The sequence below is a fragment of the Colletotrichum aenigma genome (genome assembly GCF_013390185.1).
Source record: "Colletotrichum aenigma strain Cg56 chromosome Unknown KSG_Cg56_contig04, whole genome shotgun sequence".
In the NCBI taxonomy this organism is placed as follows: domain Eukaryota; kingdom Fungi; phylum Ascomycota; class Sordariomycetes; order Glomerellales; family Glomerellaceae; genus Colletotrichum; species Colletotrichum aenigma.
This window is the reverse complement of record NW_023500910.1, coordinates 1,340,552-1,408,872: the sequence shown is the minus strand read 5'-3', so window position 1 is coordinate 1,408,872 and position 68,321 is coordinate 1,340,552. Positions and strand designations below refer to the sequence as shown.

General features: G+C 47.9%; 20 protein-coding genes across 20 annotated transcripts; 11 read left to right on the top strand and 9 right to left on the bottom strand.

Annotated features, from left to right (window-relative positions):
* Positions 1–24,256: 24,256 nt before the first annotated feature.
* PUT3-7 (Proline utilization trans-activator) lies at positions 24,257–25,521 on the top strand (the record flags this gene model as incomplete). Its single annotated transcript, XM_037321520.1, has 3 exons — positions 24,257–24,389; positions 24,443–24,888; positions 24,946–25,521. The coding sequence occupies 3 exons, from the start codon at positions 24,257–24,259 to the stop codon at positions 25,519–25,521; spliced, it is 1,155 nt and encodes a 384-aa protein (XP_037179021.1).
* A 179-nt stretch (positions 25,522–25,700) lies between these two features.
* On the top strand, positions 25,701–26,230 carry CGCA056_v006268 (uncharacterized protein; the record flags this gene model as incomplete). The annotated part of the gene is made up of 2 exons (XM_037321519.1): positions 25,701–25,770; positions 25,833–26,230. 2 exons carry the CDS (start codon positions 25,701–25,703, stop codon positions 26,228–26,230), a joined length of 468 nt encoding a protein of 155 aa, XP_037179022.1.
* A 473-nt stretch (positions 26,231–26,703) lies between these two features.
* On the top strand, positions 26,704–28,113 carry CGCA056_v006267 (Secondary metabolism regulator LAE1; the record flags this gene model as incomplete). The annotated part of the gene is made up of 7 exons (XM_037321518.1): positions 26,704–26,787; positions 26,853–26,902; positions 26,957–27,091; positions 27,151–27,217; positions 27,278–27,318; positions 27,375–28,010; positions 28,056–28,113. 7 exons carry the CDS (start codon positions 26,704–26,706, stop codon positions 28,111–28,113), a joined length of 1,071 nt encoding a protein of 356 aa, XP_037179019.1.
* Positions 28,114–30,305: 2,192 nt separating this feature from the next.
* On the bottom strand, positions 30,306–31,438 carry Pnpla8-1 (Calcium-independent phospholipase A2-gamma; the record flags this gene model as incomplete). The annotated part of the gene is made up of 2 exons (XM_037321517.1): positions 30,306–30,957; positions 31,026–31,438. The coding sequence occupies 2 exons, from the start codon at positions 31,436–31,438 to the stop codon at positions 30,306–30,308; spliced, it is 1,065 nt and encodes a 354-aa protein (XP_037179020.1).
* Positions 31,439–32,311: 873 nt separating this feature from the next.
* Positions 32,312–33,379, bottom strand: och1-1 (Initiation-specific alpha-1,6-mannosyltransferase; the record flags this gene model as incomplete). Its single annotated transcript, XM_037321516.1, has 2 exons — positions 32,312–32,993; positions 33,057–33,379. The coding sequence occupies 2 exons, from the start codon at positions 33,377–33,379 to the stop codon at positions 32,312–32,314; spliced, it is 1,005 nt and encodes a 334-aa protein (XP_037179018.1).
* Positions 33,380–35,661: 2,282 nt separating this feature from the next.
* Positions 35,662–36,120, bottom strand: CGCA056_v006264 (uncharacterized protein; the record flags this gene model as incomplete). Its single annotated transcript, XM_037321515.1, has 2 exons — positions 35,662–35,849; positions 35,922–36,120. The coding sequence occupies 2 exons, from the start codon at positions 36,118–36,120 to the stop codon at positions 35,662–35,664; spliced, it is 387 nt and encodes a 128-aa protein (XP_037178921.1).
* Positions 36,121–37,227: 1,107 nt separating this feature from the next.
* CGCA056_v006263 (Methylglutaconyl-CoA hydratase) lies at positions 37,228–38,295 on the bottom strand (the record flags this gene model as incomplete). Its single annotated transcript, XM_037321514.1, has 2 exons — positions 37,228–37,822; positions 37,874–38,295. The coding sequence occupies 2 exons, from the start codon at positions 38,293–38,295 to the stop codon at positions 37,228–37,230; spliced, it is 1,017 nt and encodes a 338-aa protein (XP_037179016.1).
* Positions 38,296–39,027: 732 nt separating this feature from the next.
* Positions 39,028–40,428, top strand: CGCA056_v006262 (putative transporter; the record flags this gene model as incomplete). The annotated part of the gene is made up of 3 exons (XM_037321513.1): positions 39,028–39,243; positions 39,296–40,294; positions 40,348–40,428. 3 exons carry the CDS (start codon positions 39,028–39,030, stop codon positions 40,426–40,428), a joined length of 1,296 nt encoding a protein of 431 aa, XP_037179017.1.
* An 801-nt stretch (positions 40,429–41,229) lies between these two features.
* Positions 41,230–41,822, top strand: CGCA056_v006261 (putative ankyrin repeat protein; the record flags this gene model as incomplete). Its single annotated transcript, XM_037321512.1, has 3 exons — positions 41,230–41,382; positions 41,460–41,600; positions 41,640–41,822. 3 exons carry the CDS (start codon positions 41,230–41,232, stop codon positions 41,820–41,822), a joined length of 477 nt encoding a protein of 158 aa, XP_037179014.1.
* Positions 41,823–41,873: 51 nt separating this feature from the next.
* On the bottom strand, positions 41,874–43,485 carry CGCA056_v006260 (Secondary metabolism regulator LAE1; the record flags this gene model as incomplete). Its single annotated transcript, XM_037321511.1, has 7 exons — positions 41,874–41,910; positions 41,975–42,397; positions 42,478–42,615; positions 42,667–42,704; positions 42,752–42,789; positions 42,841–42,970; positions 43,303–43,485. The coding sequence occupies 7 exons, from the start codon at positions 43,483–43,485 to the stop codon at positions 41,874–41,876; spliced, it is 987 nt and encodes a 328-aa protein (XP_037179015.1).
* Positions 43,486–44,431: 946 nt separating this feature from the next.
* CGCA056_v006259 (uncharacterized protein) lies at positions 44,432–45,310 on the top strand (the record flags this gene model as incomplete). Its single annotated transcript, XM_037321510.1, has 1 exon — positions 44,432–45,310. One exon carries the CDS (start codon positions 44,432–44,434, stop codon positions 45,308–45,310), a length of 879 nt encoding a protein of 292 aa, XP_037179890.1.
* Positions 45,311–45,687: 377 nt separating this feature from the next.
* Positions 45,688–46,365, bottom strand: ohr (Organic hydroperoxide resistance protein; the record flags this gene model as incomplete). The annotated part of the gene is made up of 1 exon (XM_037321509.1): positions 45,688–46,365. One exon carries the CDS (start codon positions 46,363–46,365, stop codon positions 45,688–45,690), a length of 678 nt encoding a protein of 225 aa, XP_037179889.1.
* Positions 46,366–47,950: 1,585 nt separating this feature from the next.
* On the top strand, positions 47,951–50,059 carry atnN-14 (Aspercryptin biosynthesis cluster-specific transcription regulator atnN; the record flags this gene model as incomplete). Its single annotated transcript, XM_037321508.1, has 4 exons — positions 47,951–48,000; positions 48,070–49,626; positions 49,676–49,844; positions 50,054–50,059. 4 exons carry the CDS (start codon positions 47,951–47,953, stop codon positions 50,057–50,059), a joined length of 1,782 nt encoding a protein of 593 aa, XP_037179884.1.
* A 2,118-nt stretch (positions 50,060–52,177) lies between these two features.
* Positions 52,178–53,902, top strand: prlL-22 (MFS transporter prlL; the record flags this gene model as incomplete). The annotated part of the gene is made up of 5 exons (XM_037321507.1): positions 52,178–52,378; positions 52,442–52,578; positions 52,633–52,804; positions 52,864–53,036; positions 53,104–53,902. 5 exons carry the CDS (start codon positions 52,178–52,180, stop codon positions 53,900–53,902), a joined length of 1,482 nt encoding a protein of 493 aa, XP_037179883.1.
* Positions 53,903–55,684: 1,782 nt separating this feature from the next.
* Positions 55,685–56,533, top strand: SR1A-2 (Spherulin-1A; the record flags this gene model as incomplete). The annotated part of the gene is made up of 1 exon (XM_037321506.1): positions 55,685–56,533. The coding sequence occupies one exon, from the start codon at positions 55,685–55,687 to the stop codon at positions 56,531–56,533; it is 849 nt and encodes a 282-aa protein (XP_037179882.1).
* Positions 56,534–56,929: 396 nt separating this feature from the next.
* Positions 56,930–58,456, bottom strand: easC-2 (Acyltransferase easC; the record flags this gene model as incomplete). The annotated part of the gene is made up of 2 exons (XM_037321505.1): positions 56,930–58,247; positions 58,305–58,456. The coding sequence occupies 2 exons, from the start codon at positions 58,454–58,456 to the stop codon at positions 56,930–56,932; spliced, it is 1,470 nt and encodes a 489-aa protein (XP_037179881.1).
* Positions 58,457–59,152: 696 nt separating this feature from the next.
* Positions 59,153–60,298, bottom strand: xdhA-4 (putative D-xylulose reductase A; the record flags this gene model as incomplete). Its single annotated transcript, XM_037321504.1, has 1 exon — positions 59,153–60,298. One exon carries the CDS (start codon positions 60,296–60,298, stop codon positions 59,153–59,155), a length of 1,146 nt encoding a protein of 381 aa, XP_037179888.1.
* A 1,076-nt stretch (positions 60,299–61,374) lies between these two features.
* CGCA056_v006252 (putative transcriptional regulatory protein) lies at positions 61,375–63,251 on the top strand (the record flags this gene model as incomplete). Its single annotated transcript, XM_037321503.1, has 4 exons — positions 61,375–61,392; positions 61,454–62,082; positions 62,137–63,177; positions 63,245–63,251. 4 exons carry the CDS (start codon positions 61,375–61,377, stop codon positions 63,249–63,251), a joined length of 1,695 nt encoding a protein of 564 aa, XP_037179887.1.
* Positions 63,252–64,385: 1,134 nt separating this feature from the next.
* On the top strand, positions 64,386–66,169 carry ecdD-5 (Major facilitator-type transporter ecdD; the record flags this gene model as incomplete). Its single annotated transcript, XM_037321502.1, has 4 exons — positions 64,386–64,593; positions 64,650–65,588; positions 65,641–65,744; positions 65,798–66,169. The coding sequence occupies 4 exons, from the start codon at positions 64,386–64,388 to the stop codon at positions 66,167–66,169; spliced, it is 1,623 nt and encodes a 540-aa protein (XP_037179886.1).
* A 123-nt stretch (positions 66,170–66,292) lies between these two features.
* CGCA056_v006250 (uncharacterized protein) lies at positions 66,293–67,833 on the bottom strand (the record flags this gene model as incomplete). The annotated part of the gene is made up of 2 exons (XM_037321501.1): positions 66,293–67,473; positions 67,542–67,833. 2 exons carry the CDS (start codon positions 67,831–67,833, stop codon positions 66,293–66,295), a joined length of 1,473 nt encoding a protein of 490 aa, XP_037179885.1.
* Between the last annotated feature and the right edge of the window lie 488 nt (positions 67,834–68,321).

The following is a 68,321-nucleotide window of genomic DNA, read 5'->3' as shown; positions in this document are numbered from 1 at the left end:
CTCCCACTCGAAAGGTCTCTCTAGAGATTAACTTGACCTCTGAGGAAGACTTCTAACCTTCTCAGACTCAGTTAGGGCACCCCGTTCGTCTAGCAGTTAACAGTTATTACTAACCTTATTACTTATCCTTCCTCCCCTAACATATAAGGGAGGATTAGAGATAACGTACCACTTGATTTAGAGGCCTCTCTCCTATATACTAGGAGTACCTCTATATCTCTATAGAGCTGGCTTGGCAGAAGCTCCCCTCCTATTACATAAAGCTGGAGGAATCTCTTCTGTTTCCTGCATCTATGATTCTTCACCTCTCACTTAGTATCTCCTACCTCGAGGCAGTCTGGGATGAAGGAGTCTAGCTTGAGTGGGTTTGCAATGCGAAGAAGGGGCTTAGGGACTACTTTGACTATTAGTATAGGTTAGAGGAAGCTCCTGATGATGCTATAGTTACTCTAGAGATCATATTACCCCCCCATGAAGATAGTCACTTCAGATAATGGGTATAGAGTAGGCGAGGTTGCGAGGCTCCTCGACAATAGGATGAACTTGAGACTTACCTCTGGTAGCCTCCTCAACCTATAGACGACCCTGTGAAGTGGTGGAAGAATCACTAGTCAACCTATCCCATACTGAGCGAACTTGCCCTCGATGTGTTTTCCATCCCTGCCATGGCTGCTAACTGCGAGAGGGCTTTCAGTACTACAAAGCTGACCCTGACGTCGCAATGGCACTCAATACAGCCTCAGACTATGGGCTAGTTACAGCTGACGAAGAATTGGCTGGAGGGGAAGATCCTGCCTGTTGGGGGAAATGTTGGATTATTTGTACCAGGATTGTGACATTCTTATCAATAGGTTCACTTATTTCCTAATTGGGTAATATAAAAGTGACAAGAAGGGTCACGTGCCCTTACATTTGGCTTAGTTGATTGGCCAATTACTCAATGTAACTAATCCTAGGGGAAAAGTGGTCAAATTAGTCAAATCGAGGGTCGATTGGATTTGTTGGAACAAGCGGCAGCGCTAAAATGACCCTCTTTGTCAGGTTTGCCATTACCCATTTGCGAGACTAGCCAGTCTAATTTATGGCCCTCTACTTCGTCAGGGTGATTGTGTAGGCGGTTGCCTTCCCTGCGCAAGGGTTGTATCCTGAGTCCTGCGCGTATGATGCTAACGACCAGGATCGCTCCAAGCTAGAGTACAGAGACAGCCGAGTGCATTGCTCTCAGGCTGACAAATTGGAGGACAAAGCCGGAAATGGTTGTGACTGTACCAACACTCTCTCCTCGGTGCTGCTTTCCACCAAGAACGCGCAGTAGAACATTCCGCCGCACAGAAGTACGGTTCCAAGCGACATCAGGGGAAAGGCCCAAGCAGGAGGAACATCTTCGTTTTTCCAGCCCCATGACGTGACAAGGCCCCCAATCACCAAGACTGACACCTGCGCGAGAAATGTAATCGCGGCCGTTGTGTTAGAGCGGCAAGGGCGCCATGCCCGAAAGGGCGGAGCCGCAAAACCCGGAGGGGAAAGCAGCGACTTCGCGATTCCTCTACCCCTGTCTGTAACACTTACCATAAACATCTACAGTCGAGATTGAGGAGCAAGGGAGATAGAATGATGGAGAAAGGAGAGGTGGTTATTGTATAATGCAAGCGGACCTTGACGACCACGATTGTTTACATTTTTGCTCTCTTTCGATCCTGCTTTCCTATAATCGCCCAGTGTTGACTCAAAGCCTGTTCACTTCGATCTAACCTATTCGCCATCCACGCCCACTCCTTTCCCTCCTGAACCCACGCGCGGAGACGCGCCTCTTCCAACGGGGTCCACCGGCGGCGCAGAGGCTTTTTGACCATCTCCATAGGGATGCCTGGACTGTCGTTATAGCCAAAACTGCCACTGTCGCTCTCGCTGTCGCTATCATCTCCAGAGTTGTCATCTGATGTTTCATTTTCAGCTGTCTCAGCGTTTAGAAGCCTACTAGCTGCTCCCTCTATATAGTTCCAATTTATCGCATCAACAGAATCATTATATTCCATATCTACTACGTTGCGTGTAAGCCTCTCTGTGGCATAATTCCTGATGAACCTGAGGAATAATTAAAGCATATCTAATCCTCGTTCCCTGTCAGACAGCTTAGCGCTACTCCTCATAAGAGTCTTAACAGTGTTACTTATCTGCAGCAGATATTCTGCAGAAAAGCTACAAGTGTGATATGTAGCTGAGGATAAATCTGCTGTGGTGGCAACAGGAGGGAGGGGAACTCGTCCAGGCCTTTAGGGGCCAGGTTAGCCTAAAGAGTGGTTAGGGCAAAGTGAAGTAACTTCAGGTATGGTTGGCAATCGCCCCCACTAGGCTCCTATACGTTTCTCTCTCTTCGAGGTATTATCCACGTTCAGCGCAGGTAATCCATCAGGGTGCAGGTGGTTATTTTCACAGGGGACCGAGTTGATAGGGCCAGCTGCGTAAGACTGTAGCTGTGTTCTGGGTGAGCGCTGGAGCTGTTTTTCGCGTTGGGTTACAAGGTCCCTCTTGCCTGGCTCGTCTAACAAGACTTGAGATAGCAATAGCTGCAAAGTCCTGGCTGGCAGAGCTGCTGATGCTGTTGCGTTGTTAGAATCTCATGACCTCCTTCGTTTAGGCGAGCGACCATCATGGCTCTCGCAGCCGTCTTCAATAGCCCCACAACCTCGTTTCCCCCAGCTAGTGACAGCATCACTACATTGCCGAGAGACGGAGGCATGATGTGAGGATGGACTAGGAAGTGCAACAATGTCTGGTTCAGGTCCTTCCACTATGTCCAAGGGGGGGGGGGGGGGGGCATCGATTGAGAGACTGGGAGTAGAGCTTGTTGCGGAAGATGGGCTCCCATGGAGTTGGGCGTTGCGGAGTTGCTTCCAGAGAGGAACTGTGATGTGGGAATCCCCAATGAATCTTAAACCATAAGTTCGGGTCCTAGAACCGCCAACTCTTCAGTGCAGGTCTCACTATAAATATTATCTTCATCAGAGTTAACGATTTCATCAGCGTCTGAGCTATCAGTATTACAGCTTTTGTGGGTTTTGCTGCTCTTACTGATCTCTTTATCCTCATTAACAACTGGATAATATTTGTTATTACAAATTACTTTATATCTTTGATATTAGTCACTCACCTGTGTTCCTGTCACTTATAATAGAACTTGTTGGGTGGAGTTGTCCTGTTGCACGTCTAACCAGGCTAGGGGACATGGGAAGTTCCTTAAGCAGAGGATTTGCCTCCTCCTGAGAGGTGTGTTCCATAGGATGGCCAAGTAGGGGTGCATAAGGCGACCAGAGTTTCAAGTGTGGCTGGATCTTATTAGGAGAGAAGGATCCAGTTGTTGCTGTTATGATACCATCCATTTCAGAGGGTGATATTAAGGACCCTATAGTGTGTGTGATGTCGGCCATGTCGAGATTCTCAAAGAAACTGAAGCTGAGGTTGCAACTAGGAAAGTTGGGAAAATCGCCTGTTTACTGTAAGTCAACACCTAGAGAGACAAATATGATAGAAGCATACCTGACGTATAGCCGATGATTTAGGCTTCTGTCGCCCCAAGATTTCCGATATCTGGTTCAAGTGCAGTTGGGGGTGTTGGTGGGAGGAGTGATTGTGGCTGTTGCTGCTCTTTGCGCTCTCGTTAGCGTTTCAGTTGTGCAAGCTTCTTGTTACGACCCGTTATGTATGGATAACAGTTGACCGACCCACTTAGGCATCGGGCGGCTAGGATAAGACATTTGTACTGCAGGATCACAGGAACAACAGGGACTCACTTGGAGACAGAAGAACTATGGTACAGGTCACGTGACGATAAGAAGGACCGACGAGAGATAAGCGGTCCTGACCTAGGACCGACATAAAGAAAGCGGTCCACACCTGGGGACCGCTCAGAAGATATCAGTCCTCAGTTTAAAGAAACTACCCTAGACTTATATATAGTATGACCCTGAGCCTGGCTTATGGTCAAACTTCTATAGCTCTTCAGCAATCAACTTAGTATTTATCCTCACGGATACTCTCAGCTTACCTTCACTGCGAATCACTTATTGAGTCTAAGACTGATCACCTTAGCCTCTGAAGACCTAATCTACTACAGCCTACGAACTACGACCTATAACCACGACCTAGTGTACCGTTAGAACGTATTAATCCCCAGCTTCTGTTAGCAGACCCTACTGTCAGATAGCTGACTGTAACACTTTGATTGCTCCTGTTCAGTAAGTTAACTATTAATTCCTACTAATAGTAACAAACGATAATGTCTTCCTGCGCCTCTGTTAAGTTGCCTACCCTGGGATCCTCGTCCACTTCAGGAGGATAAGCCACCTAAAACCTAGCCTAGGAACTAGGAGACCAGAAGATGAAGGACGACTCAGACAGTGAGGACGACACCAAAGAACTTAAGCGCCAGCTCAACAAGACTAATAGCGACTTCAAGGCAATGCGCAAAATGTTCAACCAGAACGCTGCAGCCCTTAGCGAACTCCAGGAATAAGCCTGCAAGAACTAGGATCTAGAGAAAGAAGTCGCCACCCTCTAAGCTGCCGCTAACATCATATCCGCCCCAGTCGAAGGATGAGAACGCCTCAAGCTCAACACGCCTTCCACCTTCGACAGGACCCCAGGACAACTTAAAGGACACCTGGTATAAGTTCGAACCTACTAGGCCTTCTACGTAAACACCTTCCAGAACGACACCAAACGCGTTATATATGCAGCCACCTTCCTTTAGGGATGAGCCCTTGCCTGGTTCAAACCCCTTCAACAGGAATAGCTTGACAACCCTGTTGAAAAATACAGCTAAGAAGTTAAGGACATCTTCTTCAGCTTCACAGGCTATATTAAGGCCCTAGAATCTCTCTTCCTTAACCCTAATAAACAAAGACAGGCTGAGTGAGACCTATCCCACCTACAACAAACTAAGTCAGCTACGCTCTACGCCGCAGAGTTTAGGCGATTAGCTGCAAGACTCCATATAACTGACGAAAGCAAAGTTTTTGCCTTTTATCAAAGACTTAAGGATGAGGTTAAAAATGAAATAGCTAAACTGGAGACACCTCCTAGCTTCCTCGCCTACGTCGAACATACTATTAAGGTTAACAACCGCCTCTATAAATGACGAAAGGAACGAGGAGAGAAAGAATAAAACCTAAATTCAGGACGTAAGTACTAATAGCAGCCTCAACAGAAGTTTAATAACCAGCAGAATAACAACAGACCCTGTAACAACTAGAATAACACCTGCTAGAGCACTGCCTATAGATAACACAGCAGACCTATAGATCTCAGCATAATGACCAAACCTAATAACAAAAAACCTTAGAACCCTAAGTGCTACAACTGCAATAAGTAAGGCTATATCGCTAAAGACTGCAGACAGCCTAAGAAGCTTCCCTGGAGACCAGTGGCAGAACAACCTTGATAAGTCAACATAATTGCAAAAGCCCTATATGCATCCTAATCGTGGACTGGATGCTATGATGATAACTGCTGAATTCACCTTGAAGATAAAGAAATATCAGGACACTACCTAAGGGATAGCAACCCTAGACAGTCTGGTTATAATATGACCATCCCAGACACTCACCCTAAAACCCTGGCAATAATGTATTCCAGCAACAGCAAAGTGGCTAGAAAACCAGTTAAATAACTTAATAAGATGCTATAAATTCAGCGACTAGAACTAATCACCCCCTGCATAACTAGCCAGCAACTCCACTACGAAGAACAACAAATCAAGAAGGAAATAGAGCTAATCCAGCAAGAAGACGACAGATAAGTACGACTATATTAACAATAAGAATCAGAAGAAGAACCAGAACACTAATACGATCCTCTAATAGAATAATAACTCCTCAGTATGACTAACAACTGGACTTTCAGAGAAGGAGAAAGCTCTTCCTATAACTCAGATAAACCTCGCGATGTTACCTAATAACGCACTCAGACAGAGATTGCCTATAGGTTCACCCCTAGTGTGGACGACTCCAGCTCTAAAGAGGAACCTAACGACCAGGAAGAAAGAATCAAGCAACTTCTGAGATACTAAGAAATCGACATACTTCAAGACAAGCAATAACGCCACTTCTATAGCACCTCAGCAGCCTAATGAAACTGAGGCTACACCCCTCAGCTACACACGAAAGATCATCCCGCGCTGAGAAGCAACCACCAGCTTCACTGAACCCTCTTCTAGCCCTAGTGCTTCCACGACAAATATAAGGAACACATAGGAGAAAAGCATAACTACCAGTTCTACCCCAGAAGATATAACGACAAACCTATCTATAAGATCTACTTAACCTTAATTATAATTAGATAGACTATAGTACTATTTGAAGATAACCTTACAGTCTTCAGACCTAGCCCTCAGTTCCCTATGAAATGTTAATATGATAACAGCATGAAATAGGATGAATGCTAATAAGATAAATGCTAAGTTTACTACTAAGAAAAGGCATAAACCTAGAGAATCGCAAAGAATAGACCTAGACCCCCACAGGTTAGGATCTGCAAAAACAGCCTCGCAAAAGCATGACGAGAGGGAAAGCAAATCACCTACCCAGGACAACCAGAGCAGTCAAAAAACTAGACTCACCTACTGACAACAGATTATAACAGGCAACAGATATAAGATCTATTCATCAAATGTCATAAGGATATAAGGGTAATATCAAACTTGAAGTTACTATCAATCAGCAGATAACACTCGCGCTGATCGACAGCAGAGCTGAAGCAAACTTTATTGCCCCCCAAGCCATCAATAGGCTAGAAATACGATAGGGAGGAAAAGAACGACCATATCAGTTACACACGGCAGAAGGAGAAGAATTCAAGTACGAAGGAGGTACCATCTATAATGAGACTGCGCCCCTCGAGATGAGCTACCTAAATCGAAAAGAAAGAATCCAATTCGATATTGCCGATCTAGGAACATACGACATAGTGCTAGGACTACCCTGGCTACGAATAAGCAACCCACAGATAGATTGGAGCAAAGGCTAACTCCATTAGGACCACGATAATTCAGTCCCTAAGCAGCCCTGTCAGAATCAGGCCTCAAATGAATCAATACGATAAGGAACAGCAAAACGATACCTCTGTTACCTCAAGGCAAAAGAAGCTATATCACAACCACTAACAACAATAGATCTTAAGCAGAAGAACAATCTACTTCTGTCTATCCCAGAAGAATATAGAGTGTATAGGAAACTCTTTGCAGCCGAATTAGAAACCAGACTGCCCAAACACACTAGTTTCGACCACGAAATACCCCTCAAAAAAGGGAAGGAACCACGCTTCAACAAAATCTACAGACTCAACCAGACAGAAATAGAAGCCCTAGACAAATACCTTGAAGAAAATCTCAAGAAGGGATATATCAGACCCTCAACATCACCAGCAGGAAGCCTAATCCTGTTCGTACCCAAAAAGAACAGAAAACTACGATTATGCGTTAACTACCGCATGCTAAACGAAATAACGATCAAGAACTGCTACCTACTACCACTTATCGACAAGATGAGACGACTCCTTCACAGAGCCAACTGGTTCACAGCCCTCAACCTCAAAGGAGCCTATAACCTGATCAGAATAAAGCAAGGAGAAGAATAGAAGACCGCTTTCAGAACACGAAAAGGATATTTTGAGTACCTCGTCATGCCTTTCAGCCTCACTAACGCCCCTGCAATATTCCAAAATATGATTAACTAAGTCTTATGTAAATATGTTGACATCTGCGTAGTAGTCTATCTTAACGACATCCTCATCTTCTTATCGACACTTGAGAAACATAAGGAAGACGTACACCACGTCTTATAAGCCCTCTAAGAAGCTAAGCTATTAGTTGAACCTGAGAAAAGCAAATTCTATATATAAAGGGTGGAATACCTCAGATTCACTATCACCCCTAGAAAAGTCTATATGTCAGAAAACAAAGTTAAAGCTATCAAGGAATAGCTAGTACCTAACAACCTCAAGGAAGTCTAAGGATTTCTAGGTTTTATTAACTTCTACCGCAAATTTATCAAAGACTATAGCAAGATCAATACAGCTCTCATAAGCCTCAGCCGCAAAGACACGCCCTTTATATGGGAAGAACCACAACAAACAGCATTCCAGAAGATCAAGGACCTCATCGCTAGCAAGCCCGTCTTAAGCATTCCAGATCCAACAAAACAGTTCAAAGTAGAACCTGACGCATCCGACTATGCGATAGAAGCATAATTATCCTAATAAGATTCAGAAGGACGACTACACCTATATGCCTTCTTTTCTCGCAAGCTCCACAGACCTGAACTCAACTATCAGGTTCACGATAAGGAACTTATGGCAATCATTGAAGCTTTTAAGGAATAGAGACCTAAGCTCTCAGGAACCACACATGAAGTACTTATATATTCAGACCATAAGAACCTTTCACACTTCACGACTTCAAAAGTGTTAAATAAACGACAGATTAGATAGTCAGAATTCCTATCAGAATTCAACTTCCAAATCATCTATCGCAAAGGATCAGACAATAGCAGAGCTGATGCTCTTAGCTGACGACCAGACTATAACATCCCAGTACCTAAAGAAACCCAGGTGATTCTCAAAGGAAATAACGATAGAGATCTAATGCTAGCAACTAAACTCTTGATGATGGCCGGACGATCTAGTACTAGCCCGCCTAGCGAACTAGACGACGAAGCAATTATAGAGTTTCACGCTCGCCCTGCATATGGTCACTAAGGAATCACAAAAACCTAGAAATAACTACGACAACAATATAGAGAAAAAGTCACTAGAGAACAAGTGGCAAAAGCAATTAAGGATTATGAGGTTTGCCTCAAAAGCAAACCCGCTCGACATCAACCTTATGGTATGCTATAACCCTTGCCTATGCTGCAAACCGCCTAGCAATCCATATCCCTCGACTTTATCGTCAAATTACCGAAGTCATAAGAACCCCTTATAGGAACACACTTTGACAGCGTTCTTATCATTATGGACCGACTTATGAAGTACGCCTATTTCATCCCATACAAAGAAGCAAGTAACGCTGAAGAATATGCCTATATATTTCTTAAATATATTATCACTAACCACAGAACGCCCAGAGAGATTATATCAGACAGAGATAAGATCTTTACTTCTAAATTCTAGAAGTTAATCACATCATAACTCAGCATCAAATAATTAATATCCACTGCATTCCACCTGCAAACCGACAGACAAACAGAACGAATCAACTAAATCCTCGAAACATATCTCCACGCCTACGTCAACTACAACTAAGATAATTAGGTTGTATTGCTACTAATAGCCCAGTTCGCCTACAACAGCGCAGTAGGAGAAAGTACTAAGGAATCCCCCTTCTACCTCAACTATAGATTCAAACCAACCGCCTATAGAGAACCCTGAACAGGCCTAGCTGCAGTAAAAGCTGTCGCCTCAATACGCTAAATCAAGGATATCCAAGAAAACGCACGCAAAGAACTTAAATTCGTACGACAAAGAATAACAAAATTCAGCAACAAACGAAGGATTAAGGGACCAACCTTAAAAGAGGGAGATAGCGCCTATCTTATACGGCGAAACATCAAAACAAAGCGACCAAATAACAAACTCAACTATAAAAAACTCAGACCTTTCAAAATTTCACAAGTAATCTCACCAGTTAACTACGAACTAGGACTCCTAGAAACCATGAAGTGTCACCCAGTATTCTATGTCTCACTCCTCAAACCAGCACCACGTGGATCACAGATAAACGATATTATCATCGTTAAAGATAACAAACCAGAGTATAAAGTTGAACGAATTATCAACCATCTCAAAGAACCAGAAGGGTATTAATACCTCGTTAAATAGAAAGGATATAGATATAAAGACAACATATAGGAACCAGCTAAAAACATCACTAACGCAGCAGAAGAACTCACGATCTACTGGCAACAATATTAAGAATGAGAAGTCACACTAACACCTGCTGTACTAGTCCAGAAGAACGCCAGATATAAGCGAATCAAGCACCTATATCGCTTCACTAAACCACCTATTAAAGCAGATCGACTGCAATAAGGAAAAATATTTATTCGCCTAGGAACACCAGAAACAAGCTAAGACGACACTAAAGCACTACTAGCATCAGACACTAAAGGGCCCAGATCAATAAAGTCCAGACTAAAGCTAAACTCTTGCCACTCTGGATCGTTAGGCACCCTAGCAGCCTGAAGGTTGTTCACAACCTACTTCTCATAAGCATCTAACGCTAGAAGCACACTATCCTCCTCGTCGATTTCCTGCATTCCCCGCTCAAAAGCCTCAGTCTGACGCTCTCTCACTAACTTCCTCGTCTTACAAATACAACTTAAGCAGCTAGCAGCCTCTGCTATTTAAGTCTGCAAACAAGCAAACTCCTAATGAAGTGCAAGCAGCTCCTCACCAGCCTTCTCTTCTTTTTCATCCCACTCCTTTTATTGCTTATTCAACTTTTGCACTACAACACGGTTAGTTATCGCTCAGATAAATCAGGATCAGAAGTCACTATACGAGTCGAAGCCACCAGAACGCTATCACAAGGCTTCTTCGCCTCAATATATATACGACACCTAGATGATTTCTCACCAAAACGGCAAGGAACCTTTGCTTGAAAACAACAGGTATAAGGCATGTCGCTAGCTAAAGAATGAGACTTAACATATTCAATCAAAGCTTCACGCTCACGATCCTTAAGCGTAGTGACAACCGATTTCTTTTTCGATTTTTGGACGTGGCCTGACATAGTGTCAGCATCATGAGTAAATCAGGAAGCACGATCGACAGATCCCCAACCTAGGACTAACAACCTACTTATGTTAGGTCTTGAGGATAAGACCTTTAGAGAGGGGACCTGATGTTACGACCCGTTATATATAGATAACAGTTGACCAACCCACTTAGGCATCAGGCGGCTAGGATAAGATATTTATACTGCAGGATCATAGGAACAACAGGGACTCACTTAGAGACAGAAGAACTATAGTATAGGTCACGTGACGATAAGAAGGACCGACGAGAGATAAGCGGTCCTGACCTAGGACCAACATAAAGAAAGCGGTCCACACCTGGGGACCGCTCAGAAGATATCAGTCCTCAGTTTAAAGAAACTACCCTAGACTTATATATAGTATGACCCTGAGCCTGGCTCATGGTCAAACTTCTATAGCTCTTCAGCAATCAACTTAGTATTCATCCTCACAGATACTCTCAGCTTACCTTCACTGCGAATCACTTGTTGAGTCTAAGACTGATCACCTTAGCCTCTGAAGACCCGATCTACTACAGCCTACGAACTACGACCTACGACCACGACCCAGTGTACCGTTAGAACGTATCAATCCCCAGCTTCTGTTAGCAGACCCTACTGTCGGATAGCTGACCGTAACACTTCTGCTTGCGCTCCTTTTTTTCATAGAGCCTTCCCATAGACTCAACATCCAGCTGTTTGAACTGTGGTTTGACCATGGTTGGTGAAAGAAGAAAGATGAAGTTGAGTTTTAGGTATAAGCTAGCTGGGGTAATAGTGAGGAAAGGAGGGCGTTATATATGATGTCGGTTATCCGTGCGGCAATGAGTCCCCCGTTCATGGGCATGATGGTTGGGCCAAATAATCCACCCATCAACCCATGGAGGAGCCTGCCGCTTCCACACCTGCGTTGGAACCCGAAGCTGGGTCAGTTGGTCCACCGGCGCAACGTAACTCCTTCGTTATGTAGGACCTAGGGTGGTGTAATATTCTCTTCCGAGCCTGGCTGATATCCTTGACACGCTGGTGGGCTCTCTACCCTTTGTAATTGCTGTTCGTCTCATCCAAAAATGGCAGTGATAGCGGACTTGCCGGGCTAGCTGCTGGAATGGACGAAGAAGCTTGCAGCCCTGAGCCCCTGGCCAAGTCCCGCAAGCCACGTCACCAACTTTGAAGTAGGCCAGGACGATCTCAACTACCAGGGCCGCTCCTAGTGGCATGAATCATGATTGCCAGCCCGAGATAGGCACCCATCCATTGACGCGGGCGTCCGGCCTTAGAGGTGCGCCGAAAGAGGCCTGTTCAGCTGAGCCCAACCCTCTATTGAGCCCAGTAGACCTTCTAACCGGCATAACCGCCCACCCCTGAGCATGGGTGAGAGGGTAAGTGCCCCTTAGTTATCTGGGGGCAACTGCACGATCCATTGGGGATGCTGCCTCACAAGCTGTACGATAGGCTTATGCTGCTGGAACTTGAGGCAGGATTCGTAGTCGGAGCTGTTGATCGTTTTAGGAACATTGCGCCAGCGCTTCGGGATGTGTTCAAGCTTCCTGGCGCCCACCGTCTCGTATATGCAATGCAACCAATATTGGAACCATCTCGTCGAGAGCCAAGACCAGGCAGAGCCGGATGTCTAGCACGCTTCAGACGAGAATTGCCTCTTCAGGTAATTTCGTTAACTCAGGAAGCCAGCTTAGCTGCTGCCCAAAACACCCTGGGTGAAGTCCGGCCGTCCATTTTTCCTGCTCCTGGACGCAGACCTGGAGACAACCAGCTTCAAAGCATGGCTGTTCTGCCTATAACATGAGAGCATCCCAATTAGGCAATATCGCCGTCAGCAAGCCCTCGCTCCTCAGCTTGAAAGACTGCTGCTGGGTTGTGATCCCATCCTCTGGGAGATTGTGGTACTCTAGAGACCTCCGCAACTGTTTGCAGCCGTTCCCAAGAGCTCCACCCTGGCTGAAGATTCCAAGATGCTGGCATGAGCTGATTCTCAGGGTCTCAGAAAGAAGACTGCTTCACAACCCATATCCAAGGTCTGGACCGACGTTGGATGAGCTAAACCCCCTTGGAGGAGCACGCTTTCTCATGGATGGTGTGGCCAGGCAATCGTTCAGCGGCATAGCTGCAGGGCGTGAATGACTTGGCTGGCGTGCCTCATCTCGAATATACGAGGCTGTTCTCGTCGCTGGCATCTCGCTGGAGGTGGGCGAGCTGGACGTCTAGGCTGCAGTTGAGATGTGAATTACCCAACAAGGGAATTCTATTGGCGCCAGCCATCCATCCCCTTTGCCAACGCGTCTTTGAAGGTCAGGAGACCCTTGGCGAGGCAGACTCCGTCCTCTGTTGGCTGGTAGCCCAGCCGGATGCCAGTATCCGCGACATGCGGTGTGTTTCTCGCCACACTTGCCGATGACCCAACTGCTGACAAGGTGGAAGGCTTGGAAATTACCAAATATGGTAATTCGTGGTCAACGCCTGCCTCCCCTCGCCCGAGGAAGGACCCAAACCAAGGACCTCGCCCCGAACGCTCGTTGTGATGCCTGACACAGCTCCTCAGGGTGACGCGGCGTCTCCGACCACCGCTCATGGTTGTTGGACCCAAAAGGGCATCCCATTACCCCCGCTGAGTTTTCAAATTACTAGAAGAGACAGTTTTGGGTCCGACGGCAAGGCGAGCGAGGCAGACGCGACAGGACAGCAAGGGGAGCCCTCGAGGATGGGTAATAGGCCCGCTGGGCGCTTCGTCAGGTATCCGTAATATTCGATATCGATGATCAACGGAACAGGCGAGGCGCAAAATAGCGGACGAGGGTAGACAAGATTGCTATGAGCGGCAATACACTAAGGAAGTTAGCAACACGGTTGCAGCAGGAGAACACCGAGGCCTAATGGATGGGGCACGTTGCATCTGGTATCAGCACAACCGCTACAGGTAGCTGAGAGCACCTACATAGGCCTTTCTACTGTCAGCTTCAATTAGCTTTGGCAGAAACCGTAGTTCGTTATGTGGTTTGGCGTGGAGGGCAAGAATTGAAGAACGGTTGACGATGTGTGAACGCCGCCGCAGAATGTGGATGTGGCTGAGGCAGGCAGAAGGTGAACGTGGCGCGGGTGGTGCTAGGAGAAAGAAAAGGTACAAGAGGAACTTCGAGGTACATCGGCGTTTTGGGCGGGGTAGGCGGCGTTTTATGGGAGAGCAAAAACAGTGAGGGATGGCGTGGCCGAGGATTACCCGATGTGGCAGGTGCCGAAAATGGCATGTCAGGACCGCCATTTCCGAAGGCGGGCAAGCCGTCTGTTGTTTTACTATTTATAAATAAAATTAATATTATTAAGTTCTCTATTAGTAATATTATAAAAAAACTTATTAAAATTATTATTACTATTATAATATTTATTAACCTTTTTATTAACATACTTTACCAGTCAGCCGCGCATATCAGTCAGCCGCGCACTTTTTCCATGACGCGCTTTGTTCCCAGCCACTTAAACCTTTGACGCGTAATATCTCAACAACTGCAATGCCGATTTACACCTAAGAAGATAAGATCATTCTTGCTATTGAGGCGATCTGATTAACATATGCTCTAGGTTATAAACTTAGTATGCGAGGCGCTGTAAAGATATATGGTATCCCTAAAAGTACCTTACGCGACAGAATGAATAATTGACTATGCTATAACTATATCTAGCCCTAATAATATAAACTTAATCTAATTAAAGAGAAAACACTTCTCTAATATGTTATTAAGCAAGATTCTAGAGGATTTCCCTTATAACTTGCTAGTGTGGAAGATATAGTGAATCTCCTGCTACAGATGCAGAATAGGACGCCTATTAGGAAGCATTAGGCTAAGAGGTTTATTAACTTGCAGCTAACTCTAAAGACTATATTTAATTATCTATATAATTATTAAAGGGCACTTTAAGAGGACCTAGAGGTTATTTCAAAGTGGTTTGTATTATTAGGCAACATAATAGCTAAATACAGCATTAATAATAAGGATCTATATAACTTTAATAAGACTGGCTTTATAATAGGCGTTATTATTAGTTTAATAGTTCTTATATATACTAATAGATGCAGAAAAGCAAAATCTATCCAGCCTAATAACTATAAATAGGCTATAGTTATTAAGTATATTAATTTAAGGGGATAGTATATCCCACCTTTTATAATTATTTAAAGGTCCTATCACCTTACTAATTAGTTAATAGAATTAAGCTTTCTAAGCGACTAGGTAATTAAACTAACTACTAATAGATAGACTAATAATAAAACTAGCCTAAACTAAATTAAGTATTTCAAAAAGCATACTTAGGCTTATATAAATGGTGTCTATTAGATACTTATAATTAATAGATATAAGAGCTATTTATGAGCTAAATTTAATAAATACTATAAGCAGAATAATATTATAACTATTAGTATACCTCTATATTTATCTCACTTACTCTAGCTATTAGATATTACGCTATACTCACTTTTAAAATATGTATATAGGGATGAAATCAACCTATTTATTAAATCCTCTATCAATTATATTATAAAGTCTAAGTTCTTTATTACCTTCTATAAAGCTTATAATAAGATCTTTATAATTAAAAATATTAAATCCACCTTCGATAAAGCTAGTATTTTACTATAAGACCTAAATTATATAATTAGGAAACTTAATATATATATAGACGCCTACACCTCCTGCAACCAATCCCTCAACACCACCAGCCTAGCAGTTGCAAACACCCTCTAACTAACACAAAACGCTTTCACAGTTAAACTTTATTAAAACTTAGATCTCAGCTTATTAGGAAAGCTCTCTAACACTAATAATTAAAGCAGTCAACTAGCTAGCAAAGGGTGCATAAGTAATAGCGCACTTAATCATAATTTTAACAGATCAGGTGCGCACACTTCAAGATGCTAATATAGCGCTTACTAAGCGCCAGAGAGCAAAAAAGACATACATCCAGCTTAAAGGAGCACTTAGTATAGCAGAATCTTAGGTTATCCTAGAAGAAAAAGGCAAAAGGAAACATCCAGCGCCTCAAGAAGGTGAAGATAAGGGTGTATTAAAGAAGGGTTAGTCAGCTCAACAGTATTACAGTATATGCAGCAAGACAGGCTATAATGCGCAAATATATTCTAAAGATGTAGAATCATCTAGTGAATCAGATGCTGATAAGAGCTAATTGATTTTCTACGTTCTGGTTGTAAAAACTTATATAATATTTGAAAGATAAGGAAAAGTGCGCAGCTGACTGATATGCGCGGCTAACTGGTAAAGTATGGTATAATTTATAATAGTTATATTATTTTCTAAAAAGGATTATAAAGTTAAATAAAATATAAGCTTATTTAGAAATAAAGTTATTAAATTTAATTTTTCTATAATTATATTAAAAACGTTATTATAAGTATTTAAAAATATTAATATTATAATAAAATCTCTAAAATGTCTTTAAAAGAATTAGAAATATTTATAGTTATATTATACTAAATCTAAAGATCTTGCTTATTAAATAATACATTATACTCTATATTATTAGCGATTAGTATATTACATATAAATTTAAAAAAGCTAATATTTATTAAGCTTTTATAGAAGTAAATATTATAGTAATAAATAACTTTATTTTTCTTTAAGATATAAATACAATAGATATAGCTATAGAAAGATACATATCTAATAAAATATCCCTTTATAATATAAACTTCTATTTTTCTAAAATAAAGAAAATAATTAAAAGTTTTTTTCTAGCTATAAATAGTATGACGAAAAGTAAAGAAATATTAATATAAAGTAATTTATAATTAGTAGTAAGATTAAGTTTATAAAAGTTTATTTTACTTTTAATATTTTAAATGGAAAATTAAATACCTAAATAATTAAATTAAATAAGTAATTTAAAAGCTTTTTAGATAAATTAGTACTAATTAACTATATATAAGCTATTTTAATAATACTTTTTTCTATATATTTCACAAAGCTATTTGTAAGAAAAAGTATTAGTAATAATGGAATAAATATAAATATTAATAAAATATAAATTATAAAGAATATTTTTAAACTCTTAAATATTATTATAAACCTAAGTTTTAATATTAAAGCTAGTTATATTAATAAACATATTGTGGAATTTTGTAATAATATTATACATAACTTGGTAGTAATAATTAAATATAAAAATAAATTGATAATATTTATTATATTTATCGAGAAAATATAGAGCGTAATATGTATCAGTTATTAATAGAAACTTAATTTTAATAAAGTTAAGATATATCTCTTCTATAATTAGTGTTAACATATAACATTCTTTTATAATAATAATAATAATATAAGAATAATAATAACGCTAAACTTACTTTAATATTCTATATAAAATAAACTAATAAAGTTTAAGGTATAAAACCTTATATAAAAATACTTGATTTATCATAACTTATAACTACAATATTGATTATGTAATATGTATAGTTACGTAAGCACCTTATGTAATTAGCAGTTTAGCAGGTTACGTTTCAGGTTATCTTTCCCCTCACTTTTCCCTACTAGAGGATGCAACCTGCGAACAACAACAACCAGACTCATCACAATACATCTGTTCCCTTATTCTTATCTATACAATTAAATACTCATAAATGCTCAGAATTATTACCTTTTATCATAACATTACCACATCTATAACCTTATACTATATAGGCGCATATACCACGCCCCTGAATACGCTTATACCTGTGCTAACAATTAGAATAAGAGATAAAAGAGAATTATAGCTAATAATCTCTATTAATTTAACTAGATAATATACCTTATAATAAAAATTCTCTATCTCCTTTTTACTAAATATAATGTTTATATAATAGTAAGTTTTAATAACTTTAAATACATAAATTTAAATTAAATAATAATATATTATCTTAAAAGTTAGTTTAAAGTTATAAAAAATATTAATAAAAGCAATAACATGGTTCATCAGTCAGCAACAAACTTTTTCCCATACACATAATGGTATATACCATTACATAACCACAACACATTCAATTAACTATATCTCATTACTACTCAAATCATTTGACAATTCCACATCCTTAGAACAGGTTCTCGCATTATGACCGGTCTCGCCACACACACTACAGCGTCTCTAAGCTGGCTGGGCTCTCTTTGATGGACCCCCCTCCTTATCCTCTTGAGGTGCTGGATGTTTCCCTTTTTATTTCCCTTTAAGCAAAACCTGAGATTCCTCTATATTAAGTGCCCCTCTAAGCTGTACTTATGTTCTTTTAGCCTTCTAGCGCTTAGTAAGTGCTATATTTATATCCTTAAGGGTATAAAGCTGATTAGTTAAAATAGTGATTAAGTGTGTTTTTACTTGCACACCTTTTAATAATTACTTAACTATAGTAATAATTAGTATTAATAAGCTTTCTTAATAAGCAGAGATATAAATTTTAATAAAGTTAAACTATAAGATAGTTTATTATAGGTTAGAAGGTGTTTATAACTGCTAAGGTGGTAGTATTAAAAGGTTAGCTATAAGAGGTATAAGCATCTATAAATATATATTAAGCTTTTTTATAATATAGTCTAAGTCTTATAGTGAAATTCTAACGCTTTAGAAAGCAGACCTGATGTTTTCCTTATTAAAAACCTTATTATAAGCTTAATAGAAGGTAATAAATAACTCAGACTTAGTGGTATAATTTATAGAGGCTCTAATAAATAAGTTAATTTTATTACTATATATATTTTTTAAAGGTAAATAAAGGGTAATATCTAATAGCTATAGTAGATATAATAAATATGCAGGCATACTAATAGTTATAATATTATTCTGCTTATAGTAATCATCAAATTCAGCTGATAAATAGCTCTTATAGCTATTAATAATAAGCATCTAATAGACATCCTTCATTTAGTTCTTAATATATTTATTAAAATATTTAATCTAGTTGAGACTTATCTAATTATCCATCCATATATTAATAATAGGTTTAATTACTTAATTACCTAGAAAACCTAATTCTATAGTCTAACTAGCAAAGTAATATACACCTTTAACAATTATAAACAGAGGGATACACCACCTACCTAAATTAATATATTTAATAACTATAGCCTATTTATAGTTACTAAGCTGGACAGACTTTACTTTACTATATTAATCAGCACATATTACCACTATTAATATAGTAATTATACCTATTATAAAGCCAATTTCATCAAAATTATATAGGTCCCCCTCTTAGATGCTATACTTAGCTATTATATTATATAATAGTGCAAACTATTTTAATATAACCTTAGGATCTTCTTAAAAAGCCTTTTAATAATTATATAAATAATTAAACTTAGTTTTTAGAGCAAGCTATAAGTCTGCAAACCGCCTAGCTTATTGCTTACTAATAGGCTTGCTATTACGCACTTACAGCAAGAGATTAGCTATATCTTCCACACTAGCAAGGCATAAAGGAAATCCTCTGGAATCCCATTTAATAACATATTAGAGAAGTGTTTTCTCTTTAATTTGATTAAATTTATATCGTTAGGGTTAGGCATGTTCGCATTAAGGTTAATCATTCATTCCATAGCGTATAAAACTTTCGGGGACACTACAAGTCTTCGCAGCACGTAACACACTTAGCTTTTAGCTGGCAACGCGGGCTGATCAGATCGCCTCGATAGCTAGAAGTATGTTATCTTCTTATGTGTAAATTAGCATGATGGTTGCGGAGTTATTACGCGTTAAAGTTTTAAGTGGTTTAGTGGAAACTGCGTTTGGGAAAAAGTTCGTCGCTAACTGATATTTATTGCTAACTGATAAACTATATTAGTACTATTAAAAAATATGTTAAAAGTTATATAGGTCTAAAAAACTATAATATCTATAATTCATTTAAGTTTACTAATAAAATAAATATTATTTATATATATAAAACTATTAAATTTATAGTTATAGTTAATATTAGCTTTATAGAGTTTATTAAAGCTAAATAAGTTTATAAGATATAATAAGTTATATTAAATATTATTAACAGTTTAGTTAATTATTTTGAATAAGTTAAAAAAATTATAAATTTATAAAAATATAATATTAATATTAAGAGAATAGATATTATCTCTATTAATAGCTATAAAGAGAAATAAGTTATCATAAAAAGTATATTGTATTAAATATTTTATATTATAAAAGAGGTAACTAAAATATTTAAAATTAATAATAATATTATTATAATAAATTATATAGCTATTAATAGTAGTATAAATTAGAAAACTAATAACATAGTAATCCTATATAATAATAGTAATAAAAGCTAAACTACTAAAAATACTAAATAAACTTTTCATAAAGATAGAAATAATTAGAGTAATATTAATACTATTTCTTTAATAACCTTTATTATAAGTATACTTATTAATTTTGTTAAAAAGATTTATTTAGTTTTTATGCATTAATAAAATTAACTCTAAATAAACTATTTAATATTTTTTAGATAAATAGTTTACATTATAGTGAATATAAAACACTTTTATTTATTAGTTATTAAGTTACTATTAATATTATTAGTATTAAACGTATATAAATTTAACAACTATAACTAAGATTTATTTTTATAGAGTAAACTTATAGAGATAAAGCTATGAAAGCTTTATAAAATAATAAAACTACTTTTTTTTTAACTTTATTAAAGTAATCTTAAGCTTTTTAGTTATTATAAATAGCTTTTTAATATTTATAGCTAAAATAAAAAGATATATGTTACTATTAATATTTAAGTATATAATAATATACTTAAGTATTTTTTTAATATTTTTATAACTATTATTATTTCTAGAGCGGTTCTATAAAGCTATAATATTCTAAAGACTTTTAAATAAGCTAAAAATAATCCTTATTAACTTAAATAGAAAAAAGCTTATAAATAAAAGATTTAGTAGTTTATTATAAAGGAGGTTTATAAATTTCTTTACTTTTTTTATAATATTAAGGTTCTTTTTAACTAATAAGTTTTTAATAATTAAAATTACTATTAATAATATTATTACTCAATTTAAAGCTTATTAAAGTATATATAATAACTTTAAATATAGAAATTAAGCTTCTTAAGAAGTATATATAGTAATTACTATAGCTATAGCTTTTTAACTATTTCTTATTATTACTACTTTTTAAGGATTTAAATATTAAATATATAATTTTAATTTTACTTTTCTTATAGCTTTAGTTCTTAATAATATTGAAATTTATATTTATTAGCTTACTAGCTTTAGTATTAATAATAATAAGGTTTAGCTTTTTAAAAAAGTATTTTATAGTTTATATTAAGCTTTTTTTTAGTAGTTTAATTTTATCTATATTAAAATAAATAAGATTAGCTTTATGTCTATTAATAATACGTGTTATTTATTTATAAACAAAGACTAATATATTTACACCTTAATATATATTAATAATAATATTATTACTATCTATAATAAGTAGTACATTAAGAGTATTTATAATAATCTTAAGAAAATATATATTTTTAAAAAGCTTAATTAAGCTATATAATCTTTTAGTTTTTAGATTAAATATAATATTTTAACTAAAAAGATTTTCCTCTTTTAGTATAAATATATTAAAGCTATTCTTTATTAATTTAGCTATTAAGATTTAAAGTTAATAAAGAATTCTTTTTATAAAAAGCTTTCTATTTAATAAAATAAAAATAAATATATTATTAAAAAAGCTAAAAAGTATATTAAAAATATTAGCTATATTAACTAGTTTATTTAAAGTATTTACATTAATATCATTTATTATATTAATAAGTTTTATTAAGCTAGTAAAGGCTTATTTTAGATATATTTATATTTTATTGAATATCGTTTTTATTTATTTCTAAAACAAGTCTTAATTATAATATTATTATTAATAGACTTAATTTAAATTAAATTTTAGCTTTTAATAATATAATAAAGGTTTTTTTACTACTAATTAGTTATTTTATATCTTAATTAGAGGAAATATTATCTTTTTTAGTAATATTCTTATTATTTAGAAATTAAACAAATAGATATTTACTACTCTTAATATAACTAAAATAGAGTTTATTAGTTTGATATTTATTAATTTTATTTTTAAATAAATTAAAAAATCTATTAAATAAATATTTAACATGAAAATAAATATTTGTATTCTTTTCTTTATAAATAATACTAATATACATTTTTATATTATAAATCTATTAAATTAAGCTTATTTTTACTATATTAATATTTAATATAAATAAAGTATTAAAGAAATACTTATAAATAAGATTTCTATATTTTATTTTAGTAATAGCTTTAAAATAGTTATTAATAGCTTTATGGAGTTTTTTAAAATATAGAAATATTATAATTTTATTAAAATATTTCAATTAATAAATAGATTAAAAAATGATATAAATTAAAATTAATTAGTTTTAAAATTTATTTAATTTAAAGTTTAAAATTAATTAAAAAACACAGATTATTTAGTGGTTTAACTAAAGATTAACTAAATTAATATAAACTTAAAACCTTCTTATTTTTAAATAATTTAGTTCTTAATAAAATTTCTAGCTTTTTACTTATTTTATATACATTAATAGTTATTACTAAGTTTTAGAACTTAAAAAGTAGTATAATAGTATCTATTTATAAGTACCTTAGGTGGTCTATGTAGCCTAAGGCCTGCTAGGGCCTTCTTCCAGCCTCCTAGCTAGGTAGCCTACTTAGCTAGTTTTCATCACACACATCACACTCCTTACTACTCGTTACGCCTATGCCTCCATAAAAGCTGTGATATAATGCAGAGAATGAAGATGGCTAACAGAAAGGCGTTGCCGCCAACGTTTGGGTAGTAGCCATAAACCGTGGTCTCAACTGGACAATTAAGGTTAATTTCGGTGCATTTACTCACTTTGAAGAATTGGCTTTGCCGTGGAGAATTGAATGTGGATGAGATATAGTATGATAGGGTTTTGGATTCTAAAGGATTGTGGAAGACAAGATTTTATATTTGTTGAAAATCTTGGAAGAATTGTCTACTCTTCCTGCTTTAAACAGCACATCAAGATCCGCGTAAGGCTCCTCGAATGAGCCGTATGCCGTACTTCGTTCATCGTAGACTAAGAAATTCCTTAATTACGAGAGTTGAGGCTCGTGGACAACTAGAGCCATGAAGAATTTCGTACGATTCAAAAGGGATCTGCGCGGTAGGCCGTCTCGTTCCTCGTACACTAGACTCGTTCTGCACTAGCTCCCACCTTGGCAGTGTCCCGGGCGCTCCCACTGCCTATTATGCCTTATTGAAGCCACTGAAGATTTTAAAAACAATACATTATGGATGGCCTTGGAAGCGACAAGAATTCTTCAATGCCCGTAATGTGAGAGCGGAAGAGGATTTGGAGCCGACATGGTGCAATGATGAGCCGATCGATGAGCGCCGGAAATGGTGCCGCAGCTGAGCTGCGGCAATGCTTCCGGGCAGAGCAAACATGCAGCCACAACACCCTGGAATCCGACTCATCACTTTCTCATGACCGTCAGGGGCCCGAATGCACACGAAATGCCACTGACATGCCCTTGACTTGACCATTTGGCGGGAATGCGAGGTAGCCACCCGTTCCACAGACAATTATCTCCAACACCGAGTCCCAAACTCGAGGACAACCTAGATGCAATGATACCCCAACTTCCCAGAAACCCCAATCCCTGCATCATCAATGATTCGCAGCGACAGACCGCGGTGCGACACCATTACGCTGAATATCCACCACATAGCGTCTGGGGCCGATGCATGCCGCCCCGCCTGGCATTGTTAACAGCATGTACAACCCCTCTGCGAGCTCCTTAAATGGGAAGCTGGACGCCCCGGCCGTTATCAAGACGGCCTCCGCACCCATCTCATGCGGTGTTATCGCAATTGATGTGCACGCGTCGATGCTGTTCCCTGCCACAATCCCAACAGCTTTGATGTCGCCTCCGGTATCGCTCGTTTCAATTTCGTCTTGGCGTTTGCCGTTTTGAATCGCTCCCTCGCAGACATCGGGCCGCTAGCATACATACTCAACTGAGCAAGTCAATCGGTCCGGTAACGTCGTCATGGTGACAAGTCCAGCTCAGAAGGGCCGCAGTTCTGTGGCCTGCAAGGCGTGTCATGGACAGAAGCTCAAATGCAATGGAGGTATGTCTTCCACAGTCGCATAACGAGTAAGGTACATGGAGTTGATGATGGAATTCAGGAACTCCGTGTCAGCGCTGCCAAGTGCGCCGTCGGGAGTGTGTCTACCCGGTCAAGGAAAAGTTCACGACTGTGTCAGAGAGCTATTTGCGAATGCTCGAAAAGGAGCTGGCTTCCGTTCGGAGAGGATCAAATCAATCGCCCTCGAACTCATCACATGCGCCGGAGCCTATTCAAACAGACGTTCGAAGTCCCGACTTTGCTGCGCCCATGTCTCCTCCAAAGACCAGTAGAATCATCAAAGAAGAGATGCCGGAAGACTGCAGCACGGAAAAGTTCTTCCACACACTACTTTCTCGGAAGGAGAAGTACACATACTCTCGTCTCAAGTTCGACTTTTTGCGTGAGTTCCTCAATCAAAGACGAGAGAAAAAAGACTAATTCCGAGTTCCGTAGATCCTGAGGTGCATCTCAGACTTCCCCCAAGACCATACGCATTTCACCTCCTCCAAGCCTTCGAGGAGGGCTTCAGCGAATACCATTGGTTTCTCCGCAAGGATTTCTGTGACAGACTGATGTTGACATATTCTGACCCCAGTTCCCAATCCAAAGACCGCAATTGGCTCTGCAGGGTATCTGTTGTTCTGGCTCTGGCAGAAAGCTTCAATCGCTCGCGCATGACTGCATCCACACATATGCAGCTCACGGGCGAGCAGCCTCCTAGTCCCTACAGCATCCTGCCTCCGGTATCTTCTTCGCCAACGTCTAACTCGGAGTCTTCTGAAACGCCACAAGCACCACCACCGCCGCCAGGGTCAGACTATTTTGAGCAGGGTTTGATGCTGCTGAAAACGTCGTCTGAGGAGCCGGTCTCAGCAGATGTTGAAGCTCTCAATCTCATTGTGAGTCGACCCTCTGCTTCTCCAAGTCATCAAAAGAAAACGCTGACCAATTGCAAGGCTTTCTATTGCTATTCACTGAATCGGAGGAAAACGGCGTACTCGTACGCTAGTCAAAGCTGCGCCCTTGCCAAGCTTCTACAGCTTCACAAACCAGTGACCGCTCAAACGCCAATTGACGCAGAGCAAAATGTTCGAGTGTTGAATGAGCACAGAAAGCGACTTTGGTGGACATCATATTGCATGGACCGAATGATCAGTACCGAGTTGGGAGTGTCGCCTGCTCTCGCATCTGTCCCCGAGGGAATGCAGCTCCCGTGCTCAGCTGGCCTCACATCTGAAGACTTGGAGCAGTTCTCAGATCCAAGTCTTCTGACAGCATCGACCCAGCTCTGCGAGATCAAGCGTCACGTTGTAATCACTGCCGCGCAACATTCAGACGTGGATGACGAGAGGCGACTAGACATCATCAAACCTTGCATCGACATGCTCCATGACTGGAGAGCCAACTTACCGAGCAACATGACCTTCACTTTTGAGGATAGCCTTCCTACCAGACTAATGGAAGCGCAATACGGACGAATCCTGGCATCAATATACATGAGATACCACCAGGCAAGTTGCCATCTTGGCTAGAGAATTATTCTAACGCTCTAGCTAATTGTTGATAGTGTTCCATCTTACTCCTCAGACCTCTCTATCTTCAACGACTTTCATCTATAGTTCAGACACGTCGACTCAATAGTCAGCAAATAAGCTCTGGTCGCTCAGGCGTCCCATCAATCGGTGGAGAAGATCCGATGAAAGCCGTCAAGATGCAGTGCCTTCAAGCAGCTCGCAATAATTGCAAGATTCTCCTCGGCCTTTGGAACTATGATAAGATCGGTGAGTGCTGCTGGCCGTCGTCCGCGATTCGCTTGATTGCTCACAAAGTGCCTCTCCAAAAGCAAAATTCGGATACTGGGAATCCCTCCATCTTTTCTCTGGATTGTCTATCCTAGCTCTTGCCCGCGTATCAATCAATCGCGACCGAGTCTCAACGTCTTCCCCAGAAGATCATGATGCAGCACTCTACTCTCGGACAAGAGAGCTTCTTCGCGAGATGGCCCGCGTCGGCAACCCCGCTGCAAAGGACCACGATGCATTGCTATCCGATGTCGAGGCGATGGTAATGAGGGTTCAAGAAGAGGAGCGGTTGACGGAGCAGACGAGCACGGAGATCGAGACGCCCAACGAGAACTTGAGCTTTTCCGACTTCATGTTCGCGGACATGGGCAGCGAGCAACAGATCTGGTGCGACACGGATTGGGAAAACATACTGAGCTCGTATACTCAAGGCATATGACGTCTCGTATGAATATTAAGCATTTACGAGAATTCGCACTCATGGAACGATGCTTCAGTAAAAGCCGCCCACGTGGCTGGTCCCGATTGCAATGGGCAGGGGGTTGACAGGATGCTGGAGACAAACACAGGCTGGGTACCCGTAACCGGCCCTAACCCCGTGCCTCACCCGGCCAATAGTCGTAAATTGCTTCACAGCTGCCATAAAAGGCTGGGAAGCCGCCGTGGGCAAGGCTTTTCATTCGCCGGGGAAGCCGGGTTGGTTGATATTCTTAGCGAACCCAGCCGACATGCAGGTGTGCATGCATGGAGAACCAACAGACAAATAACGAACCACTTTCGAAAAGGGGAGGGTCCGTCTGCGGGGTTTTGTTTTCACGAATTGTCTTTTGGCCTTGAATCAAACCCTCGGATTTTGTTCCCTGATTTTCTTTTTCCAAATCGTTTCACCTCAGAACTCCAATAGTAGTCGCGATGTCTGCCTCACCAACTCAAGCCACTGTGCCAACTGGCTCGCCGCCCCCAGCCAACGTCCCCGACGACGGACCCATCAATGCTGTGGGTTCTCCTAGAGCCCACTCACGTTCTCCACGAGATGGCAGCTAACTTGACAACGCTGGCAGGATGTCGCCGCCGACGAGACCGACAATGAGTCTCAGGCGGAGACGGAGAGGTAATGATACCCAGGCGAATGCCAGAAGTTACTCATCGACTGACCTTTCCGCAGCATTCGCACATCTTCGACCGCGTCTTTGAGTGAAAGTATTACCGAGTACCGTCGCATTCATGGGCGTACCTACACCCAGAAGACCGACTACTGGGGCCCCAATGACGAAAGGCAGAACGAGGGACTGGAGATCAAGTATGGTCTCTAAATATGAGCTTGTCGCGATGAGTAGCATTAACACGACATTCCCGCAGCCACTACTGGATGACTCTGTTCCTTGGCGACAAATTGTTCCTCGCACCCCTTGGCGACAGCCCTCAGGTAATATGAAGCGAGCCTTGAGAAGATGCCAAGTGAACGAATGGTTGACAATCTGACCAGAATGTTCTTGATGTTGGCACTGGAACTGGTATTTGGGCCATGTGGGTTCACAGATTGCCAGAGATGCGATGGGTAGACAGGTTAACCATCTTTTTAGCGACTTTGCCGATGAGTTCCCGTCAGCCGATGTCATTGGCGTTGACATATCGCCTATTCAGCCCGGCTGGGTTCCGCCTAACTGCAAATTCCAAATCGACGACATTGAACAGGATTGGACCTTCCCCGACTCTCACTTCGACTTTGTCCATGTTCGAAACATGGAAGGCAGCGTGTCCAACTGGGTAGACTTCTACAAGAAGGCCTTCGAGACTATGAAGCCCGGCGGCTATATCGAGATCAAGGAGATGGATATTGAGTGCCGCTCCCAGATCCAGACCCTTCCCGAGGACCACCCTTTCAAGAACTGGCGCAAGTTCCTTAGCCAGGCTTGTGACGAGATCGGCAAAATCCCCAACCAGGTCCACGATCACGGCATCGCCAAGGCTCTCCGCGAGGCTGGTTTCATTGACGTTGTCGAAAAGAAGTGGCCTATCCCTATCGGCCCATGGGCTAAGGATCCCACGTTGAAGGAGGTCGGCACGTCATCCTTAGAGTTTCTCGACCAGTCGCTGGAGGGATTCGGGACATTTTTGCTCAAGGAGATTCTTGGCTGGGAGTATGCAGAGGTCATCGTCTTCATCAGCGAGATGAGAAAGGCCCTGAAGGATACCAGTATCCAGCCGATTATGGAACTGTAAGTCTACTTTCCGAAGTCAAGTACGTTGCTAATATGTGTAAGGCATCTTGTATACGCACGCAAGCCTGAGCAAGAGGCACCCGCAGCTCCTGAAGTCTGAAGTATATCATTTTAGATATAGATCGAATCATTGAATGTTTCATAGAACGGCACGGACCCTCAAAAGATCCTTTGTGCAACTCAAAAGGCACAACACACGGGTGATAGGTAGAGAGTATGATTCCTCGGCCGATCTTTCTATCTTTTGCGAGAAAGCTGTTCTTCCACGGCTCCATACCTTTAAACTCTCTGAACCCAGGTCAACGCCTGATCCTTCTTTACCCCAATTTGCCTTGTGAACGTCTACTTTTGTTCGTGAAATGCAAAAAAAGACTCGGTCTCCTCGCCACGATCGCACGCAGATCTGAGCCATAATCCCACGGTGTGACTGATAGAGTACGTAGTCCTACATATCCACACTCCATCTTCTCAACCCGTAAGGGCCACCTCCTAAATCCTGCCTCAACACTCCGAGAAGTCTGCCAACCTTAGGATACTGAAAGTAGCCGGCATAGAATTGCTCCAAACCCATCACACAAAACTGAAGTCTGCCTCCAGCCACAATTTTCCAAGCCTCTTTGACCTCCTTCGCGAGGCTAAAGTCCGGCAACTTCTCGCAGTGAACCGTGACACTTGCCAGTCCGTCACCGGCTTTATATCGAAACAAAAAGCATCCTGCAGTTCCAGCAGATCTCCCCCATTTATGATGCCACAGTTCCATTATCCGTAATTGAGGCTTGAGTTGTGCCTTCTCCCCTGCCGCGAGCAGGACTCTATTCATCAACGCAGAGTCCTCCGTTGTCAGCCAGCTTGACGTCAGAGATAGAGTATGAAGGTTTCGCCACAATGCAAGATTCGTCGGAAGCTTCACATTGAAGAAGTCGTGCACTTCTAAGACAAAAGTGACGCATAGGGATTCGAGACGGTGGCTTGCGTTTACCGCGGCTAACACAAGGTCATGATTGATGTCCTGGATTGGCTCTTCGTTCAGGTATAACCTGACGCACTCCAAAACGATAGGGTCCGAGTGGATTTGGGCAGGTCCTTCAGCAGGGCTGTATTTGCGGCGTCACGCGCAGTTTGAGCCTTGGTATCAACACCTGCGTAAGGTTCGTATGCAACCTGTTCCACATTCGGGAAGCATCCCAGGACTAGCCTCACGGTTTCAGGGAAAGGCTTCGGAAGTGACGTCGGGTAAGAATGAATCTAGCCACGGCTGGAACCCGTGGCAGGACGACCTGGACATTGTCATGGGAAACCAAGTCTAACAGGCTCCCCAGTGTACGTTTTCTCGCCCCGAGACGCCAATCATGAATCGGTGAAACATTCAACAACTTAAAGTCGTCCACATCGGTTTCTAGCTTGTCAAAGCTGTGCAGAGCGTCGCTGCGTGAAGCAGCGCTGAGATCCAACGTCACGCCGCTGCTGTCATTCCACTGGGAGAGTATGTTGAGAAGAGATATAAGATGTTGACTGAATATCTTGTTGTTCAATCTGATGGTATCTTCGTTCTCGGCAAGCTGACATACTTCGTGGTCGTAATCTGCCAATTCAACATGTAAGCGAATCCTCTTGATGTAGCGTTCTCGTCTGCGATCGACGATTCGTCCCAGCCGCAATATTTCAGCCACTGATTGTAGCTTCAAGGATGAAAACGTTTCCTTCTCGATGATGGTCTGCCATTCTGCACAGGCCGCTACCAGTTGCAGCATTCTCGCCGTTCTTTGTTCTTGCTGTGCCCTTAGCTCCTGCTGGTACCTTCTCATTCGTCGTGCCCTTTCTCGTGCATTTTCTCGTGCCCTTTCCTCTTCCTGTATCACCAGTTCTGCAATCATGAGTCTGATCTCAAACGGGAGAGAAGTTTGGCTGTTTGATTGTAACGGCTTTTCCCGTTCCTCCTGGGAACTCGTTTGTCTCTCTTGAGGATTACTTCCAGCCATTTTCGACACTGGTAGTTTTCGATTCGCTCTCCCTTAAATCAAGGATTGTTGGTCGCAGAGAGTTGTCTCTGCCTGTTCTTGCTCCAAATATAGAGGAAGGACAACTTTTGAAGGACGAAATCTTTGAAGACGATTTATCTGAGCTCGAAATCTGAACATGGATAATTCAGCCATTTTATGGTTGTTATCAATCAAACTTTGCGAACTACTGCTCGTCAAGGTGTGGACTATTCGGCACGGATCACAACGCATTGCTGATTCTTCATAAAGGTACATATCTTACACTAGATCATACAAGGTAGGTAATAAGTAGTCATGCATCCTTCGGACAGATGGCATCGACCGCCTTCTCAATCCACTCATGCGCCTTCGGATGTGTAACAGAGTTCCTCGCAAGTTTCTTCAGCAACTCCATCTTGTTATAGTCCGCAAGGCCAACCTTGTTACTCCCTAGCGACGGGTTAAACCTAATGTACTTGGTATCAGCATGCTCAGCACGCTGATTTAGCATCGATAAGTGCCGCGAAAAGTCCTTGGCCTTGGCGTTCGTGTTGGTCGAGAAGGCCATCACGGTCGACAGCAGCCCTGTGATCTTGAGCAACGAGTCCGTTGGCGAATCTGCCCTCTCCCACCCCGTGCCAAGACTTATCACGCAGGAAATCTTAGGCTCCGGCTCGCCTGGCTTCACTAGGTCATATCTCGAGTTCCACAGCTGGTCGATAGGATTATTGTTCAGAAGGCCGCCGTCCCAAAAGGTCAATTGCCTTTTCGCTCCCTCGGGCCACTTGACCTCGGAAAAGTACGTCGGCGCGGCGGACGTCGCCCTCGTTGCGAGGCATATTGTGATTTTGTCGCGGTGTTCTTTCATAATGTCGTTTGCTACCGAAGAGACGTAGTTGTTGTTGTCCTTGTATGTCTTCATCAAAGCTGTTTCGGCCCTATCTTGAGCTGTTGTGCAGATGATCCTATGCATCTCCATGGTCAATGATGCATCCTGAGGCTACCAATATGGGCGTCTTCTTGGTATTCTTACATCTTGCCAGCCCCTGGGTGCTGAAGTAGCGCATCTCCCTTCCACGCCTTGTCGTCCTTGTCCAGGCCATGGTCTGCGACTACCCGTTGGACGGCCCTTTTGAGAGATTCGCCATCGAACCGACTATTCTGGACCACACTCTTGCTGTTGTTGACCCAGGAAGAAATCTTGTCCCCTAGGAAGTCGATGGAATAGCCGTAGACCTTGGGCTTGAAGATGTCTTTAGCTATTTCGTCGTACGTTTTGATGGCCTCGGTAGCGGTCATCCGAAATCGGAACAGCAAGAGGCCGATGATGCCTCCGGTGCTAGTTCCAGCAGCCAGCTCGAAATAGTCGACGGGGCGAGGCTCTTCCTTCAGGCCCCTTCTGACTTGAATACGTTTCATGATGTTCTGCAAAACAATGAGAGACATGATTCCGCGGACGCCACCCCCGTCCAAAGCCAGTAGATGCGCTCCATTAGGGTGCTTGGTAGCGGGAGATGACGTTCGTGCTTGCAAAGTTGGAGATGTGGAAGTCGAAAGCGCATGGCATCCCCTTAGCTTAATGCTACGGTGGGCCTTACATGTCGCTAGCACTCGAGAAGACATATCGGTGATAGCTGAACGCCGTCAAAGCAATGGCGTTTCATTTACCTCTTCACCAGGCGCGTATTCTCGGAGATCTCAACTGCACTGATAGAAGCCTTGATTCTAAATCGCAGATGCGACTATCCTTTCTATCGTCGTGGGTCCTGATTAGAATTTTCTTATTCAATCGGCAGCGAGATGTTCCGGAATGGCGGTATGTTGAAACTGCTGTGCCGCCGGGATAATTCGGGTACCTGCCAAAGGGGTTGCGGGTGACCCAAAGAGGAAATTAGCGGTAACTTCAACCTGAGGATGGCGACATTTACATCATCTTCCAGGTTGATTACACAAGAACCCGAAACTGATTCCATAGACCTAGTAAGTGAATCTTTTGTCGTGAAACGAAAGTCCCTTGGCATTTTTTAAACCATTAAAAGTGACGTTCGGGGCCAAATTCTAGACTGATGTTTCTACCATGATACCATGATATGGAAGTCATCAGTGAGACGCTACGATCAGTGAAGGGGGATATGCAGAGACATCAAGCGAAAAGACTTATGTTTCAAAGTGTTGAAGTTTTGGAATCATCAAACCAAGGCTTTGAAATTGGTTTATCGTCTCTAAGTATATGACAAAAGAAGTAGTGATATCATCCCACATAATCCAGAATTCCCATTGCGCCGACGCCATTATCCCGTAGCCAACTTCATCTCTCCCTCACTCCCCCCTCCAAGAGCCATGGAACAGATGCTTCATCAACGCCTCCTTAGGCGGCTCCCCAACCGTACTATTCGAATGCGGCTGCCCCATCCCGAACCCATCAATCGGCAGAATCAGCACGTCGCCCACCAACTTTGGCTCCGTGATATACGACAGGTTCTTGATGTCCGTCAGCTCGCTATCGTACTCCTGCAGCTGCTTAAACACCGTCTCCGTCCACGCCGCCGGCCCCGTCGAGTTCATCACCTCGGTGCTCGTCGGCTTGACCTCGTTGACTGGCACCTCGTGCGTCGCCGCGAGCCCGTCGAGCGCGCCGAGGATGCGCTGCGCCATCTTGCGGAAGACCGGGTGCCCCGGCGCCGCCGCGATCGTCCACTGGCAGAACTGCACCCAGTGCAGGATGTCGTACCACCCGTTGCCGTCGCGGCGGTCGAACTCGATGCCGACGACGAGGCGCACGCGGTCACGCAGGTGCGCGGGGACCCATTCGTCGATGGGCTGGAGGGCGACGGTGTCCGTGTCGGTGTAGACGCCGCCCTCGAGGCCGAGGATGAGGTAGCGCAGGAAGTCGGACTTCATGCCCACGTTGGGCATGTTCTTGTAGGCTTCGATGATGCGGGGCTCCTTTGCGAAGTGGCGGGTTACGTATTCGAGGGCGGAGGTCTCGCCCATGAGGGTGCTGGGGTCGTGTGTTAGTCGGTGTTTGTGGATCGTCGGTTTCGAGGGGATAGGTGAAGCTTACTATTCGTATCCCGGGTTCATGGCGGTCCACGTCGCGGAGCTACCCAGCTTCTCGGCATCAATGACCAAATCCTTGTCCGACTGCGGCGTCTTCTTGGGCAGCACGATCTGCCAGATCTTGGGCGGGATGAGCTGCGAGGTGTGCGTCCTCCACACCGCTGACGGCATCAGCGTGCGGCCATGGCCGCTGCCGAAGTAGAACGAGCCTCGGTGGCTGCCCCAGATCCAGAACAGGGAGAGCAGGGTGAGGGCGGAGGCGATATAGAGCGTCCTGTACCTGAACCGCGCCGTGTGCTGCAGGGGCTGCGTCCAGGTGGGCGACATTGGCGGCTTTTGGTGGTGAGAGAGATACATCGTTGCGGACGTTTGACGGGGGAGTATCACCAGAGGCTGGGAGGGAGAAAGGGCTCCTAGCTGGAGTTGAAGCCGCTTGGGTTTCTGGTGTAAGACGAGGAAGACCTGGGAGGGAAAACCTGAAGAGCCACCCTCAGATCAGATGGGGGGAACGAGACATTGGTAATATTATACAAGAATGTTGGATAGGGCCATCATCTCTGGTCTAGTTCTAGATCCCCCCTTGGAGGGGGGATACCGATGGCAAAGGGAGAGTGGGCAGAACATTTCGCGTGTGGTCAGTTCGTTCCACATCCCACATAGTCCATCCCTTTGCCGCGGCTGAGGCAATCCAGAGGTGTGCGCCACCATTGCCGTTTATGGTGTAAGTCGCAATAGGGGGGCGAGAAGAGCCTACAGCAAGCCCGTTTTGGCCGTTCGCAAACACTTGCCCTTTCAGAGCAACTCGTCTCCGGGAATCAGCTTGGTCCAGCCTCAGTTGACCAAGAAGCCACGTTATTCGCGGTCGGGAGACACTGATGCTAACGGGGATAATCCAGCTACACGCGCCGAGCAGACGGTACGATTCGGGTAGGAACACTATCAATGGCGCTAAACTGGCTTGACAGCTGCTGGAGTCGGCAGAAGCGTCGTGAACCCCTGGATATGCATTGGGAAGAGAGGACGGCAGATGCCGCGGTTGTCAATGTAGCTCCCGCCAAGACTGAGGCCAGCACGATGGGCTCAATGATGCCTTGTAGGAATGGAATGCACTCAAGCGCTTCAACATGGCACACCGTGGATCGGCGAGGATACGATATGTCTGGGCGCGGGATCAGCAGAGGCAAAGAGTCCAGCCAATCGGGGCAGTGGGGCTGGGCAAGGGGACCAGCTTATGTTTTGCCTAGAAAAAGGAACAACATCGCACATCTTTTGGACATGCTGTGTGGTTGGGGCCCATTGTTCCGGAGCACGATGTCTCACTTGGTTTCTAGGAGGGAGCTAGCCGCTAATCCAGGCGGGAGTCACCGTGGGTGCGTGGCCACGGAAAGACGTTCTGAGCAGTCCCTATGTTTCCTATTAATTATGCAGCTGGAGAAATAGCATCTGAAGAATGTGCAAAAGAAGCTTGTCTTTCCTCCAGCGCAGCCTAAACCTCAGAAAGACGACCTAGTCCCATTCTTCACACTTGAGCCCACAATCCAGGGGCAAGTTCCTGAAGCTCTCCCTTCCGTGCCTTGCCCCTTGGCGCTGGCATGCAAAGCCCGGTAGGTGCATCAACACGTTTCCCCTGGCTAACCCCCGTATCTCCCCTTGCCTGACGATGCGTCTCTAATATCCGGCACTCACCACGCGCAGGTGACGGCGGACTTGAGCCATTGGCTAAGGGCTGCCGGCAGAGATAAACATCGTATTATCAGCGGAAAGGATCCAAGCCACTTTTTGAAGAAATGTGCGTTGGAGGAGAGCTGTCAAACGCCACAATTCGATAGCTGCAGCGCGGATAGCGAGCTAGTGATAGACGGCCGTGGCGTTGGTGATGAAGGTAGCGTGGTCTCCTGCCTCGGGGCCGCGACGAGCTGCCAAACGCTGCTAAAATACGGGATGGCTCTTCGGTGCAGATGAAGAAACGAGGCTAAACCGGCGGGCTGGAAAGCGTGGAGGTCGTTGGTTGAGCGACCGGGCCCCCGGGAAAGTGGATATCGTCATCCATGCACCGGCAGCCGAGTTGGATGATGGCCTCATGGGCCTGCCCCTGTCAGGGACTCCCACATTGCGGTGAAGCAGGGGTCCTTTGGAGTGATCCGTTGCTTAATGACGTGGTATAAAGAGGGCCGTTGATAGGTGTCTAATGCCTCCCCTCGATCTGACGATGCCGGATTAAAAAGGCGTATCTACTCTTTGGGATAGACTCTGAGATGTTACAGTAAATGGCAACGTTGAAACCCCGGAGGACGTCAGTGTCGTGACATGACTGACCGGTGTCGCATAGACATTGCCCAAAATGTGCCTTGAAAAGAATATGCGGTAATCAAAGACGATCCTGGTGTATTGATCATCCACACATGACAGGGCTATCACGTTACGATACATCACTGTAGAAGTATAGAAATGATCAATCGCAACGTTGATTGAGCTAGCTTAAAACGCCCCTTGTAGACCCAGGTCCCCTTCCCATGCTATGAAGGTTTTATGATAATAGTGTTACAGCCGGGGGCAGTTCATGAAATGCCCCATGTCATGAGCCATGCTTTTCGATTCGTTTCAGTCGTTTACAGGTTCTTCTTGACCTGATCGGCAGTGCCCTTCGCCTTACCGGCGGCCTCGTTAACCTTGCCCTTGGCCTCGCCCTTCAGCTCCTGCGCCTTGCCGGCCGCCTCGCCCTTGAGCTCCTGTGCCTTGCCCGCGGCCTCGGCCTGCGAGTTGGGGGTAACTTCCTTGACCTTTTCCGCGACGGAAGCTGTGGGAGTCAAATGTCAGTGTCTTTGGCCATGGTATACATCCTGGAGCGAGGGGGAGACGCAGGACTTACAGCCCAGGTTGATGCCGTCGACGAGCTTGTCGCTGACCTTGCGGTCGACCGTCTTCAGGCCGTCCTTGACCGTCTCGGTTGCCGACTTGTGGGCGGGCGTGGTGGTGGTGAATTGTCTGGGGGCGATGGCTGCGGCTCTGGGGACGACGCGGGGGAGGGTGGCCATGCGGCGGCCGACGGTCTCGATGAGGAACGACATTTTGTTTGGATTTATTAGGGAATTTGCTTGGTGGTATTTGGGTATTAAAAGGCGCGGTTAAATGACTTTTTTGGTGTTTGATTGAGGAACATTGAAGGGCGAGAGACGTGTGGTGAGGGAGAGGTAACTTCAAATATGAAAGGCGGGAAGGAATGATACTCACACCGGAAGGAGAGAGCTCCAGGAAGCTACCTATGAGCTGGGGGTGATGTCATCGCGCCTTCCGCCCTGCGGAGGCAGGTGGGAGGCAGGTGGCAGGCACCACGCCCTAAGTTCGCGGGGCTCTTGCTCCTTTAGCCGCACATGCTAAACCACAACCACAGCGGCTTCAGGGCCCCCAACCCCACTGTAACAGTGCATCTCACCACGAAAAGGGCGGGGTGCAGGGGCGAGGCGGGTGCGCCATGACGTTCCGGGCCACGGCGAGACAATTGTATCACACCTACATCATCGATCGCAGGAGGTACTCTCAAGGTATCGTCGCTTGGTTGTCGTCTGGTGGTGTTCCCCGCAGATTTGGCCGTGGGGATCGGTGCAGGTAATGACGACATGTCTACCTCTGCATCACACCACTGTTTGTGTTGCTTGTCTGTTGGGGGAAGGGGGATTTGGCTGCTTGCGTTACCTCGGCCTTTCCGTGGTCTGGACCTTCTGGACGGGAAGATGGGAGGAAGAGTTCAGGGTCTAGCTGAGCTGGTGTGACAGATTGGGGTTAGTAGCAAGCAAATCCGGCGAATACGACAGCGGATCAAGACAATGGCCAATGGATCTTGGAACGGGAGACTTGCTAACTTGGTTACGGATTGCGATCTCGATCTATCGGGTCGGAGGTCCGGGCGTCCGCCGAAAGGGATCGGGGGAGTCGGACACCTAGGTAGGTCCACTTCGGGACGGGGCCGGCGGATGGCTCGGTGCGGTAAGGCATAGCAACACTTTGAATATGGCAACATTGCAGAGCTTTTCACTATCCATGGTATTTTAATATCAGCAACCCAATTATTCAGAGGCACATCTTCGCCTACAAGCTGAGGTCGCCCGATATGAACCACTAAATCATGTTTATACATTCCCACCTATTTTTCGTTTGACATCTAGAAGCCTTATTCTTTACTGTCCCTTGAACACAGGCTTCCTCTTCTCCTGAAACGCCTTCAGCGCCTCATTCCGATCCTCCGTCGCCACAACCCTCTCGTACATCTTATTCTCCACCTCCTCCCTCGCCCAGTTGACAGCCTGCAAGCCCGCGCGAATCGCAATCGGCCCGCCCTCGCAGATCTCGCCGGCCAGCCTCACGGCCTCGCTCAGCACCGCACGGCGCGCGACCATCAGCGCGCCCTTGTCCTTGTCGCCCTCGCCCGCCTTCTCGGCCTCGTCGTGCGTGATCTCGACCAGCCGGTCCGCGATGCCGAGGAAGTACGCCTCGGGCGCGGACACGCGGCGGCCGGTGAGGATGAGGTCGCGCGCGCGAGAGAGGCCGATGAGCGCGGGCAGGCGGTGGGTGCCGCCGGCGCCGGGGATGATGCCGAGGCGCGTCTCGGGCAGGCCGACGAGCGCGTTGGAGGAGAGCACGCGGAAGTGTGTAGACAGGGCGAGCTCGAGGCCGCCGCCGAGGGCGAGGGAGGAGATGGCGGAGATTGTGGGGATCGGAAGGTTTTGGAGGGAGGTGAAGGTGCTGCGGAGGTTGGCGAGAAACTCGTCGGTCCTGTTGAGGGTTTGTGTCAGTGGTGCTTAATAGGTTTGGAGGGAAACATACTCTGCCTGGGAGAAGCCGCGGCGCTCCTTCAAGTCGGCGCCGGCGCAGAAGCTCGTCTCAACGGCACTGGCGAGGATCAAGGCGCGCGTCGGGCCCTTGACGTCCTTCCCCGCGGCGCCACCAAAGATCTGCTTCGCGGGTGCCTCGTCGCCTGTCTCGGTGTACTGGGCGTGGACGTCTTCAACCTCAGCGCGCAGCTGGGACAGCAGGGCCTTGGAGATGGCATTGCGGGCCTTGGGGCGGTTGAGCTCGAGGATGCGGATGTGGCCGGAGCCGGGAGCGGGAAGCTGGGTGACGGTTATCAGCGGCTGGTCGGAGTCGGCGGCGTTTGCGGTTGAGTAGAGGGCAGCGGCCGGTCTCGAGGAGGAGGAGCACCGCGGGATGCGGACGGCGAGACGGAGCGGGGCAAGGCGGGGAGGCATTGTTGCTGTCTCTAGGGTATCAAGCCGTGGGAGTAGGTAAGAGAAGATGTGAGAAAAAGGAATGCTTCCTTTGGTTCCAATTGAGTTCGATTGAGCCGTTGGAGAGGCGGCTGTGTTGGTTGCTGCGGGAGCTCAATTTGGGCGGACCGAGGAAAGAGCTCGATTGGTGAAAATGCGATGACGTTCTGGCGGGTCGGCTTTGCTCGGTCATTTATGGAGACCTCAGACGAACACTGCCCTGTGAGTGGTTCTTGCCCGGGGAGCTCGGTGAAGAGCAGCCGAACACTTCACCGAGCTGCCACCAGACGCCGCCCAAGCTTCCGTCACCTTTCACCTTCAACACCGGACTCCCGACTGATGCATCGGTGCTTGTACGGCTCATCAGTCCGTTTTACAAAATTCCTGCAAAACCATCTCGATGGAATAAAACACTTTAAACTACCACAACCAGACCGCCAAAGCAGTCAAGACGAAGCATCTCATCTCGATGGGACAAGGGGGCGCCTTGGCACGTGCGCAGTGACGTCCTTGCCCTCGTGCAGCTCCTCATTCCTGGTGCCAAGCACAGAAACCTGCAAGCGCCAAGCCATCTTCTGTCCCTGCGCAAGCTCAGCTTTCTGCTTCGGTTTGACGGCATGTCGCGTGCCTTATCTCTCGCCCTTAAAAAGTCTCACCATGCCTCCCGTCTAGGATGGGATAGAGCCTGTTCGTCTAATCTTTTGACACTACACCATGTCGGATAACACGGCAGAAAGCGTCCTCGTCCCCTTCCTGGGAGCCTTCCAAGCCTCCTTATCGGTGCTGCTGACCATCGCCGTCGGCGTGATTGCCGCGCAGTATGGTCTTCTCGATGGACAGAGCAGCAAGAAGATATCGACCTTCTGCGTCCGCATGGCGCTGCCGGCGCTCTTGATCACGAATGTCGGGTCGCAACTCGACCTCGAGACTGTGGGTGTTCCGTCGTGAAGACTTTGGCCGGCATCTCCTAACCGATCACAAGGGGCTACGCTATGTACCCATCATATTATGGGCCATCTTTTACACGACGGCGTCAATCGGCATTGGCATGTTCCTGAACAAGGTCCTGGGCATGCCCGACTGGGTGACGCCAGCCATTGCGTTCAACAACACCACCAGTCTGCCACTGTTGCTGGTGCAATCACTCGATGCCACCGGCATCCTCAGCTCCATCGATGACAGCTCCGATGTGGTCGCCAAAGCCAAGAGCTACTTCCTCGTCAACGCCATGATCGGGAACTCCCTCACCTTCGCCCTCGGGCCCAAGCTCCTCAATGGCCAAGAGGAAGAAGCCCCAGACAAGGACAGAGACGACGAATCGAGCGAAGACGAAGACGGCGACGATGTCGAATCCCAGGACCTCGAGCGCGACGAACGAACCTCCCTCCTCCCGCACCGCGTCGTCGCCAAACGCACCCGCGCACAGCACCGCCTCGCCCGCAACACCAACCGCCTCTGGTCCGCTCTCCCTACGCACGTCCAGCGCAGCCTCAGCTTCCTCTCCAGCTTCATCAACGCCCCCGTCATCGGCGCCCTCCTCGGCGCGCTCGTCGGCCTCGTCCCCGCGCTGCACCGCCTCTTCTTCTCCGAGCCCGAGGCCGGCGGCTACCTCAACGCGTGGCTGACATCAGCACTGAAAAACGTCGGCGACCTCTTCGCGACGCTGCAGGTCATCGTCGTGGGCGTGAAGCTTTCCAAGGCGCTGCTGCAGTTCAAGAACGGGTCTGAGTCCAAGGAGAGCCACGTGCCCATGGTGCCGTTCCTGGCGGTCACGGTGGTGCGGTTCGTGGTGTGGCCCATCATCTCGATTGGGGTGATTTACGCGCTCGCAAGCAAGACGGACCTGCTGACGAAGGATGCGCTGCTGTGGTTCTGCTTGATGCTCATGCCGACGGGCCCGTCGGCGATGAAGTTGTCGGCCCTGGCGGACTGCCAGGGGTCGGATGAGGCGCAGAAGATGTTGATTGCCAAGTTTTTGACGGTAAGTTTGGCATAAGATTTGCGTGATGTATTTCAATGCTAACAGTCTCGTAGATGTCGTACATTGTCTCTCCGTTAATCTGTTTTGCCGTTGTTGGAGCTTTGGAGGCAAGCGAAGCTGTCGCGGCGGGATGAGGATGGACTATACTGACCATCTCGAATAATCTCATTCTCATTGTCGGGTGTGAGGTGATTTTGGAAGGAATAGGCTCCGAGGTAGTCGTGGAAATGAAGATTCGGGGCAATGTCAGGCCAAAATAAAATTTACCATGAGCAATATGATGAGATTAATAGTAAAGGTTGAGTACTTTGTTAGCGGGTATAAGCTCTCCCTCAGACGAGTCAGCGCTGCAAGTATACTGCAGACTCTCACTCACTAATCTCATCGGCTCTAATGATTCAGAGTGAATTTGAGGTTAGAAAAGCTCACAGCCTTTTGCCGGTGAACATTTCAAGGCTCATCTAATCATGTGAGACGAGGTGTTCACTCTCGGCCCAAATAAGAAGCCCATGATTGGTCGCAATCAGCCCCAGCAGCCCCCAATTTCTGCACTCCCTCCAGCAGCTGCTCCCCGCTGAAGCTGTGGGCCCCGGGATGACCTTCCTTCACGTCATCCGCTCTCACACTCATCAACCCCGAGCTTCGAGCTTCCACCCCGCCATCCCGAACGCCGGCCGACTTATCCAGCTCCATATTCACGTGCCCAATATTATACTCTCACCCAACAAGATATTCTAACAGGCGTCTTAAGTCGTACACACTTCAATTGGACGGCGGAATCGTTACAGATCTCGGTAAGAACACCACCCAGCGGATTCGAACCACGGTGGGTCTCCAGACCACAACCTCGGCTCACAATCACCATCTCCATCCAACTCACTCACGCATCTACCACAAACGTCCGCAAGACTGATCACGATAAACAGTAACGCACAATGGATCCCGCCTCCCAGACCCTCCCCCCGGAAGCCATCGCCCTCGCGGGCCGCCTGTACGACGGCGCGCGCGCCGGCGACATGGCGCTCTTCCAGCAGGCTTTACCCGCGGGGCTGCCTGCGAACATGACCAACGAGAAGGGCGACACCCTGGTACGGATCCCTCTCTTACAATTCCGACCATCCGGCCTGAGATTCCATGAGTGCGGATGATAGCTGACGAGAAACAGCTCATGCTCGCCGCATACCACGGCCACGCCGCCCTCGTGAAGCTCCTCATCCAGCACGGCGCGGACCCCAACCGGCTCAACGACCGGGGCCAGAGCCCGCTTGCCGGCGCGGTGTTCAAGAAGGAGGACGAGGTGATTGAGGTGAGCTTTTTGTCAACTACTAATTGTTGCTGGCATCAGCTTTACTGGTATGATGCGAGAGCTGACGCGAAGACCAACAAGGCTCTGCTTGAGGGAGGCGCGGACCCGGACTATGGCAATCCCAGCGCGCTGGCCTGCGTTGCGATGTTCAAGCAGGAGGAGAGGTGGCAGGCTAAATTTGAGGGCGCGCCTGGGAGGGGGAAGGCGGAGGTTAAGGCTTGAGTTACGCGTAATGTAAAAGCGACATTCACATCAAGGGATACCGTTATTATTTCACTGCAGACCCGGCTTCTGCGCATACACAACATGACTGTCACCACCGTCAGCCTCTCAATTCCCATGCCTGACCACAGAAACGCAAAAGAGAAACTCACTGATCAAACATAACATGCATCCCCCCCTCCCCCAACTCCGCCCTCACCCGCTCCAACAACTCTCTCACATCCCCCTCCTCCCAGCCCAACACCCCGCAAAACACCTTCAAACTAAACCCCTCCAGCCCCTCGAGCAGCTGACGCAAATTCAGCGCGCCAACATCCTTGAAGTGCGGATCTCGCGCCCACGGCCCGATCGGCGCCTTGAACCGCTTATGCGTCACCCCGCGGAACCCGCCGTGCGCGCGTACCCAGCCCTCGAGCGCCGGGCCGGGCCGCGCGGTGCGGCCCATGGCCTCGCAGGCGTCGACGAAGCGCGCGTTCCAACGGGAGAGGGATGATGAGGGCGGGTAGGTTGCGTCGTCGGCGTAGTAGAGGCCGTCCATGTCTTGGAATTCGGCGTAGCCGCCGGGGGTGAGGTGGCTATTTGTTCTGTTGTTAGGATGTTTGAGGTTTTGATCCAGGATGGAGTAGGGAGGGGGTAGGATGAGGGGAGATTTAACTCATAGATGTTGGAGATCAGGCGCGGCCAGTCTGCGATGGAGACGAGCATGTAGCGGACGAAAATGTAGTCGTATTTTTTAGGGTCGATCCAGGCGCTTTCGACGTCGTCGACGATGAATTTGACGTTGGAGGGGAGCCTGTCTTTTGTGGTCAGAAATTGGGTGGGATGGGTGCGGAAGGGGTGTCACCATTCCGGCTGGACTGCACTCAAGTCCGTTCCGATGACCTAGGCTACTCAGCGGCTGTATTACGAGGTTCTTCGGGCAGTCTTACTTCAGCGTGTGGAAATAAATCAGCCATTTGAATTGCCCCTGGGAAGCATCATTAGACCACACCCGCTACCGGGGGAAGAAGAGGAGTACAGATCCCTGTTCCGGTCCCGATGTCCAGTATCCTCTGCGTCGTTTCTGGTCTGATGGGAGCGAGATACAGTCGGTAGCCGATGGATTTGAACATGAGGATATGGGCCAGATCAAGACGGTTCAGTTCGGGCTACGGGAGTTAGAGGTGTCCTTTGGGCACTGTCAGGAAACAGACCTCGTCGTTTGGAAATGCATAGGCTTTTTCGCTTGTTAGACACAGTCATCCGAAACAAGAGGTTAGCGGAAAAGACCTACTGCCTTGCCGATAGGCATGATACCGTCGTCCATATTCTACCGGGTAATCAAAGACACTTGACGTTATTGATCGGGTGTAGGATGACCTGTCTCCATCAGCATCACTGTAGCTATCCCTGTGCCTCGGGCATCAAATAATATCAGATAGTGCTTCTGGGAAACCAACATTCGATCATCTGGAATAGAGTCCAAGTCCTGCATACGCACATTAGCAACAAAGAATGACTCGGCGTTCGGGGTGAGTTGAATGAGAAGCTTAGACGAATGACGAACACCAAATCCCTCGTCCTCAGGCTCAATCTCCGCATCCTGGTCAACTGCCGGAGGTGGATCTACAGCTGCGACCGCAGTGCCGACGGCGTTACCAGACTGTCGGGTCGAATCGTCCATCCTGGCAGAAACTTTGCGCAGCTTTGGGGGCGGAAAAGCTGGATAGATGTCTCTTTTTCCTAATCACACAATCGGCCGTTCCAACGGCACTTCCCTGCGGTACATCCAGCCAAATGGGATAAAAAGCAAAGAAAAGAGAGCGGAAACCGGATTGAACCAACAACCGGTACCCGGCGGGACAGACCACCTTTTTGACCACTACCAAATTTCTGACGGTGGATTTCTTGGTCGTGTTGGAACCCGACCCGACCGACCCGCTTGTTTGCTGCTTGTCAGAGACAACCTGTTGGTGTGTTGGTCGCAGCTGACAACCCCCCAGGGTGCCGAGTTTAAGCCAATGCAAAGGTTTCGCTTGGCGGCCAGGGTGAGCTGCAAGTTGACAAAAGTATCCATGGTGTCGGGTCAGATAGGTGATGTTCATTACTGGACAAGTACCGTTCGTGAGTTCTGCATTAGAGATCTCTGGAGCAGCAAATTTCGATCAGAATGAATAAGAAAAGTCATTGTGGAAGTGTTGATTTCATTGGGAATGGTAAATGATTAGAACATACCATGGCCGACATTTGTCATTCGAGTTGAGGTCATGTGTGTGCTACGAGCTTCACGATATCGCAGCTTGAAGAACATGTTTGGAACGCAACCAGAACGACATGTATGGATTGGGAAAATAAGCTTTGTCGTTTTCCTAGCAGGAGACAGAAATTTCTTTTGCAAGCGTTGCAAAGGCTTCCTCCATGGACCGAAGTTTTCTTCGACCACAAAGATTCTGCATATGTTTGACACTCAATTCCGTCTCTGGGAAGCAGGTGAGTACTCCTTCAGTGTCTACTCCAGCGGATCAAAACCTCGCCAGCTTGATAATTCTAAACTACACAACTCACAAATTGCAGTCTCCAAAATGCCTGGGAATGGGAAAAGGCCTAAAGCAGCGGCGTTCATTCAACCCATGGACATCGACCCCGAACTCAGAGAGGACACACCTGCTTCCGAGGCTAGGAGATCGTCGACATTTCGTCCCTCTTCCTCGCCGGACCAGGTTCCCCTCCCTGCTTCCCCGGCCGCCAACAACATCCGCCCTGCCCGGGTCTTCGTCAATATTCAGCCTGCCCCGCCAGCCAATGACATCAGCGTCTATCACGTCCTGGGAGACGACAGGGATCTACTCCCGTCGATGTACGCCAATGTCTATCAAATGGACATGCCGCCCAGACTGCAGGCTGTTGAGGCTCCGTGGTACCCCTTCCACCCGCGGCTCACTGCTGAACCCAGCAACTACCGCACGGAAGGCACTGTAGCAGAGAGGAACAGAATCCTTCCGGAGCTTGACAACGTCTGGCATGGGATGCAGGAGTATGGGTATGCGTGGTCAATAGTAGAAGATCCAGTTCAGAGGCAAAACCTTCTCGATCGCGCAGGGACGCTACCTCCTCCTCTTCCGGATGTGAAGGACTTCAGGGACGACAACAGCCAACGCCAGCGACCGCCTGCTCCCGTTCTTCAAGACCCGAGCTATTATCAAGTACCCGCTCCCGTTGTGTATCCCGAATTGAGCCCGAGGTACGAAGTATCCCGCCATGGAGGTATCAATGGTCAAGTGTATCAAAACCGCGCCGATTATCAACCACCCTACGGCACTGTGTGCCCCAACCACGACCGTGGTCACCAAGCCCTAACTATGGCGAGGGTAGCAGTGGTCAGAATCCTGTGGCATATAACAGGGCGTCAATCGAGACCAGGGGTCTTACTCGGCAGCCGATGTGCCTTTGCAACACGTGCAGCCACGACGGTCAAGCGCCGACCTGCAACGATGGCACCAATGAGATGAGGAGTTGGTTGCTGAAGGAACGTCTATGAAGCTTCTTCTGCAACCATGCACTCCTTCGCCACCTCATGTGTATCAATAAAGTGGCAAGGCGAACGCGATTCACGTGGCCGGTGATTGGTGAGGTTATTTGAATGGCTGTTCTCGGGTGTATGAGGTGTAAAGAATCTGGAAACTTCGGAAACGCCCGTCTTTACGTTGATGGAGTTATTAAATACGAATCAATCGACACTGCTGATGGTCATGGAATGACGAGGCTGAAATCCATGCCGAGTTGTATTATTAGTACAAATGGTTATAGTGATAGTGAAACAGTGAGGTCCTCATGTGAGAGACAGAGTATAAGTCTCATGCTCACTCAAAGTATCTTCCTAGTAAACTCATTGATAATCGCTGTGTCCCTTAGGCCTCACCCCATCCACCTCTCCCTTTGAGTCCTTGGAGCTGTCTGCGCCCTTGGAGCCTTCAGATCCCTTGGATCCCCCACCCTCACCAAACTTGACCACCTCAATCGTCGTCGTCACATTCCCCTTCGTGGCCCTGCTGTACGGACACACCTCCTTCGCCTTGTCCACAACCTTCTGCACCTCCTCATCACTCAGCCCCTTGACGCGCACCTTCATCTCCACGCGGATGCCCATGTCGAGCTTCTTCATGTCGCCCACGAGGTGCACCGTCGTGTCGACGATGGAGTCCTCGGGCTTCTTGGGCATCGTGATCTTCATGCTCGCCGCGGACGCGTTCATCGCGCTCTGGAAGCACGCGCCGTAGCCCGCCGCGAAGAGCTCCTCCGGGTTCGTCTTGCCCTTGTCGCCCGCGCCGCCGAGCGCCTTCGCCATCGTCAGGTCCACGACGAGGTCGTCGCCCTCCACGTGGCCCGTCCGCGCACCGACGACTTTGGCGCGCGCACTGTAGAGGACGGGCGCCGTGTCGGTGTTGAGGAGGCGGCGTGTCTGTTGGGCGATGGTGATGGTGGGTGTAAGTGGCCGCGGGGCAGCGCGGGTGAGCGCTTGGGGCACGCGCTGGGCCAGTCTGAGAGAGCGGAGGGAGGATGCCATTGTGATGATTTTGTAAAGATTGAGACTTTAGAGAGCGTCAATATGGGTATGAAATTTTGATGTGAACTTGAGATTGGGCTCAAGCATTCAAGTTTTTGTTTTATTGTAGCTTGGGCGCCGGAATGCAATTGTGGATCCAAGAATGTGCTGGTCACGGTGACGTAGTGGACGTCAAATATTTCAGCCCTCAGACCTGAGACCTATCTCGGCGGCTGATGAGTCACCTAGCCGATTTAATAAAAGAGAACTATTCCCAATATAGGGGAGTTTGAATATTTTATGCGTTGGTATTGGAATACTTATTCTACATTTGAGGCTGCATGACATCTGCGGATGGGCTGAGTTGACAGCGGAACAGGGCAGCGGAAGACGCCAACCCCATGGTACTTTCAAACCTCAAAAGATTCAGATTCCAATTGGATCGATAGCTTGATTGGTATGTGATCTAGCGAGCTCTTGATAGGACATGAGGCTTTAGAGTTGCTGCATATTAATAGGAGTTTAGGCAATAGTCAGAAGGCACAGGCGCGATGCGTGAAGAACATCGCACAGGTTAGCCGGGATTTTGCCTGCAAAGGCCGGCCATCCGACGCTTCCGGGTGGAGGGGCCGAACGAGGAGTGTTGAAAAAGCCTAGCCCACGAACCCCCCTTGCTAGTCTACCTCAAGGACCCTCTGATCTTCTCTCACAGGGCAATTGAGATTGTGATGATGGCGCGATGATCCATTGAGAGAATGATCACCGTAGAAGACGTTGCGGATCTTGAACATTTGCCACAGCTGGGGAGCAGGAACACCGACATACTGTGAGTTCAGATAACAGAGTTCACTGCAAATGAAGCGAAATCAGATGAACATTCGTAGGGCTGAGTCCCCAGTCCGCGATAGAACACGAAACGGCTGCCTGATGGAGCTGCGGCACGGCCCCGATCGGGACCATTGATTCCATAGGGCACCTCTAATAATAAGCATAAGCGTACCTCCGCCAATCCTGTTTCCGAGTCGCATCGCAGGATGTGGGCCCTAAATAGCTGTGCCGAACGGTTCGCTGCGTCTTCATTCTTGCCATTCTCGGGGTCCGTGATCCTACACTCGGCCGAGTTGGTGTGCTTGTTATACCAAAAAGAAGCAGCAAAAGAACCGGGCAGCAGGCCGATACAACACCATTCGCAGACTCCATGCTGTTGAAGATTTTCTGTGGTACCACGACGCCGTTCCCCGTTGCACCCAGAGAGGATCAGGCCGAGAGCCAAGAGACAGCAAGGGGATTAGGAATAGGCAACATTTTAACCGCAGGCTGGCATTGGCCTGATCGGATTCAACCCTTGCAAACCCCACTTCATCTCAAATGAGTGGATCGGATAAGATCTCGCCCCGTCACCCTTTTCAACTCGGGAGAGGCGCTCAGACTCATGGATCTTCCTACCACACCTCAGCCAACCAAGTCTGCAACAAAGGAGTACTTCTTATTACTGAATTGAAACGCCAAACAGACATAATCACTGGCTAGTCGACGGTGGTTTACGAGGCTTCACATCGGGTCTGGTTCATCTTTGAAAAAGACTCTAACCCCGCATCTTGCCCACATGGCTCGCAAAGGCAGCCGCAAAGTCCGAACGGGATGCATAACCTGCAAGTAAGTCAGAGTTGTCTACTCTTAGTCAGTTGGGAGTTTCTTGATGTGCATGAGACCAACGCTCGCTAGGATCCGCAAAGTCAAGTGTGACGAGACAAAGCCAGCATGCACCCGCTGTCTGTCTACCGGGCGCAAATGCGATGGCTATCAACAACCGCCACCAACAGCCAAGGCAGTCTTGGAGGTTCCAACGAGCCAACCACACCGTGTATTCTATGGTGTCACTAGCCAGACCGAGGGCCGAGCGCTGCAGTATTTCTGCGAGACTGTTGGCCCCTTTCTTTCCGGCACCGTGGACCCCTACTTTTGGACGCACATTGTCATGCAGTTCAGCACGTTCGAGCCGTCCGTCAGGCATTCTCTCGTCGCCATCAGCAATTTATACGAACAAATCGAAGGCTCCCCGCAGCCGCAGCGCCGCCTACACTTGCAAGACCAGAGCTTTGCCCTGCAACACTACAACGCTGCCATCAACGAGCTCAAGGCCATCCAGACACGCGACAAGCAGCCTATCGTGCTAATTGTGTGCGTGTTGTTTATTTGCATCGAGTTCCTGCAGTCAAACCGCGAAGCCGCCGTGAGACACTGCAAACATGGTGTTGCGATTCTACGAAGCGTGTGCCGAGACTTTTCGTGGATGGAAGAGCATCTTCTCCCCTTATTTCGAAGACTCGTCGAGTTGTCATTTTTCTTTGGGGAGAAGTCAGATTGCTCGGACCTCGAGGGGCTGGAGCGCCCGATCCCGGAGTATTTCCCGACATACCATGACGCCCAGCTGATGATCGATGACATCTACAATCGCAATTTCCAATTTGTGAAGCGTCTAGATCCTTATCGATCTGGGCTTGCTAGGGACAGCCCTGTGCCTGGACATATCCTCGACTCACAAAGCCATATTAACCATCTGCTGGATGTATGGCATGGCCTTTTTTCTAGTCTGAACAGCCGAGTACTGTATGACCCAGTCGCAAAAGACGTTGAGGACGACCGGCAAAAGCTACTACGAGGGTTTCTCATCACGCGATACGAATGCTGCAGGATATGGTTGAACCTCGCTCTTTGCGGCGATGAATGCGGTTTTGACCAATACCTGGACAACTTCAAAAGGGTTGCAAAGGCTTTGAAGGACACGGCCGATGAGATCTTGCCTGACACGCGGCTACGACACCTGTCCAGCTTGTCACCAAAGTTTTCATTCGAGACTGGGTTCTTGCCCATGCTGTTTTCGATCGTCTGTACATGTCGCCATTTCGATACGAGGTTGCAGATTCTGCAGTTGATGCCCTTGCTGAGCCTTCCGCGTGAAAGTTTGTGGGAAATGGACAGCTTGGTCGCGGTCGCCCGGAGGATGGTTGAGATTGAACATTCGATCGTACTGGATGCTTACCTGAGACCGACGACTCTCCCGCCAACACCTTGGCCTCCTAGAAATACCAGAGTCATCGACGTGTCTATGGATGCGGAAAATGAGCAAAGATGGGTCCGAGGAGAGAGGGTGACAGGGAAGGTGGTTGGGTTTCACCAACGGAACCCAGACAGCGGCGTGGACCTCTTCACCGAATTTGTCGTCATACGAAGTTCCCCGCCCGAGGAAGAGGTTCCGGTGAAGAGGAGAGCTCTAATCAAGTGAGTATTCAATTACCGGGGCATTCGAATAAATGGCTAACGATCCAAGGAATGATAATTCGAACCCGAAGGCTCCACAGGAGCCTAGATGGATTGAGCCTGCGCTGATCGACCCACGATTGATAGAAGCAGATCAGTTTCTTGTCGAGCTTGAGTCTCAGCGAACAGAGATGCCAAAATCACGGATGAAGTCTGTGGCCGGTGCTTACTCGTGGGATGTAAATTTCTCAAAGTCGACACGAGGTGAGATCTGCCTCGTGTAGGATGTCTGTAACTTTGTTGTCCCTGTTTTGCTTTGGGATTAGCGTGGAGTTTCCCGGATAAATTCTATCAAAAATTTGGATCATCTCAAGTTGAACTCGCCAGGGGTTTCGTTCTTGTCACAATATTGAACAAACCTATTGTACTGAAGGTTTTGTCACTAGAGGAATAGGCATCCGATGTCTCGGTCTCAAGATACGCTATCTTTTAGTTGTGAGATGTGACCTAGATGTAGCTCTGGTAGCACGGGGGGGCACTCAAAGCAAGCCACACCCACTGTCGTTGGCGCCTTATCCGTTTCCACGCCTCCATATTGTCTGCTGGCTGTGTTCAAGCGTGTGCGACCCGTGTCCATGGGACTGTTGGAGCCCCCTTGGCGAGGGTATCAAAAGACCTACGGAAAGATATCTAGCAGGCGGCCGTGTAAGGCTTTATGACTTTTGGAAGAAGCCCAAGGATGCCAAGGAGTAACAAGAGATGAACGCCAACGCAGATGCGACCCTTGGCGACGGGGTATGCTCCTTGGAAAAGCACAGCACTATGCCCACCAAGCAAAAGTCGAACCATGAAGATGCAGTGTGCTGGCATGCTGTCTGATAAATGATTGGATGCCTCTTTTGAGTGCCATTAAGCGTAGATCCGCGGTCTCTAAGTCCGAACACGTCGAATGGCATGCCACGGGCCCCATCTCTTTTCAGATAGTTGGCTGTCTGCGAAGCAGCAGCACTCGGGGCTAGTCACGGGGAACGGAGCCGACATCTAGCGGCCAAAAGCCCGTGTGTTCGAACCCTGCACTGTCACTCCGCATTGCAACCCTGTCAAAGAGGAGACCGGAGAAAGGGGGGAGTCACCTGCACCCCAACCAACCCCACTAAACAAACGTGTTGGTAGGTTTGATGTTGCAATTGGGTCCGAGTAGAACGCCCCAGACCTATGAAATGGCGTCCGTCGTGCGAGATCTGGAATTGACTCACGCTTCTCTCCAAGAATGCGGATATGTCCATCTACAATGGATATTGTCCGGGTCACCAGCCGAATACTACTCCGTCTAGTGCCGTTTGGTGGGGTTATGTGTATGCAGACAATTGGGAGCATAGCATCCACCGTGGGTCAGCAATCTGCATGCAAACATCGAAATGGTTCAAGCGACCTCGTAGGACTACATGTCAGATGACTAGCAACAATGACCAACAGCCAGCTCATTCAACATCCGCGTCTCCGTTCGTGACTTAGTTTTAGAGAACGTGAGCTTTTCCGAGATTAAACATCGTGTAAATAAGCTCCTGTCCAAGGAGATGTTGCTCAGACGTGGCTGATGATCTACGCGGCCAAGTGCTTGGAAGAGCTTTGAAACAACCAAGATAACGAGCATTTTCCGTTCAGAAAACGAGGTTTTCCGTGCTGTTTTCCGCTATTGCCTTGGCATACCGGCCCAAGGCCAATGTGGTGTGACGGGGAAAAGGCGTAGAAACGCCATCACTGCCAAGCTTTCTCATAGTTGGGGCGGCAGGTACCGACAGGGGACATCATGGTGCTGCGCCGCTTTGGGTCTGGAGCCAACCTGTCATGATAGTTTCAACTTGTCACCTAGGAGAAGAAGTAGTGGCACTGAGAGGCATTTGCGTGTCTCATTGTCGAGGGCGAAACCCGTGTAAGGGTTCCCAGCTGTAGTCGAACAATGTATTACATGATCTGGAATGCAAATCGTTGATGGAGCAACGCGCTGTCTCTCAACAAAACTCAGGCGAGAGCAATGGCAGCCTTCACGAGATGACCTCGCAGATGCCTTGCACCATCTGTAGATGCCAACCCCGACCGCCGAGCCGTGAAAGGGATTCTAGCATCTGCACCTCAGGCGTTTGCTCTAGTTCGGGATGTGAACGCCCTTTTAAAAGAGGTCTTGGCTGGCTCCTCTTCCCCGCACTCCGTACTCGCGGAAAAGCTGCCGTACCCCATCTACCCCATGGGGATGCTCCTCGACTCCACCAATCAAGCTGGCCTAACGCCGTTCATCTGGACCCGACGCGATGGCTGCGAACGGTGGATATACATGGGCCTGGTCGGGATGGGGTTCGTAAACATGGGGATATATATCCAAGCTGCCTCCAGCTGGTTTCTGATCCTACCTCGTCCTTCAACCTGCGAATCTCTTAGGCATCTGTTGTCGACAGCAGTTACACCGGCACCATTAGCTCGAGACTGGAAGTTTGTCCAGGCTTGTTGGACTTTTTTACAGGCACCGCTTGTCTTGCCCTCTTTGACCGGACTTTCCCCAACGCCAAGCGTCGAGATGGCGACCAACGTCCACACCGGCAGGCCCGATTCGCCTCAGGACAAGGTCGGAGTCAACCAGATGGAACATGTCCTTACAACCGATGATCCAGCGCTCATGAAGCAGCCCGCCATTGAGAAGGTGGATGAATTTGGCGCCCACACTAAGACCGACCCCAGAGAGATTGCGCTGGTGAAGAAGATTGACTGGTACATCCTCGTATGTTGCTCTGAAGGCCACGGGTTTTTATCTCTGAGTAGCAACTGACTTGCCCTCGCACAGCCCATCCTCTGGGTGATGTACTTTCTCAACTTCTTGGACCGAAACGCCATGATCAACGGCAAGCTCAACGGACTCGCCGACCACCTGGGTCTGGTTGGTCAGCAGTACAACACTTGCGTATCAATTTTGTTTGTCGGGTAGGTGCTTTATGTACATTGAAATTACGTGTCGGACTGTCTAACTCTCAGCAGCTACCTTTGCGGTCAGGTCCCGTCCAACATGATCCTTAACAGAGTCCGACCATCGTGGTATATGGCTGGTTTCATGATGGCATGGTCCATCGTCAGTCTGCTGACATACAAATGCCACAACTTCGCCACCATGGTTGTTTGCCGCTTCCTTCTCGGAATTACCGAGGCCCCTGTAGGTGATGAATTCGTGCTGTAATCACAACGACTCGATAGACTAACGATGTGAGATAGTTCTACCCAGGGGCCTTGTACATGCTCTCCATGTTCTACACGCGCAAGGAGGTTTCAAGCCGCATGGCCATCTTTTACACCGGAAACATGGCTGCATCCGCATTTTCGGGTCTGATTGCTGCCCCTATCTTCTCTGAGATGGAAGGCATGAGGGGCCTCCACGGCTGGCAATGGTGAGTCTGAGAATATGTCTCGTGGTATTTGTGATGAGAATCCTCGGGCTAACAGATCTTCTCGCAGGCTCTTCATCATCCAAGGCGCTATTTCGATTCTCGTCGCCTTCTTCGCTTTCTTCTTGTTGCCCGACAGCCCCCTCAAGACCCGTTGGCTTACCGAGGAGGAACGCCAACTTGCCCACACCAGAATCTACAACGACACGACGGACCGTCGCGAAGGCACCTCCGTCTGGAAGGGTCTCAGCGAGGCTTGCATGGACTGGCGCACTTGGGTCTTCTGCCTTATGGACAACCTCCACTTATCCGCGAACGGCTTCAAGAACTTCCTCCCCACCGTCGTTAAGACCCTTAAGTTCAACACCACCGTCACCCTCGTTCTCACCTGCCCTCCCTACGTCTTCTCGGCCTTCTTTTCCGTCCTAGTACCTTGGTCGTCCGGAAAATACAACGAGCGCACCTGGCATATCACGATCAGCAAGCTTATTGTCTGTATTGGCTTCATTATGTCCGTCGCGTCTCTTAATATGGCTGTGCGCTATACTGGTATTATGCTTTTCGTTGGCGCGACGTATGGTGTTAATAACCTGATTCTTGGCTGGACCTCCTCCGTTCTCGGACAGACTGATGAGAAGAAAGCCGTTGCGATTGCCATGGCGAACACGTTGGGTAATGCAGCTAGCATCTACACGCCGTACCTCTGGCCCGATTCTGACTCCCCTCGATTCCTAACAGCCATGTGCGCTAGCATTGGCTTTTCCATCGGTGTTGTCATCTGCGCCTGGTTTATGAGGTGGGCTTTGATCCGCACGAACAACAAGAAGAGACGGGAGGACCCCAATGCCACCAACTTCTATGTCTACTAAGAAGAGATTGGATGGACAGGAGATGACCTAGCGTTCTATGGGTGGTAGTCGAAGTCAGAAGGAATATCATGGAATAGTGTGCGCTGTAGGCAGCTAATGTCCAGAAGGGGTAATACAACGGAAATGATTCCACAGAACAAGGGGTCAATCCTGATTCGTCATACGATTTGCGCCACTGGAAGTGAATCTGCTGGTTGTGAGATTACATAGCCTATATTTTTGGACGGCAGTCTTCCAAAACATCAATTTTTGGTTACTGTGTACAGTCCGAGGATGAATCTTTTTCCCGTCGTATTTGTCCGACTCTTGAAGGAATAGCTTTCATTAAGTCGCCAAGCTTAGGATTCGATTTTAAGCTTACGTCTCCTGCCGCAGTCGGCTTGCCTTTGGGCTTGAAATGATTGATGAGGCAACATATGAGCATGCCCGGAGCTCCCTAGACTGTAATTGTGCAAGGCGCTGTAAGCACTATCGGCGGCGGGATTGTCAGCTTCATGTACGCGAGAGCGGGATGGGGTTCTTGTCTCCAGCCTGAAGTAAGCACAGTAATATGGGCTGAAGGCTGCGTAGACTGCACGTGCTGACTTGTAGACATGTGGTTCTACAAGACAGCAGCTCACACCTCCCACGGTTGACAGTGGCAGGATTCAACCTGCAGCTACGTGGCTTAGACAATGGAATCATTCATCGGTTTTCTCCTCACTGGTTCTGCGGGTGCCTGGTCAAAAGTTCTTCCTCACTGCAGCTGGAAATGTACAGATTCGTTATGCTGTTCAAGGTTAAGCCTGATGCTTTATTGAAAGTTTCGTTCCAAATGTCATCCCATTTTCTAGAAACAAGCTCTGGCCGTCTGAAGTTCATCCATGTGGCGAGCACGCTCGGACTCTCGAAGGCCACAGATACATGGTAATCAGGCCGGTAGAAACATGATCTAATGGGCGTGTACGATGAATCCCTTGTCAGCCTCCGGGCAATTCGGACGCAGCTAGCATTTCAAAGCCTACCTCATGCCACGTGGAGGAAGTTTGAAATCAAAAACACCAACCTAGGAAATAAGTTTCCCCAGATTGACTGGCCTTACAACCAGAGCTGCCTGCTGACGGATCAGCCAGTTTGCTGCGGCCAACCAACCCAGTCTTCAGCCCTCCAAGTCGTTTTCGGCGGTGAACCCAGCAAGTTGGCACAACACTGCCCGGGACAGCCCCCAACGAACGTCAATCCCTGTCGCCCATCAGCGCCAAGATGCGCTAGGAAACCCGCATCCTCGGTGATTCGCCAGTTCCAACTCATTCAGCATCAGCAGTCCCAGTGTGTATCTCCCTCCATTCTGCAGTTTGCCAGGCTGTGCTGACCTAGTGTTGGTGGGTGTTGCTATTACCGGCCCAGCGTAAGCTTGATGCCATTCCCGGGTGCACTGCAGATGAAGGATGCCTGGCGCACATCACACTCCACACCACAACACATCGTGGATGATTATCGGTGCCGGGTATCGTAGGAGGCACAGCACCGACCACAGCATCCACGAAAATAGACGGTTACGATTATCGAAAACAGTCTTCCGCCGCTTTGCCTCTCCATGTATATAATAATGATGTTTGAACCTCTATTCCCGTTTTACCTCTCCTCATCATCACAATCAACGCAAGCAAACAACTTACAGACCAGCTCCCAGTTTCCTACTTTTCCTTTTCCATTTCCTTATTTCCTTTGTCAGTCAGGATCTCCTATCTGTCAAACACTACATCAACTATCACTACCAAATCAACAATAACAGTAATCAAGATGCACTCTTCCATCATCCTGTCTTCCGCCCTCTTCGCTGCGGCCGCCCTCGCTGCCCCGGCCCCTTCCAAGACCATGTCCTCGGCTCCCGCTGCCAACACCAGCTACTCTCACGACGGCCACAATGGCGGCTCCATCGACGACGTCCTCCCTCCCATCGTCCCTGTCAACACCCGCTCCGGCAACCAGGACCTCATCACCAAGCTCATGACCGCTCCCACCCAGCAAGACCGCGTCAAGCTCCTCAACCAACCCGGAGACTTCGTTTTCGACTTCAACGACTCCGGCGCCCCGGAGGGCTCCGAGTCCCGCGGCAAGGGCGGCTTCTCCACCTCCGCCACGGCCAAGACCTTCCCCGCCCTCATCGGCAACGGCGCCGCCATGACTCTCGGCTTTCTCGGCCCCTGCGGCATGAACACCGCCCACGTCCACAACCGGGCCACCGAGCTCAATGTCATCGTCAAGGGCCGTCTCGTCACCAACTTTCAGGTCGAGAACGGCGTTGAGCCCATCGCCAACACCATGAACACCTTCCAGATGTCCGTCTTCCCTCAGGGCGCCATCCACCAGGAGTTCAACCCCGACTGCGAGGACGCCGTTTTCGTTGCCGGCTTCAACAATGTCGACCCCGGTGTTGAGCAGGTTGCTCAGACCTTCTTCAACCTGCGCCCGGATGTCGTCTCCGCTACTCTTGGCGGTGTCCAGACCATTGACGGCGCTGACCTCGAGAGCTTCCGTGAGCACATCCCCGCCAACATTGCTCTCGGCATCGACGCCTGCTTGAACAAGTGCGGCATCAAGCGCAATGCCAAGCGTGACCTCAACGAGATCTTCGGCGCTACTCAGTAAATCCGCTTAGGGGGGATGTCTATCAATGTGGAGTTTGGTTGTGCTTTTGGGGCTGTAGCTTTTCTTGTTTTTAGCGGGCATTAGCATGACGGGGCATTGGCTAGAATTTGCATTGGGAACCGGTGGCATACGTGCGGGATTCGCACTGGATAGGGCGGTTGGCGTTTATGGATGGGATCAATACCTTTCGCTGAATCATATTTATAAATACACACTCTTTCGTTATAGAGCCTACTCTTGCGCTAGTTGATGATATGTTCCCAGACCGTCCAACAGTTCTTAATGAGAAGCTTCCAAATTTCAAGAATAGACGAATCACTTACCGTCTGGCTTTCAACTGTTCATATTGAAGTCTGCTTGCCCACAAGTGGACGATTGCGAACCAGCTCGTCGGCATTAAATCTGTGAAGCAAAATCCATGACGCCATGTGGTGGGGTTGTCTCCTCGGCATCAACACCTCTGAACTCGAAATACTTCTTCCATTCCGGATCGTTCACCAACTTCTGAACCAGTTCCTTTTCGAACGCAAACTGTAGCTCGATACCCTCGTCTTCGCCGGCCGGTCCACGATGGGGGGGATACACAACGACCAATCCCTCGGCCATGGTGTCTAATAAGTGTCGAAAGGCACTGGGCTTTCCAAAGCCAAAGTCGGCTGAACACACATCCGCGTCTCGCCAATCGGTCATGGCTACAGTCATTGGTGGGAAAGAGTTGACGCGAACCGACAGGTCCGCCTTATTCCGAGTAGGTGCCAGCATCTGCAGGGCCGTTTTCAGCAAATCCTCCGTCACCCCATTCGTCATTTGGCGTGTGTACTTTGCTAATTTGGATAGAGGAGCATCCGAAATTATCTCAGCAGTGGTCAACTGTGGGATCGGGGAAAGTGTTGACAATGTTGCGAAAAATTGGTTTCCCTGCATGCGCGGCGGCATCATGGGGCTGGTCAGGCGCTTGCTCATGGTTACACCCTCGCCCCAGATTGGATAGGAAGCCGGATCCGGGTTGTACGAGGGCTGGCGGATCTTTGAGAAGACGCGCCAAGTAAGAGCGCAGATGGCGTCATACGTGGATATCCAAGAGCCGTCGCTGGGTGAAGCGGCCTTCTTGAGCTCTGCTGCTTTGCTCTTGGGTAGATGGAAGATCAAGCATTGAGAGAGCTTGTGTTCTGGATGGCGATCGGCCTGAACAGGTGCATCTACGCGAGAACCTTCTGCCACCATTGGCGACATAAAGCGGCTACGATCCAAACAGCTGGCGTCGAAGGAGGGAAGCTCGGTATCGTTGAACATGGCGTAACAGTTATCCGCCAACTGTTTCACAAAGTTTGCCCACCCTACAACGTCATTACTGTAATGGTGGGAGTGCATGTTGAAAATGAGTCCGCCCGGTATGAAATTAGTCTTGTAAGAAGCAACCACGGGGCTGTTATCTGGATGAGCTTCTGGCTTTTCGCCGTAAGTCATAGGAGCGTTGCTCAAGATGTTGATGTCTCCGACTTTAGCTGACAGGAAGTGCGCCTTTTCAATGTCGTCGAACGAACCGAAACCATCCTGAGGAGAGTCGAGATATTGGATGACCAATTTGACAGTGCTGGATTTTGTCTTGACGATAGAGTGGTGACCATCTTCTTCCTTCTCAATGGTACCAACGAGGTGCCGGGTCTGGCTGAGTGTCCGCTCCAGGCCCTTTTTCAGTATATCCGCAACTTGACTACTGAAGTGTTAGAGCCGACAATACGTCCTTTCTTCAGCATACACCAATGCTTACCTCTTTTGTTCATCATTGAGTCTGAAGAACAATGCGTAGTTGTTGTAAGTCATCGCTGACAAATAGTCCAGCGTAGACAATTTGAAACGCTCCTCATCTGGGTCATTTTCCCACCCGCTAGGATGGAGCTGAAACTCTTCGACTCTCGGCATATCGATGATGTTGCAAAAGAACCGTCAAAACCAAAATATGCTGGTGTAGCTTTTCTTCCAGCAAGGTTTTGGACACAACCCATGCTTATATGAGCGGTTGTGATGCCCTTCTTATGTGAGGAAAGCGTCTTCTGCACTCCAGTCGGGCAAAGCAGACATACCATGCTGTGGTGGGCGCCGTGGCAGCAAGGTCACCGTGACGATGTCTGATTGGTTCAAGTATGCATACCAAAGAATTGGCATCACACTGGAATGGGGTGACCTTCTATTACCCAGCGAGGAAAGGATCTACATCTGGGCAAATGGCCGATGCAGACCCCTCTTGCTCGTTGGCGCGATGATGCATAGAAGTCTACGGCACAGCGCAGCTGTCTCCACTGTTGCCCAGTAAGTACGAAATGCTTGGATCATTTGTGTTTTTTTTTCACAATTTGTTACATTTCCTTTTGAAGAGATCACAAAAAATCAAAGGCTAAAGATTGCAATGCATGTCAAGTGCCTATGGCAGTGCCTGGAGTTGTCTTGGCCGAATGCTCAATTCGTTGATTGACTTCAGACCCACCGAACGAAAGGAACGCCCACACCACAAATTGCTTCAGATTTCGTCGGGTCATGCTCTCAAAGACTCTGTATTCACTTGATTCTTCTATTCGATTGCGTCTATGTCTATGACCTCGAAGCTAAGTACCACTGGCCCTACTTGAGAACACTCGTATGGTTCTTGTTATGTACTGCCAAAGAGACTTCGTTCGGACCTGCAATAAGAGTCTTCCCTATGCTGCCTTCTTTTACTCTGCGAAATGCCTTTTCGGCATCTTTGAAGTCCACCACACTAGTAATGAGCTTCTTGACCTGTACTACGCCACTGCCCACCAGCTCAACAGCAAGTTTGTAGTCACCAGGCCCGTACCGAAAACTACCCTTGGCAGCCACCTCCTTTTGGCATAGGGCCATGATGGGAAAGTTGATATCAGATTTGCCCATGCCGCCCTGAACGTAAGTGCCTCCAGCTTTCACGACGTGAAGGCTGGTCTGAATTGAGCTTTCCGCCCCGCTTGCATCAATGACAATGTCCGCGCCTCCGTCAAGACCGCATTGGTCAAGAAGGGCTTTGGCATTGTCTTCTGCCGAGATCCGTTGGGACAAGTACACGTGTGTGAAGCCGAAGTCCCTCGCGAATTCTAGCTTTTCCTGTATCACATCGACGGCAATAACTTTTGTCGCACCAAAGGCTTTGGCAACTGCGCCGCACAGGATGCCCACCGAGCCTGCTCCCATCACGACAATACTTGCCCCAGGAAACGTCGTTGGCAGAGCTTGCTTTACGATGTGAACCGCTACTGCCAGAGGCTCAATAAGCGCGCCCTCCTCGAGAGTAACGTTCTGGGGCAGTCTGTAGCAGAAGTCGAATGGAGCGGCCCAGAAGCCGGTGAGCGTGCCATGGTGTGGAGGTGTGGCCGCAAACACCATGTCACGGCAGAGGTTGTAACGACCTGCTAGACATTCGGCGCACCATCGACACGGATAGCCAGGCTCGATAGCAACCTTATCACCAGGCTGAAGACCCGTCACCGCACTACCAACTTCGACCACAGTTCCAGATGATTCGTGGCCTAGGACCATAGGCTCTTCTACCACAAAGTGGCCGATCCTCCCATGATCCCAGTAATGCACATCGGAGCCGCATATCCCAGTGTAGTTGACAGCAACTATCACGTCCATCGGTGACGAGAGTTGGGGAATCGGTCGCTCGACGAATTCGACATCGTGTGGATTCTTGAGAACGAAAGAAAGGTTCGACGTTCGTGGGCTGTAGCCGGGGGGTGGGCACTCTGAAGGCATTGTCTGCTTGGCGCCGGGGGCGATCGGACGGGTGCGTTTGTAAGAAGATGTTATTTCGTCTTCATGGATAATTGAACGGAATTAGATAGGAGATTGACGAATGACCATTTGTGGATTAGTATTTGAACCTTTGCGCGGAGACCTGAACATTTATCATAGCATGTTGGCTGTGAATGCCCAAAGACTGAATCCTCTCTTGGAGTATGATATGATTGGTCAACTCAGTCTCCCCCTTGACCCAGAATCTGTCGTGGGCCGGTTCCGAGGAAGTTGGAGAAGAGGACTCTGATGCGGCAAGTGTAAGGATGTGAGGGGTGCCGCCGGAACCGCGTCTAATGTCGATCGCTCAGCAGTCTCGGTCTCGGTTCCGTTTGTACAGGGCTAATGCTCGCTCAATTACGCTCCTAGTCTTTGTGTAGTAGCCCAGTACCGATTATGCAGGCCAACCCACAAACCATGTCATGTAATACCAGCCGGTCATTCGGTTCCGTCTTCTTCATGCTGCTACTCTCATCATTTCGCAATGTCGGAATCTAGACAACAAGCTTCGGATGACGGCTCTCCGGCTATCATTGCGAGCCGCCGGCTGCCAACACGGGTGTCTAACGCATGCAACAGATGCCGTCGGAACAAGAGTAGAGTAGGTTTTATCGATATCTTTTGCAAACAAGCGTGCTTGATCGCTGATAGGTGTTAGTGTGATGCCTTCAGGCCGTGCTCGCTATGTGTACGAGCCAACGTCGATTGCGACCAGGCGTCTTTGGACGAACACCCAAAAGGGAGACCTCAAAGTCGCAGTGAGCGTCGCGCATCTAAGTTGCGAAAGTGAGAAAACAACCAACCACTGGATGCGATGTATCGAAATCTCTGAGGGCCACAAATGACTAACATGCGAAAGACGACCTCAAGCTACGATTACCCATAATGTCCGATCTGCAACCAGCCTCCCAACGGAGCAACCTCTGTCTCCGGGGGAAAACTGTCTAGCAAGAAATGTCGAGAATGATCACGTTGCAGAAACGATCACCCAAAGCGCTTCTTGGCCGTCGCTAGATTATGGGGAGTCTGAGTCTGCAATGGGCATCGCTCGCAAGGTAAGGGAGCGTTCTCGTTGTTACCATTCTTCCAATTTTCTGACTCAAACATTCCCAATAGATTTATCGACTGGGTAGTCAAACAATCGACGAGAACCAAACATCAGCCATTCCGGACGGTGGGGCGGGTACCCGGACTCCTCTCCTAAGGAATGGCTGTCAGCGTCTCCCGATATCCACCATTCTCGATGGCCGCTTCCCTGACCTCGGCACGATTCATTTGCTATTGGAGGAGTACTTCGAAGCTGTCCATTGGTTCTCTCTCGTCGTGTACGAGCCAAAGTTCCGTCGCCAGCTTCAGTCGATTGAAGATGGCTATGCACATCCCTCTGAAGCACCTTTCTTGACTCTGCTGTCGACAGTGCTAGGTATGGCAGCATGGTATCAATCCAAAAAGCGTCCACACGATATTATCCAAGATTGGAGGCTGTGGAGCGATGATTTACTGAAGATAGTGGAAATGCGGCTTGTTCAGGTCATGGATCAGCGTTCCCTGGCAGCGGTGCAGACCCTCATCCTTTTGGGCTCACATCACGTGTACCACGGTCGACCAAACCTGTCTTTTGCCCTGCTGGGTGCAACCATCAAGATGTCTCACACCTTGGGTTTACATCGGGGACAAAAAGACGGATCTTTCGATGACATCGAAGAGCGTAAGAGGGTGTGGTGGACTATCTACACATGGGATAGGTATGCATTTAAACATCCTTCTCTCCCCTTCCGTGGTGAATTCTGACAGGTCAGATTCGCTTCGATCTCATACGGGCGCCCTCTCAGTATAAATGACGAAGATTACAACGTCGATCTGCCAGCCAAGTTCAGCGAGTCGCCATTCTTTGGCTCTGAGGCCACACAAGCACAAGTCACTGGCGTTTGTTACTCGCCATATCAGACAAAGCTGACACAGCAATACCTCATCGCGTCACCAGCGCTGAAGAAAATATTTGGCTCTCTATCGGCACGCGCAACATGCCAGTACTTCGACTCGGAGCACCGCTCCCTCATCACTCACGTCATCCAGCGACTCTCATCCTGGCGCCGCAATTTGCCGCCGGAGTTATGCCTCGACTTGAAGCGGGACTACGACCCATCAAACACGGGATGGGGTGTACGGGCGCATCTTTTGCAGTCTTTGTCTTTACAGCTAACGTTCGACAACCTCCTGATCGTACTACATCGACCATTCCTGGCTCGGCAATTGGAGCACCTTTCTTTGAGCAGTCCAGGACCGAATGGTAGCAGCGTCGCGGAAATGATTTCGCCATCAGCAAGCCACGGGGGCCCGCATAGCCTAGCCTCCCAAGGCAGTGTCCACTCCCCTCGCGAGAATCAGGATCTCGGCATCGAGCCAACTGCAATCTCAGAACAATGGTGGGACGCAGCAGTCAGAACTGCCAGCGTGACGGAGCTACCACAGCTCACTCAGCTCGCCACTGAAAGTCACCTCGTAGCATTTGTGGCCATGAATATGTTCAACGCAGCGATTGTGCTGATTCTGGTCGCTCTCTCGGACCCGCTATCAGACCAAGCCCAGGGGATAAAAAGGCCAATTACCAAGGTCTTCCGGCTAGAAGAGCTTCTAGGTCAGAGGTCGTCGTTGTCGAGCCAAAGCAGCGCCGTGCTGAAGAACCTCATCCGTCTTCTTCTTCGACGTGAGGGCGAAGCTATGATCGGAACGGCAGCTTCCAACTCGACCGTCACCGACACAGTGGCGGCACCGCGCCCTCTTCTTGACCTTGGCCCCAGGTCTTCAATGTCGGAGCGGGAGTCTCACACCCAGTCTGAGTCCGTGATTAATATTTTGGTTCACGGGCCAGACCAAGGGCATGGGTCTAATCCAAGCTTTGCACAGCGCCTGAACGAAAGTCTGGCTTCGGTTCAGCAGAGTACGTCTTCACCTCCTCTACGAAGCTCATATTTACACGCTGACTTGCGCTAGTTATCCCACCGTTCCAAACTGAGTACTTGGAGCCTGGTCTTGCGTCGGAGTCAAGGGGTGATGGTGCATTGCTAGGAGGTCAATCGCAACACATTAGTTATGCAGCTGGGTCTGCGTATCAGGGTCCGACCGAATCGCCAGGGCAGCATGCTGTAGATTATGGGGCGAACGGTCTCTTCTGGCTTTGGGACTCTACGTGGAGCGGCCAAGTTCCGTGATGTCCCAGAGACCCCAAATTGAATTGATTTTGGCCAGTGAACTCATTTTGGCTAGATTCAGAGTAGCGAGGGACAGAGCCTCCAGGGCCAGAGTCTTCTCCTGATGATTATTCTTCAATCCAGAAAACGTCGTGCGCTTTCAAGGTGAGGCCGAGACCTAATAAAAGAGCGCGGATCTTCTCTCGATTCTCTACTTTCGTAATACCCTTCACCTGGCTGCATAAAACACAGTTGAAATTTTGGCTGACCTCGGCCTCCGACGTATGCCGATGGCGCCATCTAATCTCAGTACTCCGCACCGGCACCGGGGCTTTACTCACTGAAGCTACGGCAACTGGGTTTTCTGTAAACCGGATACGACTGAAGAGAAAGGAAAATTCTTCGCGAGCTTTGAAGTCTTGGTACCCATGTTGTGGGCATACGGATCCGGGCCAATCACTGCACTGACGCTCATCTACGGTTCCGACGGATGTTAAGTCTTCGCCCATCCCCTGTTCAGCCTGTGAACCGGTTCACTCCGCAGGGGCATGTTGTCATCTGATTCTTTAGCACAATTTCAGGCCCGGGGAAAAACAGGGATTAGGCTGTGGTTGCTCTTTTTCTATGTTGGCGCAATCGTGGGGGTGGTAGAAAATGGTGCCAAGTTGACGAAGCTGCTGTGACCATACCCCGCGATTTGCAGACATCTACCGGTTCCGACGGCTCCAGGTAAAAGGTTCATGAATGAGTTCTAAAGTCGATGCTTTAAATAACCCCAGATTCTCCCCACGGGGTAGGTATTCTGGAGTTCGTCCTAATACAGCGAATTGAAGTTGTCTTGTCACACCACCGAAGCAATGGAAAAGCCACCTGCACCAACTCTTCTGGAGTCCGCTCCTGTTGTTTCCAATGTTGTAGATCTACCACCACCGCACGTCTCATGGCTCGAGGCGAAGATCAAGCCGAAGACTGTCCATGCTCGCTACCCCTTCAGGGGTAAGCCTTTGCTATGGATGACTTGCGCATTCGGTTCTCTTGGAGACGCCCTGTTTGGCTACGACCAAGGTCCGTCCATCGGTTCAAATTCGTTCCTGAGTATTCTTGACTGACGAAAAGCTCAGGTATCGTGGCCGGCCTCTTGGTCAACCCCGTGTTCCTCAAGAGATTCTTCGCAGACTACGGAGGCGCCCATGGCTCAAGCGACGATATCAACCCCTCAATCACAGGTATCCTCGTCGCATGTCTGCAAGTCTCCGCCGCCATCGGTTCTCTCATGGCAGGAAATATTGGTGATATGATTGGTAGAAAGCGATGTGTTCGACTGGGAGGTTTCATCTACTTCGCGTCCGCCTTCATCCAAGCCTTCGCACCTGACTTTACAACATTCATCGCCGGACGGACGATCCAAGGATTCGGCGTCGGGTTTCTGTCAATGACCGTCCCCGTCATCCAAACCGAAATTGCCGCACCGCATCGCCGTGGTCTCATGGTCGGCGTCGAATACACATTCCTCATCGGAGGTTACGCGCTCTCGACGTGGGTCGACTACGGCTTCTACCACGTGCCCAAGAGCGAGTCATGGCAAGGTCCCTATTTCATCCAGATGGGTCTTGCGTTCATTCTCTTTGCCATGTCCTTCATTCTCCCAGAAACGCCTCGCTGGTTGGCGAGAAACGGCTTCACCCAGGAATGCATACAGACTGTTGCCGATTTGCATACGCCGGATGGTAACACGCAGGCTGAACATGTTCAGCAAGTCATGCTCGAGATCAGCGAAGCAGTTCGATACGAGGCGACTCTCGGACAGTCATCGTGGAGGGAGATGTTTACGCGTTATAGAAAGCGGACCATCGTCGGCATTACTGCGCAGATGTTTGCTCAGCTGAACGGAATCAACGTCATCTCGTTCTACCTGCCCACGACCCTGGCCAAGGCTGGCATGAGTCAGTCCAAGTCGCTGCTTTACACTGCTGCGAACTCGATCCCCTACGTAGCTGCGACTACTTTGTCTTGGTGGCTGGCCGATAGATGGGGACGCCGCCCGCTGCTGATCCTTGGTGGTAAGCATAGTTCGCCGTATATTGCTCTGCTCATGGAAAGCTGACTATCTAGGTATTCTCATGGCTATCGCTCTCAGTATTGTCTGCGCTTTCACCGAGGCACACATACCTGACATCAACGTTCGTGCGAATGGCATCTATGCCTTTGTCGTCATCGTAGGTTTACCCCCTTAGCATAACACTACGATGTATGCTAACGTTTCTCTCAGTACAATGCCATTTATGGCTTCACCTGGGGTCCTATGCCCTGGCTGCTTCCCGCTGAAATCTTTCCCCTACGCGCTCGTAGTAAGGGCATGGCGCTCGCCACCTGCTCGAACTGGGTGTTCAACTTCGCTATCGGCATGTCGGCCCCTGACGCATTCGCGGGCATTGGAGGCTATTACTATGTCATCATTGCAGGATTCTGTCTGATATCAGTGGCTTTGGCCAAGTTCTACTACGTCGAGACGGCGAATCACACGCTCGAAGAGATTGCAATCGCCTTCGGTGATAAGGCTTTTGTGGATGACGACGAGACGGTCGTTGGCGCGGCCCACTTGGGACAAGGAGAAACGGAGGCTTCTACGACCAAAGTTTGACGTCAGCGGAGGACAACCTGAAATTAGAATGAAAATCTCGATTAGATGATTCTTTCAACGTTTCCAAACTAAACAGGTCGAGGAGTATGGATATTTGGTTTGTCATTAATAAATCATAAACTTTTACTTTTTCGATGGCTCAACATCGTACTCCACTTCCGTCCTAATAACGTACTTTGCCCCCTTTCTCACTCCCGTACCTTCATGAAGCAACGCACTCGTATCTCCGTGCGGAAACAAGGCAACGTTTCCCATCACTGGCTTAATCGGATACGCGTTTAACGTCCCTTCTCTCGCTGCCGGCAGGAAATACGTTGTCTCTCCGCCGTCGAACTCATCGTTCAAGTAGATCAAGAACGTGAACAGCGAACTCTGCTTCTTTCCTTCGGGGGAGGCGTCGTACACGTACGTGTCGTCCGGCAGGACATCGGATGGAGGCCAGGCACCATCGATATGCGCGCGATACTCTGCGCCGGGGACGTAGCGGTACACGCGGAACCGGCGGTTAAGACCGCGTGCTAGACGACCTTTGACGGATGCCGGGACGTGTGCTGAGACGCGGGACCACAATGTGTCGTGGAAGAGGGGGTCCACGACCCAGTAGAAGTTGTGGGCTAGAATGCTGATGTCGCCGTCTTCGCGGAGAGGGGCATCGGGGAGGAAATTGACGGTCTCGCCGGCGACGATGATGGCTTTGCACTCCTCTGGAGAGAGGACGTTTTTGATCACGCCCAGATTCGGGACGATGGGGTGTGGTTGGTATGATATATCGGTGCGGTCTGCGGCGAGGGGGATCGTGTTGGGCGCGTTGGTGTAGAGGAGCGCATCGTGATGGTTGGGGGGCTTTCTGTCGGATCCAGGTGTTCTCTCGATCATACGGAGACCGGTAGCGAGTGACATCGGTGCCGAATTGAAAATCGTCTTGTCCAGCACGGACGCGTATACTTCTTCTGAGGGCGTAGAGGGACGGAGGTCCCAGATCTCTTGGAGGGCGATGCCCGGTGTTGATGGAATGGGCAGAGCATTAGGGTTGGCGTCGACGGGGCCAGTGACGCGCAGGATGGCATCGATTACTCGGAGGCGCTGTTCGTCCTGTTCGCTGCGCTTGATGTCGGAGCCGTCTCCGCCGGGTATCGTCGACAAGCCGCTGATGACATCCAGGTCTCGCACCCAGCGACAAAGGGCGCCGAGCTTCGGCTCTTGCTCGCGGATCTTCATTTCGGCGAGAAGAATCCTCGCTTCTGTATATCGTTCATCGGTCAGGGCGGATGTGATGCGTGCGACGAGGCCGAGGTTCGATCCAGCTGCAGGGTCGATATGTCAGTCCTTGTTCCAATTGATATGAATGAGATGGCAGGTGGCGAAAACGTACGAGCATCGCTTGCGGAGGCCTGACGGAAGTCGTAGACGGCGACACGAAGGTCCTTGCATGCTCGCGACTTGATCAGATTCGGGTATGATGCCAGGGTCTTGAGAGTGTCGACCGCGATCTCGAGCTCCTCGTCCGAGATGACCGTCTGCAAGCTCTTGGGCTCGAGGGAGGTGGCGTCACCGTCGCTGTCGGTGGGGGGCGGTGTCGTTGTCGTCGCGCTCGTCTTGGCCAACTTGATCGGCGCATCGGCCTGCGCAATCTGCTTTCTCTTCTTCGACTTCGTCTTCGCCATGGCTGCTTCAATTGAAGTTGTCGATGATGGGTTCGTGGTGTGTCAGCGGGGTGGCGTGGTTGATTGAAGGGTCCAGCTCCGGTCTGCGGTGCGATCCGTGGGTGGCACTGTGCCGTAGGTACCTAGACGCCCGGCCGGTGACCCCACTCTCGGGTCTCGGCCGAAGAAAGTCCGAACTCCATGCCGGCCCACGCCGGCCTTTCACACCCAGCAAGGATGATGACTGGAGTTGGTAGAGGGCGGATGACACTGGTGCATCACATCTACATTCCGTATGTCAATTCTGTTTAGGTAGTCTCAAAGACTTTGTTGCCGCGATTAGGTCACATCGATTTGAGAATACAAGCGTTAACTGTGATATAATCAGCACGTAAGAAATGACATATACCCGTGTCAGACATTGGGTCACACAACAGCTGACTGCGCTCTTTAAAAGGGCGACTGGTGCCAGCCTTCATGTTGTGAGATCAGCCATCCTGCCTTGGGTA